At 28.7% G+C, this 72,089-nt stretch overlaps 5 protein-coding genes and 1 long non-coding RNA gene across 10 annotated transcripts; 4 read left to right on the plus strand and 2 right to left on the minus strand.

Annotated features, from left to right (window-relative positions):
- Nucleotides 1-9,112: 9,112 nt before the first annotated feature.
- On the plus strand, nucleotides 9,113-12,334 carry LOC112726614 (probably inactive receptor-like protein kinase At2g46850). 2 transcript variants are annotated; one of them, XM_025776082.2, is made up of 4 exons: nucleotides 9,113-9,467; nucleotides 9,729-10,235; nucleotides 10,778-10,861; nucleotides 11,059-12,334. In XM_025776082.2, exons 1-4 carry the CDS (start codon nucleotides 9,197-9,199, stop codon nucleotides 12,114-12,116), a joined length of 1,920 nt encoding a protein of 639 aa, XP_025631867.1. In that variant the 5' UTR covers nucleotides 9,113-9,196; the 3' UTR covers nucleotides 12,117-12,334. The 2 variants fall into 2 exon arrangements, with proteins under 2 accessions (XP_025631867.1, XP_025631868.1); XM_025776083.2 differs by having other exon boundaries at nucleotides 9,732-10,235.
- Nucleotides 12,335-18,097: 5,763 nt separating this feature from the next.
- LOC112726616 (soluble inorganic pyrophosphatase 1) lies at nucleotides 18,098-21,185 on the plus strand. The gene is made up of 9 exons (XM_025776085.2): nucleotides 18,098-18,236; nucleotides 19,099-19,220; nucleotides 19,325-19,353; nucleotides 19,465-19,530; nucleotides 19,692-19,799; nucleotides 20,142-20,207; nucleotides 20,283-20,403; nucleotides 20,500-20,581; nucleotides 20,949-21,185. The coding sequence occupies exons 2-9, from the start codon at nucleotides 19,100-19,102 to the stop codon at nucleotides 20,989-20,991; spliced, it is 636 nt and encodes a 211-aa protein (XP_025631870.1). The 5' UTR covers nucleotides 18,098-18,236; nucleotide 19,099; the 3' UTR covers nucleotides 20,992-21,185.
- Nucleotides 21,155-24,231, minus strand: LOC112726615 (chloroplast stem-loop binding protein of 41 kDa b, chloroplastic). The gene is made up of 7 exons (XM_025776084.3): nucleotides 23,196-24,231; nucleotides 22,908-22,998; nucleotides 22,706-22,760; nucleotides 22,327-22,387; nucleotides 21,999-22,220; nucleotides 21,776-21,892; nucleotides 21,155-21,523 (listed from the first exon to the last, which is right to left on the minus strand). The coding sequence occupies exons 1-7, from the start codon at nucleotides 23,514-23,516 to the stop codon at nucleotides 21,257-21,259; spliced, it is 1,134 nt and encodes a 377-aa protein (XP_025631869.1). The 5' UTR covers nucleotides 23,517-24,231; the 3' UTR covers nucleotides 21,155-21,256.
- A 388-nt stretch (nucleotides 24,232-24,619) lies between these two features.
- LOC112726617 (AP-3 complex subunit mu) lies at nucleotides 24,620-28,487 on the plus strand. 3 transcript variants are annotated; one of them, XM_025776086.3, is made up of 9 exons: nucleotides 24,620-24,799; nucleotides 25,601-25,767; nucleotides 25,852-25,951; nucleotides 26,032-26,142; nucleotides 26,233-26,322; nucleotides 26,489-26,736; nucleotides 27,365-27,574; nucleotides 27,716-27,923; nucleotides 28,049-28,487. In XM_025776086.3, the coding sequence occupies exons 2-9, from the start codon at nucleotides 25,733-25,735 to the stop codon at nucleotides 28,292-28,294; spliced, it is 1,248 nt and encodes a 415-aa protein (XP_025631871.1). In that variant the 5' UTR covers nucleotides 24,620-24,799; nucleotides 25,601-25,732; the 3' UTR covers nucleotides 28,295-28,487. The 3 variants fall into 3 exon arrangements, with proteins under 3 accessions (XP_025631871.1, XP_025631872.1, XP_025631873.1); XM_025776087.3 differs by having other exon boundaries at nucleotides 24,651-24,799; nucleotides 25,618-25,767; XM_025776088.3 differs by lacking the exons at nucleotides 24,620-24,799; nucleotides 25,601-25,767 and having other exon boundaries at nucleotides 25,879-25,937; nucleotides 26,006-26,142.
- A 95-nt stretch (nucleotides 28,488-28,582) lies between these two features.
- Nucleotides 28,583-30,421, minus strand: LOC112726618 (psbP domain-containing protein 1, chloroplastic). Of its 2 annotated transcripts, none has more exons than XM_025776090.2 (3): nucleotides 30,182-30,421; nucleotides 29,058-29,486; nucleotides 28,583-28,964 (listed from the first exon to the last, which is right to left on the minus strand). In XM_025776090.2, the coding sequence occupies exons 1-3, from the start codon at nucleotides 30,362-30,364 to the stop codon at nucleotides 28,743-28,745; spliced, it is 834 nt and encodes a 277-aa protein (XP_025631875.1). In that variant the 5' UTR covers nucleotides 30,365-30,421; the 3' UTR covers nucleotides 28,583-28,742. The 2 variants fall into 2 exon arrangements, with proteins under 2 accessions (XP_025631875.1, XP_025631876.1); XM_025776091.2 differs by having other exon boundaries at nucleotides 29,058-29,480; nucleotides 30,182-30,419.
- An 11,664-nt stretch (nucleotides 30,422-42,085) lies between these two features.
- LOC140177268 (uncharacterized) lies at nucleotides 42,086-42,880 on the plus strand. Its single transcript, XR_011869090.1, has 3 exons — nucleotides 42,086-42,262; nucleotides 42,350-42,411; nucleotides 42,509-42,880. It is a non-coding gene; the product is annotated as an uncharacterized lncRNA (long non-coding RNA).
- Nucleotides 42,881-72,089: the final 29,209 nt, after the last annotated feature.

Genomic DNA, 72,089 nt, shown 5'->3' on the forward strand with positions numbered 1-72,089 from the left:
GAAAAAAAACTTGACCAAGGAAAAAAGAGTACAGTCTCCCCCTCTTGCTGACATTATTTAATGTCTCGAAATCGGCGCATCCCAATCTCATGTACCATTCTTTCAAAGGAGGATTTCGGGAGTGACTTTGTGAATAAATCTGCCAGATTGTCACTTGAACGGATCTGTTGGACATCAATTGTCCCTTGATTTTGAAGGTTATGAGTGAAGAAGAATTTGGGAGAAATATGCTTTGTTCTATCGCATTTGATGTATCCGCCTTTAAGTTGAGCAATACATGCTGCATTATCTTCAAACAGGATAGTTGGAGCTATCTTATGATCAATCAGTCCACATGATTACAGAATGTATTGGATCAGACTCCTCAGCCAAAAACACTTGCGACTAGCTTCATGAATTGCCAGTATTTCGGCATGATTAGAGGATGTTGCAGCAATCGTCTGTTTCGTGGACGTCCATGATATAACTGTTCCACCATATGTAAACAGGTATCCTATTTGAGATCTCCCTTTATGTGGATCAGACAAGTATCCGGCATCTGCATAGCCAACTAGTTGTGACTTGGATCCATAGGGATAAAACAATCTCATATCAGCCGTCCCATGAAGATATCGAAAGATTTGTTTGATTCCACTCCAATGTCTTCTGGTTGGAGAGGAACTATATCTTGCTAGTAAATTCACAGCAAATGATATATCGGGTCGTGAATTATTAGCAAGATACATTAGTACTCCAATGGTACTAAGATATGGTACTTCAGGACCAAGGATATCTTCATTCTCTTCTTTGGGACGGAATTGATCCTTTTCCACATCCAAAGATCTTACGATCATTTGTGTACTTAATGGATGTGACTTATCCATATAAAATCTTTTCAAGATCCTTTTTGTGTATGTTGTTTGATGAATAAAGATCCCACCTTTTATATGCTCGATCTGCAGGCCGAGACAAAACTTAGTCTTTCCAAGATCTTTCATCTCAAACTCTTCTTTTAGAGTTTTTATAATTGTTGGAATCTCTTCAGGAGTCCCAATGATATTTAAATCATCAACGTACACAGCAATTATAATGAACCCAGATGTAGTTTTCTTTATGAAAATACATGGGCAGATATCATCATTCTTGAATCCGTTTTTGGCTAGATACTCAGTAAGACGATTATACCACATTCGTCCAGATTGCTTTAGACCATATAAAGATCTTTGCAATTTGACTGAGTATAACCCTTGCGAATATTCACTAGATGGTTTAGATATCTTTAGTCCTTCAGGGACTTTCATATAGATATCCCGATCTAATGAGCCGTATAAATAGGTTGTTACCACATCCATTAAATGCATATGCAGTTTATGATATGCAGATAAACTGACCAAATAACGCAATGTTATCGCATCCACTACAGGGGAATACGTTTCTTCATAATCTATACCGGGCCTTTGTGAAAAACCTTGTGCCACAAGTCGGGCTTTATAGCGCACAACTTCATTTTTCTCATTTCGTTTTCTCACAAATACCCACTTATATCCAACAGGTTTTACATCTTCAGGTGTACGGACTACAGGTCCAAAGACTTCACGTTTTGCAAGTGAGTCTAATTCAGCCTTCATGGCTGCTTCCCATTTTGGCCAATCATTTCTTTGTCGACATTCTTCAACTGATCTTGGCTCAAGATCCTTACTTTCATGCATGATATCTAATGCCACATTATATGCAAATATTTCATTGACAATTGTCTTATTTCGGTCCCATTTCTCTCCTGTAAAGACATAATTTATCGAGATCTCGTCATTTTCACAATTTTCAGGTACCTGAACGTCTTCTGGCGTTATATCAGAATTTTGGACAACTGCCGGTATCTTTACTATGTCTTTTTTAACAGGAATCGTATTTACCTCTTTTCTCTTTCGAGGATTTTTATCTTTGGAACCGACAGGCCTGCCACGCTTCTGGCGTGTATTTGCTTCCGTGGCTATTTGTCCTACTGGGACATCAATTCGAATTGGGGCATTTTCCGCCCTGCCACGCTTCTGGCGTGAATTTGCTTCAGTGGCTACTTGTCCTACTGGGACGTCAATTCGAATTGAGGCATTTTCCGCTGGTATGTAAGATTTGGTTATCCTCTTTGTATCGGAAAATGCATCAGGCAATTCATTTGCTATTCTTTGCAAATGTATAATCTTTTGAACTTCTAGTTCACATTACCCCGATCGAGGATCTAAATGCATCAACGATGATGCATTCCAATTAAGTTCCTTTTCAGGAAGCTTATTCTCTCCCCCTAATGTTGGAAATTTTGATTCATCAAAATGACAATCCGCAAACCGGGCTTTAAACACATCACCAGTTTGTATCTCAAGATACCTCACTATAGAGGGAGAATCATATCCAACATATATCCCCAATTTTCTTTGGGGTCCCATTTTGGTGCGATTAGGTGGTGCAATGGGAACATATATCGCACACCCAAATATTCTTAAATGGGAAACATTTGGCTGCTGGCCAAAAGCTAATTGTATAGGAGAGAATTGATGATAACTCGTTGGCCTCAAACGAATAAGTGTTGCGGCATGTAAAATAGCATGCCCCCAAACCGAGGTTGGGAGATTTGTTCTCATAAGTAAGGGTCTAGCAATTAATTGGAGGCGCTTAATAAGTGATTCTGCTAACCCATTTTGTGTGTGAACATAAGCTACTGGATGTTCAACACTTATTCCATTAGCCATACAATAAGCATCAAAAGCTTGGGAAGTAAATTCACCAGCATTATCAAGACGAATTGCTTTGATTGGATTTTCTGGAAATTGTGCTTTTAATCGAATAATTTGAGCCAGTAATCTCGCAAACGCCAGGTTGCGAGAAGATAATAAGCACACATGTGACCATCTCGAAGATGCGTCTATCAGGACCATAAAATATCTAAAAGATCCACATGGTGGATGAATAGGTCCACATATATCACCTTGAATCCTTTCTAGGAATTCAGGGGACTCAAATCCAATCTTTACTGGTGATGGCCTTAAAATTAACTTTCCCTGAGAACACACATCACAACAAAATTCACTAGTTTTAAGAATCTTCTGGTTCTTTAGTGAATGTCCATGAGAGTTTTCAATAATTCTCCTCATCATGGTTGTTCCCGGATGACCCAATCTATCATGCCAAGTTATGAATTCATTTAGGCTAGTAAACTTCTGGTTTACAATGGCATGTGATTCAATTGCACTAATATTGGTATAATACAACCCAGATGAAAGTGAGGATAATTTTTCTAATATAACTTTCTTATTTGAATCATGAGTTGTGATACATAAATACTCATGATTTCCCTCATTCATCGTCTCAACATGATATCCATTTCGGCGAATATCTTTGAAACTCAACAAGTTCCTCAGAGACTTGGTAGATAATAGTGCATTATTTATTATAAATTTTGTTCCTTCAGGAAATAAAATTATAGCTCTTCCGGAGCCTTCTATCACATTACCCGAGCCAATAATAGTATTAACATACTCTTCTTTTTGCATAAGATTGGTAAAATATATATATCACTTTTAAGAATAGTGTGCGAACTTGCACTATCCGCAAGGCAAATATCTTCGGAATATATCCTTGCCATTTCTCTTCAAAGACAAATAATAATAATAATAAAATAAGCAAAAGTACATGCACAGTAAAAATTATTCACATGAATACTTAACAAACACATATTAAATTATTCCATCATTAATTAAATAGCCAATATTTCCTTCAAGATCCTCAAAGAAATCAGATACATCATAATGAGTGGTGGAGTTCTCAGCATCATCGACTAGGTGCCTTGGGGTACGACAGGTACGTGACCAATGGCCCTTTCCACCACAGCGGAAACACTTCTCCTCGGTTGATTTATTCTGCCCGATATTCTTTTCTTTGTCCCACTTCTGGTGAGATCCTCTCTTTTGAACATAATTCTTTTTTCTTCCATAATTTTTCTTGTTATTAAAAGCTTGCCATTTACCTCTTCTGGGGTAATGATTTGCCGCATTTACTTCAGGAAATGGGGCGGCGCCAGCTGGGCGCGCTTCATGATTTTTCAATAACAACTCATTGTTGCGTTCGGCAACAAGAAGGCAAGAAATTAACTCAGAATATTTTTTTAAACCCTTTCTCTCGATACTGCTGCTGCAGGAGCACATTCGAGGCATGGAAGGTTGAGAAAGTTTTCTCCAACATATCATGATCAGTTATTTTTTCCCCACACAATTTCATTCGTGAGGTGATTCGAAACATTACAGAATTATATTCATTTATAGATTTAAAATCTTGTAAACGCAAATGCGTCCATTCATATCGGGCCTGAGGAAGTATCACCGTTTTCTGATGATTATACCTTTCTTCAAGGTCTTTCCAAAGATCTGCAGGATCTTTTAATGTGAGATATTCATTTTTCAATCCCTCGTCAAGGTGACGACGGAGAAAAATCATGGCTTTAGCTTTATCCTTCTGGGATGCATTATTTTCAGCTTTAATGGTATCTCCAAGATCCATTGAATCAAGATGGATTTCAGCATCTAGTATCCATGATAAATAATTGTTTCCAAATATATCAAGAGCATTGAATTCAAGATGAGAGAGTTTCGACATAATGAAAATTTGTTACTTGAGTCTTCCTAAAAATTTGATCAGAGTCTCGTGCTGATAACGTGTTATAAAAGAACTAAATAAATAAATAAGGAAGAGGTAATATAAAATAAAATGTAAATAGAAGACTCTAATATTAATATAAGTAACTTGATAAAATACTTTATATATTTATATGCAGTAACATAAAGATAGATAAAGAGAAATTATTAATAATGTATAAAGAGAGAAGATAATTTTATTGTTGTAAAGAGAAAGAGAAAGAGAAGTATTTGTAATGGTGTAAAATTCATTTGCCTCGTTCATATTTTTATAGGCAAATAAATTCAACTATTCAAACTTTATTAATTGTACTTTTCCATGAGAATTTGCTCCTTATATAGGAAATTAGATCCACCCTTAAATGAGTATTCATCCTTATCTATCCATACTGTAACATATTCTAGCTTAGCTTAACGATTATGGTTTTAGGAATTGATTGATGAATATCTAAATATTGTTAAAGTTCAAATTTCACTACACCAATATGCCAAATAATTTTAGAGCAACACCAACCTTAGCTTTGTGGCTAATAATCCTAGGTTTTCACCCTCGGATTCAATTAATTTAGAGATTAGCTTTAATATGAAACCTTAACCGTGTCTATTTCAAAATTTAATATTTTTCTTAAGTTGCCATCAAACATCCATAAAACATAATGTAATAAGAAAGAAACCAGTACTTCACACCTACCTAATACATCAAATATAACCTGAACAGAGAACATAATATTGTTAGTATTATTTTTTCTTTGTTGGAAATCGGATTTCACAGCACAATCAAAATGCTGATTTAGCGGACTATACTTTCTTGTAACTCAATTATACGGCACTTATGTTATACTTAATTGGACCAGCTTTCAGGATTCCTTATACATACGCACGTAGGAGTATCGTTAATAATAAAGAGGGAGAAAAAAAACACTCTGATTTAGGGTACACATGACTTGGTCCAACCCAAGATTCGACCCGGCCTCGAATATTTTAGGGGCTAATTTAGTGTGCTTTTACCGGATTTAAAATCGAGTAAGAGTCTAAAAAATAGACACGGTCATTATTTTGGGTCGGGTTCGGATCAAGGCGAACCCGGCTTCACCTGGTCCATATGCACTCTAAAAAAACTAAAAAAAATATATATGTTTTAAATTAATTTTAATATTATGTTATATTAATTATAAGCTTATTATTTTATTTTTAGTCACACTTGTTAAATTAGAAAATAGATCAAAGAAGCATCAAATTAGAATTTATGGACAAATTCAAGTTTAAATATGGATATCAACTTTTTGGTAACAAGTTTTTTCTTTATAAATAAATGCATCATAATAAATTTCTTTATAAATAAGTTTCTTTATAAATTATTGTTAAAGCTTTAAAGACCCGATTTTTACTCGGTTTGGATCTAGTATAGTTGTGGCCCAAAAATATTTAGGTTTCATCGGGTTTAGGGCCAGATTATAGTCTAAAAAATAGACCCAGTGTATATTTAGAGTCGAATCTGAGTTATGACAAATTCAGTTTCACCCGCCCATGAACACTCTTACTCTGATTCCTCTTATTTAATATTTATTAATTAATAGATATTAAATAAGATAAATTTTAATATTTTTTATTATTAAATATTTTGGTAAGAATATTATACTAGCCAATTGTTGAAGTATAAAACATTTAACTAAACCACTAACAATTATATATAAAAAAATACATATAAAAAAATCTGTCACTAATTAAGCTCTTATGTGTTTTTATACAGACAAAAAATCTTTAATAAAGAGAAGAATATAATGGATGTTGATGGATTTTGGACTAATATATAATTTAAAGAAAATCAATGTTATGTTTTTAAAATTTTTGATCTTCTAAAATAAATAAATTGATAAAATAATAAAATAAGAGATTAATTATTATTAAATTTGTAATTTTTATTATATGTAAATTTTACTATCTTGCTTGACTTGTGAATAATTAATTTTTTATTTTATAATTTTACTAATTCTCTTTAAAAAATTTTAATTTTTTTATTAAGAATATCTTATTAATTAAGTGACTAATAATGAATTTTTTTTAAGGAATTCAAGTTCAATATGGTTAATACTTTAACAGATCCTAAATTAATCAATTCCAACGTCAATTATTCATGGGTTAAACATGTAATTTTCAAAATCTAAATTTTAAATAAAAACTAATGGTGTGAAATGATAATAATATGTCAAATTTTAAAAATAGATTTAATGACTAATTCCTTTATATACATTAAATAATTATATACTCTAACATTTTCTCATGCATTTTCTAAAAGTGTCATGACTAGCCAGCTAGTATTAAAGTTCAGTTTGGATAAATAGTTTAATTAATTTTTTTAAAAAAAAAAGTTAAACAGTAAATATTTATATTAAAAATAATTTATATATAAATTATTTTGTATTTAATTTTTTAATTCTAAAAGTATTTATTTTAAAAAAATAATAATAAAAAATTTTTTACTATAAAAAAATTATTTTTTAATTTTTTTATAAATACTTAAATAACTTTTTAAAAAATTATAATTTAATTTTAAAAATTGTACTAAATATTAATATTATAATTTTTCATAAATTAAAATAAAAAAATTACTTATAAAACTATTCAAATTAGCCCTAAATGTGGTTACCAAACTTGGTATTCTCATATAGTCACCCAAAAAAGAACTTGGTATTCTCATATAGAATTAGCCGCTATTTTGGGCTTTCAGACCTTCCATCATTTTCTGCAGCAGAAATAGCACCGCATCACTGCATACGATTTTGATTTTGATTTTCAAAGACTAAAAAAAGTGTCATATCCAGTCTAAATTGTGATACAATAAAATAACTTAATTAACTATTCCTGAATAAAATACCAACCAATTTAATTTTATAAACTAAAGTAATTGTTACATTCAAAGACTTGAGACTGTTTCCTAAAAATAACAATAATATCTTTCTTAGATTTTACGGTATCTTTCGGCCAAAAATTAATACATTACAAATTATAGCTCTATTTAAAAATTTGTCTTTAATCAATAAATTACTATATATATATATATATATATATATATATATATATATATATATATATATAATACTTACTTAAATAGATTATTAAGTTAACCAATAAATCAATCTAAATTAATAAAAATAATAACAATAATATATTATAATATAAGAAGAATTTCAAATATTTCTAAAACACTAATATTTTAATAATTTTAATAGACAATATCGGTTATAAAAAATATATATAATATATATTAATTAAAATTAATCGTTAAAATTACTAAAACATCCAAAAATATTTACATAATATTTCTATAATATATATATATTTACTTAGCTTTTCTCGTTTTGTAAGGTACGCATTCTCAACATAACATAAATGACAGATCTGACATTCCGTAATTCTCAAACTAGATTATTTGAAAATTCTTTGATATCATCATTATTATTAATATTTTATTATTCCACATTGAGTGCTCCAATTACTATCTCAATTCCCATGCAAGTAAGTTATTTTTTCTTTGCATTACTCTATATGACTCTTATATATTAAGCACCTTTGTGCAATTCAACATGGCTTGAAATTCTCACAATAATCTTTTAGCCACGCTTACTACACATATCACACACTTCCACACACTAATTTGCACCCTATTCTACAGACCAATCTTCTCCCTCTTCCCCAACTTCCATAACTTACTCCATTACCAAGTACCTCCCTGATCGTGCCACGTGTCCATTAATGTGTCACTGATTGGAAAATCTCAATAGGGTCCCCCATATGTCAGAAACATACAATGCATGTAATGTAATATGATATGATATCTCATTATCTTTTATTTTGCACGTATGTGCTTTCTACCTTCAACACTTTCTCTCTCAATAATGTTGAGTGATGAGTCTAACCGTCTAAGAAGAATTATATATAATCATTTAATTTTATTTATAATAGTTAAAATTATTTTAAAAAATAAAAATAGCTGATTGTAATTAAAAATTTAAAGTTTTAATTGAAATTCATCTGGACAGAGAGCTTACAAGCATTCACTAGTGAACGAGTTATAGACCGGCCAATCTCAATAAAAACAGAAATATTTTAAAGAAAAATATACACAAAAAAAACTTTTATACATTTACTAATAAATAAAACCTTTACAATAATAATAATAACCATTTGATAAAAAAAATATTTCTATATTCTTAAAACATATTTAATATAAATTTGTATATTTAAATTTAAGAAAAGTATAGGTAGACAATGACACATCATATATTTCAATACTTACTTACACTCATAAAAAAATACTTGAAGTATATCTTATACTCTTGTCATTTATATATGTAAGACTACTATATTATTATTATTATTATTATTATTATTATTATTATATAAAAGGGGTAGTCACGAATGTATTGTTTTCTTTAACACCTACACACTGCACACTAACTTGCTCTTTCTTCTTCCTTTATAGATTTAAATAGACACATTCACAGGCATTAACATAGCTTAATTAATTAGTAGCAATGATGCATATTATTATTGGTTTAGAACTTCTTGTGTTCTTACCTTTTTCTTGTTCTCTCCAACCACCTAATTTGCTTCCAAATCCTTGCAATGAAACTTGTGGAAAACTCCATGTTCCTTTCCCATTCTTTGTCAACTCTTCTTGTGCCTCAATCTCAACTTCTTTCAACCTTTCTTGTTCAAACTCCTCTAACCTTTTCCTCAAAATTGATTCACAAAGTTACAAGGTTTTAGAGTTCTTCAATGATGGCTTGTTGGTGGACTTTCCAGGTAGGTATCTATATATACCATCTCAGTCGTTTGAATAAATTTTAAGCACAAAATCGATCATTTACACGAATATATTCTTTTTAAAATTTAGTAGATCTTTTAAAATTTGATATTGTTTAATTTGTATTAGTACAACATGATTTTTGCAGTGTTACGAACACTTTGTAATCCTTCGTACAACATAAAACTTGGCTGTAGTTTTATTAATAAAACATAGTTTCTACACATACCGTGTGTTATGAACACTCTGTAATCCTTCAGCAGGCGCATCGTCGTCTTCGACTTGCCGAATGTACAATGACTTGAACTCATTTGGGAAAAGTTTTGAAGGAAAAGATGAAGATCAGTATGGAATCTCATTGGACAATGTTGTTGGACTCTATGATTGTGATGACTCCTCAGTATGCAAACCAGATTGTGAAACAATTGAGCTTCCAGGGTGTGATGGAAGTGGCAACAACCTTGGATGCTGTTATCCACTGAGTGATCATAGCATATGGCACAGTGGTGAAGGGTTCTCAGTGTTCTCTGAATTTGGATGCAGAGGGTTCTCAAGTTGGGCTGTTGTTAGAGGATCTAATTCAGGAAAACATGGGGTGAAGTTGGAATGGGGTGTTCCTTTGAAGAAGAATTCATCATCAATGGAGAAAGTTTGTGATTTCAATGCAGAAATGGTGAATGCTAGTTCAGTTCAAGGTGCAGTTAGGTGTGTTTGTCAAGATGGATTTCTTGGTGATGGTTTTCTTAATGGATCAGGATGCTTGCAATGTCAGTATTTTTCTGATCCTTTTTACTATTATTATTTTTTTTATTAATAATGATGCAGCCATCTTAATTTACATAACACAAGTGTTACAGTATTTAATTATGTAAAAGCATGTTAGTAAAAATAATTATCTTTTATATTGACGGATATAATTAGACAACTGAATAACATATTTTACACCGTCATTATATTAAAAATTAAACTCATCTAATTATTAGATATTTTAAGAAAATTTCAAAATTTTCTATATCATTAGTATACCTATATATTTATTATCTTTGTGAAAATGTCACAAACAAAATGCTCAGAAATCCCAACATATGAACTTACCTCTTGAGTTTTGTTTTTTTGCCATTACTTGCTTCAATGCACATAGAAAATCAAGTTAAAATGGTTGAACAACATAGAATCTTAGGCTTAGATGCATCAGCTGAATTAAGTAAGAGATTCACTCAATTTTCTGTTCATCTGATTCTTCATAAAAAGAGCAAATTAATTACTTCTTTCTTTCTCTATTCATATATATTGACTTTTTGCATTGCAGCTTGTATGAAGAATGGACAGGAAGCATATGGAGACAACTGTTACATCAAAAAACATGATCAAAGGAAAATGCTCATCATTGTAGGTAAGTGGCATGTCATTATAATTTTGATAATTTTGTTTTCATGTCTCCGTATTTTTCTCTCAGTGCTTGTAAATAATGCAGTCAAAACAACAGAGAAATTCTGTCTTTTTCTAAACAAATTTGTATGTCATAATGTCTGTTCTGTTTTGTGACAGTTACCAAATGTGTCCACACTTTCCTTTGATCTTATGATGCAGGAATCCTGGGTCCATTTCTCATTGTTGCTTCATTGATTACACTATTCTATCTTCTCAAAAAACCAGCAACAAAGCCAGGAATGTTTGACACAGAGCAGGCCTATTACCACAGCATTTCGTTCCGAAAACCGAATCGAACTCGCCTGTTCAGCCACCATGATCTAGACAAAGCCACCAAAGGTTTTGAAGAAGGACAGAAGCTTATGAGTGGAGCAGCCGGGTCGATTTTCGCCGGAGTTCTGGGCGACGGATCCCACATAGCAGTTCAGAAGCTAAAATGTGAGAATGAGAAGGACATAATCCAAGTTGTATCACAAATTGAGATTCTATCAAACATTGTGCATAGGAACATGGCTTGTGTTCTTGGATGTTGCATTGAATCTAGTTACACTCCTCTAGTGGTTTATGAGTACCCTGCTAATGGAACATTAGAGGAGCATTTGAATCATGAATTCAAAGGAAATAATGGAATTGGTTTGGATTGGTATAGAAGATTGATCATAGCTACTGAAACAGCTTACATTCTTGCATTCTTGCACTATGAGAATTCCCCTCCAATTTTCCACAACAATCTAAAATCTAGCTGCATTTTCTTGGATGATGATCTCTCAGTCAAGATTGCAGGGTTCGGCCTACTCAATTCTAAATTCAAGTATGAATCTCATCACTTTTGCAAGAATGATGTCTATGACATGGGATTGCTTCTACTTGAGATCATCTCAGGCTCAAACTCGACTCACCAGAAGTCTCCGCCTACGTCGGCTTTGGAGAAAATAAGGGATGGGAAGCTAGAAGAGATTGTTGATCCTCTCCTTTCGTATCACGAGATGGCGCAGCTCCGGCGAGATCAGGTGCAGATTGTGGCAGACCTTGCAACAAGGTGTATGCTATTTGGTGGAGATGGAAAGATTGGAATGGTTGATGTTGTAAGAGAATTGGTGCACATAACAAAACAGAGTGGTGATGCTGGCAATTTGAATTTCTTGGAGGAAACATTCTCAAATTCAAGCCTTCTTCAAATGATTTCAATGTCTCCTGATTCTATCATTGTTCATTGAAATCTCTTTCAAATTTAGTAACATAAAAAATGCATAACTATTAACTACCAAGCCCAAAAGTGTATGTGTGCTTTAGAAATCACCTATGGCTATTATTATTGTAAATTCTTAAGAAAGGAGATACTCACTTGACAACATCTTTACATAAAGATGGCATTGTGAATCATTAGATGATTTGATTAAACATATTCGGTCAAACATATTAAATTATCTAACAATTCATAATATTATCTTTACGTTAAGATATTATCACGAGAGTATCCACTTATTAAAAATTTACATTAAAGTTATATAAGCAAGTGACTCTAAAAAGTGGTAGGTGAGTTATATCTGATTCCTATCAAATTAATGTATCTATCAATTGTTTTCTGCATTAACCTATAAGATATTACTTTTTGTTTTTTTCCTAATTTATTTAGGAAAAGAGATTATCTTTTTTCAAGTGTAATTAGATTTGCTCTTATAGAAATACATCAATAGATAAATAGAAGTTACAGTAAATATTTTCCATGATCTATATTCGAGTACTGACTTTTTTGTTTCTACTTTTAAGAATCTTGTTTGTTTTAAGGGATACTCATTAAAAATACTACTTTTAGACAATTTAAATAGAAAATATAAACTAAATATATGTTTTTTTAAGTTTATTAATATAAAAAAATACTTTCATTCTCTTAATCAATATTTTTAGAGTAGTTTTCAGCTAGATTCTTCATTAATTATGGGTTAAAATGTATATGTCATCAAGTTTAATACTGTTAAACGTAATTAGAGTTAATATTTAATAGTCAGATTGATATCTAAAGTTACACCCATATTTTAATCCAGTCCATAAAATTTTAATTTTTTCAATTTGAGTTTTTAAATTAGTATTCATACTCACATTAGTCTCTGATGTCTTACTTTTGTTACAGAAACTAAAATCGTTAACAGCATATTGATTAGATTTGTTAATAGTTATTTAAAGTAGCAATTAAAACTATTTTACTTTAATTTATTCCTTACAAAGTATTTAAAATAATCTTAATCCTAAATTTACTTAAGAATTTCAAAGATTTTTTAAGAAAAAAAATTAAAGTAAAAATTTTCAATTACTATATTAGATAACTATTAAAGAATTTGGCGACAATTATTAATCTCTTTTAGCATGCCACTAACAGTTATATGACAAAAACAAAAATTAATACAAGTCATAAAAATTATGTTGAGACACCAAATTAAATAAATTCAAACTTTGAATATTAAATTATGTGTAAATAGTCAAAATTGTCCCTAAAAGATACCCCGATCTTTATTTTAGTTCTCGAAAAATAAAGTTAATCTCTCTTATTCTTTTCTATTCTAAAACCTTTTATATATATACTCAAAATTGAAATGTAGGTATTTGTTAACCTAAACAAAGTTATATGTTCAAAATCAAAATTTATGTATGTTAACATAAATGAAAGTAATACCATAATGAAAAAAAAGACGTATAAATTTTTATTAACTTTGTTTAGGTTAACATACATAAAATTTGATTTTGAACATATAACTTTGTTTAGGTTAACAAATACATACATTTCAATTTTGAGTATATATATATATATTCCAGCAAAATGTAATAATGTAAGAAAAATGTTTTAGAATAGAAAAGAATAAGAGAGATTTTGACAAGAATTAAAAGAGAGAGATGATTTTATTGAAAAAATTTTTAAGAAGAAAAGATATAATTACTAATTTTTTGATTGTCAATTACATTTCTATTAAAATTAGTAGTATCAAAAAATATTTTAAATTTAATATTATCAAGAAAAAATAAAAAAAATTATATAAGGACTAATTTGATTAATTTTTAAAATTTAAGGGATGAAAATGACTTACGTCTGAACTTTCAAGAACTATTTTGATTATAAATAACTTTTTTACATGTCAATTGCCACGTGGCGTGCCACGTGTCACTGACCTGACACATGGCATGCCAGGTGTCATTGAGCTGACACGTCAACCAATCATCTTGTGACACATGACATTAGCCCCCACGTCATCATATGCCACGTGACACTTAACGTGACACGTCATCATCCAACTGACGGAAGGACTAACGTGACCAATCGTGTATCTTTCGGGACGATTTCGATTAACTTTATCTTTCGAGGACCAAAATGGAGATCGGGGTATCTTTTAGGAACGATTTTTGCTATTTACTCGTTAAATTATGGAGAGATAATATTCAATTTGGTCCCTGAACTTGCATGCAAGCCTTAATTTAGTCCATACAGTTTCAATGGCCTTTATTTAGTCCCCAAATTTTGTGAACATAACTTATGTTAGTCCTTAAAACTATTTTCAACGTATAAATGTTAACGAACATTGTCGTGAATAGCTGGATGCCACACTAAACTTTGTAGAATGATGTCGTTTTAGTTTTGGCACTCAAATAATCTAAAAACAACATCATAAATGGTGTTTATTAAAATTCTACCTAACAAAATAAGTGATACCATGCCGTTTTTGAGCTATTTAAATGCCAAAACCAAAATTGCATTATTTTACAAGTTTTAACTAGTCTTTTTATACTAAAAATCGTCTCATAGACTAATATGAGGCACGTTTATAAATTTTGGAGACTAAATAGAAGCAATTAAAACTTCAAAGACTAAATTAAGACTTGCATGTAAGTTTAGGTACCAAATTAAATATTATCTCAATTATATGAAAGTATAATTTCATAGTTAATTTGAGTATTAACTCCTGCATTGATTTTCATTTTTCGCGTGTTTCCTCGTTTTGCTTCTGATGTTGGCCTTGGTCCTCCTTCAGTCCTTGTGTGTTTTTTTTTTGGTTCCCAGTTTTGGGCCTTTAAGGAGTTTTTGGTTATATCAAAGAACAAAACCAGCTTTATTTTTTTTGGTGACATAAAAAACCAACGTTATTTAATTCATATATATAAAAAAAGCAATATTTAATAAAATTTTGTATAATTATTTAGTGTTATAAAGATGTTTTTCTTCCTAACTTGCTAAAAGATAATGATATTTTGAGCGTAAGTAGTAAATCTCTTTTAATAACACGTGTATTCATCACTCATGTTTTTCCTCTCCCAAAATTTGACCTTACCTGCCAGAAAAAAATGTTATCAAAAGCCTTAAAATTTTATTTCACTTCTTAGAGAACTTCAATCGTTAACAACCATAAGTTCATAACTTTGAATCATTATATATCAAACTAATCTATTTATAACATATAAAAATTGATATTAAATTTTTTTATAATAAATTTAAGTCATTTTTTTACTAATAATACTATGTCAATAATGATAATAATTTGACAAAAAATAAAAATCAATCAATTATCTTTTAATAAAATACTTTTAAAAAACTAAAAAAATTATTTATTATTATTCACTTAAAACATAAAATATTAATTAAATACAATAAACAAACATTAAAAATTTCATAATAATAATAATTATATAAAATTTTAGTTATAAATATTTAAATAATACAATTTATATATGTTGAAACTTTTACTACTATTTCATCTATGTATACATACTTCATAAGATTTTTATTACTATTGTTTGTTTTTTAATTTTTTTATACCAATTATTAAGAACTCCTTTAAATAAGTTTAAATTTATCTATCTTATCAGATACATTTAAATATATCATAATTATACGGTTAATTTATAATTTTATATTATATATTTTTTAGATTTTTTATTCTCATTTATTTATTTTTCTTTAATTATTTGTAAATAAAAAAACACCGCATAAAAAGACAAAATATGGTAACTGAAGCAAATATAAAAATAACAAATAACAAATAAAAATATAGCATGGTATAACTCTAATATAAAAAATTTATATTTTTTTAAAATAAATAAATTCAAATTCTTAAAACAATAAACTAACTTTCAATTTGTATTATATTTTATATATAATGATATACAAATTATCAAATAAATATTTTATAAAATATTTTTAATATAAAACACTTTAAATTTAATATGAGTTTCATATTATCTAATTAATTTTTACATAATATAAGACTTATTAAAATATATCATCCATCGTGTGAGTGTGACTCTAATTTGCTATTAATTAAAGTGCTATGGTTACAAAGAGTGATTTGTATTAGCCAGTTCTTCTTTTTTTTTTTTTTTTTTTTGGGAAGATTGAATTGTTATATTGTTATTTTGGTAGATAGCCATGTGCAATGTGCTTGGTTTGAATTATTTGGTGAAAGGATTAAGTAAAGGAAAGTTTGTTCTTTCTTTCTTGTTTTTTTTTTCTCCCTTTTTTTTAAGTAAAGTATCATTTTTGTCCCTAACGTTTGGGGTAAGTCATATTTGTGTCCCTAACGTTTAAATCGTCCTATTTGTATCCTTAACGTTTATAAAAGTGATTCAATGTTATTCTACTATCAATTATATTAACAAATCAGATTATATTTTTCAATTATTCTCACTTGGATGTATTCATTCTCAATTAGGTCTCACTTGGATGTGTTCGATTTTAATATTATATCCACTATTTGTGTTTAGATTCAATTATGTCCCTAGAAAAGTGAATTATGTAAATGTTGTAGGAATTAGTTTCAACATTATTTGATGAGCTATTTTTCGGAGTAGATTATCGATTCTATCCCAGACATTTGTATTCTAACTTCAAGAAGAGATTTTTAAAATTCAAACTAAAGCGCTCATGATATGTAATTGATGACAAGATAACATTGCATCACTTTTACAAACGTTAGGGATACAAATAAGACGATTTAAACGTTAGAAACACATAGAATTTACCCCAAACAACGTTAGGGACAAAAACGATACTTTACTTTTTTTTTTTTTTTTTTTTTTTTATTTATCAAACACAACTTGCAAGCAATGAATGTATCAAGTGAAGAAAGGGGGCATTGGAGGATCTGTGACCTGTTATACACCCAATACCTTTTGAGACAAATCAAGGGTCCATAAAATATAAATATATATATTTTATATCATTTTTCTTTTTATATTAAAATTAGAATTTGATTTTAATACAATATTAATATAAAACAATTTTATACGTACATCTAATTACATAAAATTATGTTAACAAAAATAATAATATTTTATATTAATTACGTAAATAATTATTTTAAAAAATAAATTGTATAATATATTTTATACTGTAAATATATTAAAATTAAATTTATTAAAATTAAATGATAAAAAATAAGGAAAGATAAAAACAATTATTTTTTATAATATAAGAAATTGTTCAAGAAAAATAACGACAACAGCATTCGCGATCTTTAGATGAGTATGAAAAAAATATGTCATTTGAATTATAATTCGTTGGCGAGGATCATTTTATTTTGGTATATATGTTGAAGGGAAAATGTATGGTATTGGTATCATGATCATCATGATGATTCATGATGAGTTGTATGGATACTAAAAAGTGATCTATATGACTATATGTACATATTAGAACTTAAAAGTTGTTAAGATGCATTTGACTAATAAGGATATAAGGTTACAAAACTCTAATCACTGATGGCTTTTATGGGTTAAGGAATTTTTTATTTTTGTTTGATCGTTGTTGAGAAAACGAATTTTAAGGGTTCATGTTGGTTTGTTATTTTTATTTAGACTAAGTATTAAATATCAAATTTCCTCTATTTAATTATTATCTGGAAAAATAATACTTTTTGCTTAAGAGAAAAAATAATAAAATAATCTCTAATTATTCACATCATGATGTATATATATGTCCTTTTTTTTTTCATGACACCGTTTTAAGAATCAATCAATATGTTTGAGGCACCCCCAAAAAATCAATATATTTGTGGGTACACGTATCCGAATTATTTTGTCATTAATAAAAATATTTTAAAATTTTATTATCAATAAAATTATTTTAAAAATGTGATAAAAATATAAATTCACACGAGATCTCTCTAAACTCTAAAGATTTGACTGACTCAGAACCCTTTAGACTCTATTAGTATTAATTTATTATAATATAATATATATAAATAATTGTAAATTTAAATACATAACACACCAAAACACTTGCACTTGCACCAATATCTTTGCTACCATCTTTTCAGCAATTTTTCGGTTTTGGTTTTTTGAACTTTCTGTTCAAGGTATGCATCTCCTTTTCAATTTTTTTTAATAAACTTAATTAATAACATTTTTTGTTATCATAATCTTTTCTGGGTTCTCTGCCATGGCTGCTAAACCTATTTCAATGATACTTTTGAGGTTTTTCCTATTGATCACTGCACAAAAATTGGTAGAATATCTGAACTAGCTTATTATATAGTTCCTTTCTATCTATCAATAAAAATTGGCCTTTTTTTTCTTTTGAGATCCAATTAATAAGTAATAACAAGTCAGTGTGATTAGTTGCATAGCTGAAAATGTCATTGACTTTTGCTGTAGATTCATAGGTGCAAGATATTGATGAAAATTTTATGTATAGCCGTTGATTAATGTTGGGAAAAACTGAAAAATCTGAGATATAATATATGCTGAAGGTTTGCGTCGTTTGATCTGTGTATCTGTCTTTTGTGATTGTGTTTGGTAGATGTCTTACCACAGAAAACTTAGGTAGCGTTTGTTTTCAGAGACCGAGAGACGAGATTGGGACTAAAATTTCAGAGCCGAGATACAAAATTTTAGGTATCTCTAGAAAGCGTAGATACAGGAGATTGAAATTTTTTTGGAAACAGATATCGAAACTTCAATAACTTCAATAATATTTCAACAGAGCCTTAGAGATTATTCGGGTGGACGAAAAATTAGGCAAATCTTATTTTAGGATAGTGAGATTTTACCTATTTTGATATTTGCTTCCTTCTTCAAATAGGTTTATGCTTATAAATATTGAAAAAGTGAGGAATCTTAGCATGTTATGATTCATAATCATATTCTTATGGAGCATGAACCAAAAAGTTTGATGGTTCATGTTGATCTTTTGCATTCTTATCTTTCTTTTTCCTTAAGGATGAGTGAGAAGGGTGAAGCAGCGAAAGAAAGCCGTCCGGCTCCACGCTTGAACGAAAGGATTTTGTCATCTTTGTCACGCAGATCAGTTGCTGCACACCCTTGGCATGATCTTGAAATTGGTACTATTTTTATTAACCATGTTAACTTTTCCCTAATTACTTTTGTTTCACTCTATTCAATCTAAATTAGAGCACCTAAATCTTGTTACATATGTTGTATGCAGGCCCTTCAGCCCCACAAATAGTCAACTGTGTAAGTCAACATTCATATTCATGTGCTACCTAGTACCTAGGTTCATATAAGTCCAGTGTTCCAAACTGTTACTTTTTCTGCTTTGTTCAATGTGTTAGTTGATTCTTGCAGGTAGTGGAAATCCCAAAAGGAAGCAAAGTCAAATATGAACTTGACAAAAAAACTGGATTAATTAAGGTGTCTAATTTCTTGTTTTTACACTCCAATCTCCTTTTTGTTCATTCATCGTGTCAGTGTCAGTGGTCGTGCTTCTTAGACTCTAGTCAACTAAAACAGAAGAACATAGATTAACTTCAAATTTATATAACTTTTTTCTTTAATATAAATTTTATGTCCAGGTTGATCGAGTTTTATATTCATCAGTTGTGTATCCTCATAACTACGGTTTCATTCCTCGAACTCTGTGTGAAGACAATGATCCTCTTGATGTCTTGGTCCTCATGCAGGTAAAACTCTCACCATTTTAGTTACTACTTAAAACTTAAAACTGCTGAAATAATTTTTGACATGTTTGGATTGCCATTCTTCTCAATTAAACTTTACATTCATTGAAAAGATGATGCTAATTCGAAATCAAATTCTGATTTAAATTTTGTGATCAAGTTTCTATACGGGATAATATGTATGCAGTATAGGGACTTGATCGCAAAAGTTTAAACTAGAGGGTCCTAGTTGAAAAACATTAGTACAATTCAGGCACTTAACCTATGAACTAAAAAAAATATGTATGTATGTATGTATGTATGTATATCCATTAGTAGCTTACTGAATTGTTTGATATGTGGTAGGAGCCAGTTCTTCCTGGTTGTTTTTTGAGAGCTAGGGCCATTGGATTAATGCCCATGATTGATCAGGTATCTTTCTTTCTGGTTTTTTCTTCTTTTTCCACCATTTTTCATCATATAACAAAATTGTCTCTATTGCCACAGGGAGAGAAGGATGATAAAATCATTGCTGTATGTGCTGATGATCCGGAGTATAAGCACTACACCGACATCAAAGAACTTCCGCCTCATCGCCTCTCTGAGATCCGTCGCTTCTTCGAAGACTGTATCCTTAAAACAATCTTAATTCGGTAACTTGTTGCCTAAGTTTTTCTGTTCTTTCGCAATTCGTGTTCGGTTGGTTACTTAACAAATTGTTTAGACAAGAAGAATGAGAACAAGGAGGTGGCAGTTAATGAGTTTTTGCCGGCATCCGCGGCAGTTGAAGCCATCCAGTACTCAATGTGAGTATATATATACATTCAGCAACTATTAAGTCCTGTTTGGGTTTTATTTTCATTTTTCGGCTTTAGGATTTTAAGTCGAAAAAAGTGAAGAGTAAGAAAATAAAGTAAAATCCCATAGTCTGTCTTTTTCTTCTTATTTTCCTTTATTCCTTTACAAAATTCTGAAAACACATAACATTGAAAACAAAAATAGAAACCAAACAAACCTGTGGATTGTTTTCCCTTTTTCCCCTTCTCTTGTCCAGCTACATTTGATTACGACAAGACACTTCGGCATCCTTCAATCTTTATAACTGACCCCACTTAGTAGGATAAGACTTAATCGTAGTTATAACGTTAAAAAATATTTGTGGTTTCGGTGCAGGGATCTCTATGCTGAGTACATTATGCAGACCTTGAGGAGATAAACAAAGGATACTATGTTCTCCATGAAATACAATAAGCTCTGAATTCAGGACAGTTTTGGAATATGATGAAATTTTATATATATTTGTATTTTATACTCATTTATTTGGATGATATTCCAAGCTAACACTGCTCAAACATGTATGCAAATGTTTTCTGGATTCATAGCCATAAGAAGAATTTATATATTTGATAACTTTATCTGATTAGATTGTAGCATAGCAAAAGGCAACAACTTCAAAATGGAAATTGAAAAAGAGTAATTAATTATACACTAACAAGAGTCTTGCCGAGAATGATGTCATCTGTCGAAAAATCGGCCTCTTTTCGATAGGTTCCTCGGCCGAAGTCAAGGTTGTAAGAGTCTGCAAGGCCTCCTACAAGATCAAACTCATTCTCAAATCCAAGCACACTCTTTGACTTCTCTGTTGATGCAAAGAAATGCTGGTCACGGAATGGGAATGCTTTCTTCTTCCCAAAATCATAGTCTTTAGGGTTGTAGTGAATCAGCTCTGGCTCAGGAAAACCACCAGCCTGTAAAATGAAAACCGCGGCGGCCAATATATAACTAACACTCAACATACAAAAATGCTATGTGTACACTAAAATCATTCACCAAAATTAGCCACCATGATTTTGGGATACACCTAACATGGTTTCTCGACATAAAATTACGAGTAAAAAGTTATTAACTAAAATTTGTTAAGGACTAAAGTATCCGACTAAATTTTTTAAGGACGAATTTGGAGTATTACTCTATGTCAATAACGATTCTTGCTTAATTACCTTAGCACATGCCCTTGCTAGGCCATCAAAAGTTACATACTTGTCTCCTGAGATGTTGAATATTTCCTTGCTGGCTTTATCATTACCAAGAACTTGAACAAAAGCTCTTGCCAAATCCTGCAATATTTTAGCCACAATTTTACTAGTATATATACATATACTTAAAAATGATTGAATATGATTACATATAGAGGACAGTGACATTGGGAGTTTGGTTTGGTACCTTAACATGACCAAGCTGTGTTATCTGAAGTCCTGAGCTGGGAATCGGAATGGGGCGGCCGGCTTTCAACCGGTGGAAGAACCACTCCTCGACAGGGTTGTAGTTCAACGGTCCATAAATGTAGACCGGCCTTATTGAAGTCCAGTTAACACCTCTTGATTGCAGCAAGCTCTCTGTCTCAAGCTTCCCCTTATGCCTGCTCTTTGGATCCACTGCATCAACCTATCATTTTTTCTTAACAAGTATTAGTATTCAATTAACATCCTTCAGGTGCGACCCTTTTCTGGACCCTGCATTAACGCAGAATGTTTGTAAAGTTTAAACTAACCTCGGCATGAGGCAATAGATCAGATTTGAGATAGACACCAGCTGAAGAGCAGTAAATGAACCTTGAAATGGCATGACATGAGATTTAGAACCCAACTTTAATTTGATTATTTCAAACAAGAACTTCATAACATAATAAATCCCTGAAGATTTACAGTTCGAACATATTAGTCTCTAAAGAAAAAAAAGTACTAATAAAGTTATCCAGGTGGACAAGTTAGTTCAAATTAAGACCTTCTACCTTAATCATAAGGGGCTAATTTGAAGGTAATGTATCCACATCTGCTATTTTCTTTAGAGACTAATATATCCGAAGTATAAATCCTCGTAGCTTTATTTGTAACTTTATTCTAATGTTGCCAGAGACTAGTTGAGCTTACTGTTCGAGGTTTGGGAGCGCGTCGAGAATAGGCTCTACTTCAACTGCCTCTCTTCCTAAAACATCATTGTGACGTAGTATTTAAGGTAATGCAAAGAAAGGACGAGGAGAATTAGGACCTGTTTGGTTTGCGTTTTCATTTTCAATGTTTTGTAATGCTGAAAATGAAATACGTGAACCAAACAAACTTTTAGCTTTCTCACCATTAATGTCATAGACAACATCAAAGCCTTGTGCTGAGAGACTAGATTTTACAAATTCAAAGTCTTGCCTATCTCCTTTCAAGTGCAGTATCTGCAAAACAATACATAATTGTTATGATTATGCAATCATACAAAATTAATTACAATCATACATCAAATAATTAGTAAGTTAAACTAATTTTTATTCTAATTAGCATATGCTAAAGTGACTAACTAATTACAATGGAGCCTATATCTGTTGCTAATGAAAATTGATCTAGGTAACAAGGAGAATTCTGTGTGACACACCTTGGAAGAGAAATCGGCATAGTCAGAATCAGATTCACCAGGCAATTGTTGAGTGACAGGAGCTTTTCCTCTTGTGAACAATGTGACTTGGTGACCCTCTTTGACAAGGAGCCTAGACAAGAACACACCAATGAACCTTGTACCTCCCATGATTAGAATCTTCTTGGTGCTTGATGCTGATACATAGAAGGAAGCTGATTTTGCCTGCCATTGTTTCTCTTGAGTTATGGTTCCAGAGAAATCAGAAAGAGAGGAAGCTAAGGGGGAGAAGGAGAGTTGGTTATTCTGTTGGGAAGGTGTAACTGCCATAAACCTTGCCATGCTTCCTTCTCCACACACACAACACAGTTAGATTCAACTAAAATTTGAAGTGTTAAACACTTTCTTACTTGGTGTTGGTTTGTGTTCTCTCATTCTTGCACTTCTGATAAGTCATGGACCCCACCTAAGCTCCACCTCATCCACACCTTCTTAGTCTTATTTATTTAGAACCACATTCATTTCTTGCATATATATATATATAATATTTTACCACCTCTTATCTCTTTCCACCTTCCAATTCCAAACACAAGGTACGATAGGCCAGACAATGGCAGAGAGAAAATGTTTCCAATCCTAAGTTTCTTAACTTTGATATGTAATACAAAATTTCAATTTTATCGAGGAATAAAAAATTTAGGTAGTGTTTTTTTTTTTTTTTCTTTCAAATCCTGAAACTGGTGGTGAGGTGGTAAGCAATTGAAACTAAAATTTACTAAAATTTTAATAATAATTTTTTAAAAAAATATTTTGTTTTAACTTTTTAAATTTTAAATTTATTTCTTAATTTTTATATTTATTTTAAATTAAATATAATATTTAGACATAATTCAATTCAATATATTTTATACCAAACATAATATAAAAATTTAATTTAATATCAATCTTCTCTTTCTCTAGTATTTGTTTATCGATTTCAATCTCTTTTTTAAATGCAACCTAAAAGATACATTAATTTAAAGGTATAAGTACAAAATTTGTTCGTATGAATCCAGCATACAAGCACGGAAATGTATTTTCTCATTTTTTTTGTTGATCTTGAAAAATATATATATCTAAACTTGTATGGTAACTTTTATGAAAAGTAAAAAGTTGTTAGTTAAAAAGTCTTAGAATATATGTGGCTTCATTTTTATAGAAACTCAACTATGGAAACTCTTGTCAAAATGAGTTGTAGCTCAAATGACATAGTTTTTCATACTCAATTAAGAGGTTGTGAGTTCGAGTTTTCTATTTTTGATAAAAAAAAATTATGGGAACTCTTGCCGAAATAGCCCATGTAATTACTATATTTGTACAACGATCCCTAAAAGCCTACATATTATACAACTAGACCCTAAAAGAATAACAATTTACATAAAAGCCCCAAAAAAGAGAGAAACCTCAAAACAGCCCCAAATTCCCAAATGGCCCCTTAATTCTCTTCTCTGTAGTCTGCATCACTTCTTCCTTCTTTCTCTTATTCGTTCTGAGTTCCCCTTCATCCGTCCTCCCTTTACCCGTCGCGCCACTTTCTCCGCCGCTAAACTGCTCTGCTGCCCACTGCTACTCTGCTACCTCCTCTGGTTCGTATTTTTTAAATTTTTTGTTTCCGTTTATTTAATTTTTCAGGTTTTCCTACGTTCTTATTCATTTTTTTGTTGTTGCTGTTAATCTATATTTTCTTTTGTTAAAATTGTTAATCTGTTATTGATTTATTGTTGCTGCTTTTGTTATGGTATGATATTATTGATATGGTTACAATCGTTGTACAGAGATTTATACTTATAATAGTTCAGGGATGGTACTGGATCCAATTGTCAGATGAGTTTTTGATTTTTGGTGCATTGAATTTAGGGTTTTGGGGGAGTGCTTTTCTGCTGTGGCAAATGTGTTATGCTACAGAATATCAAGTTGGTGACTTGTGAAGATGATAGCTAAGACCTGTTAAATAGTTTGATATGTTTGACTAACTGCTTTGCTTAACATAATACAGGTCAACATCTTATTAGGTTCTTAATTAAATTTTTCGGATATGGATAGGAATATTTTAGAAGAAGTACCTGTTTAGATTGGGTGTTGTATTTGAGACTTGAGAGTTGTTACTTGTTACATGAGACAATGAGACTTTAGTTGATGATTTTCAATTTTGAATTTTTATGTATTTTCACATCTACAGAGAGTATGTTTGTGTTATTTTGTGATTATTTATGGTTTTTAATATATTATATATTATTTTATTATAATTTGGTTATTCTAGTTGAATTCCGGTTAAACTGGTTATTCTGGCAAAGAGAATAAATTTGAAACAGTGATGAGTTAAAAGATTAAATGTGAGGTAGATAAGTGGATATTAAACCTCTTATTTTATTTACTGTGAAATACAGTTATGTGACTATTTCAGAGGAAGAGAAAGGAAGGGAATTGGTGGAACTTGTTGTATTCAACTGAATTATCATCCCTAGCATTTCTGGACTCTGGATCTTGTATATCCACAAACTTCTTTCAGATTTACAAACATGTTGCAGTGCATATTCCTTCTTTCCGATTCTGGGTATTACTCTGTTTCCTATTATCAATTTGTCACCTTCTTTAGAATTATTGAACCAATGGTTCTTGATCTCTGGTTTCGCCACAGAGAGGTGATGCTAGAGAAACAACTCACTGGCCACCGTGTAGATCGCTCCATATGTGGCTGGTTTTGGGACCAATCCATTTCTCAAGGTGACTCCTTTAAGGTACTTTTCTCACATTATGTCTTCAAATTTTTGTTCTCTACTGTTTTTATTTAGGGCATTCTTCTGTTCTTTCTGAATAGCAACTTCCAGTTATTGCTTCTCCCACACATTATCTTTTCCAAGTTTTCCGTGAGGGAATCACCTTTCTGGCTTGCACCCAAGTTGAGATGCCACCATTGATGGCCATTGAGGTATTTTATTTGTTTATACATTCCCTTTGCAGCTCATAGTTTCATGAATGGTACTGTGCTCTGTTTGTTTTTAACTGTCTGATTCTTCAGTTCCTTTGTAGGGTAGCAGATGTCCTCAATGATTACCTTGGGGGTTTGAACGAAGATTTGATAAAGGACAACTTTATCATTGTTTATGAGGTACTTTTCTGAAATACTTCATTGGTAGAGTTCCATGTGAAATGAAATGTTGTTAGGCTTTCTTTTTTCTCCTTCACTATTCATCCATTCACCTTTCACTCTGCAACCATTGCCAGAATATTGCTAGGATTTGGCCCCTTTATATTTGTTGTTGTTGTTTTTGTAGCTGCTGGATGAGATGATAGATAATGGCTTCCCACTAACTACAGAACTTAACATCCTGCAAGAGATGATAGCTCCACCGAATATTGTTAGTAAAGTCTTGAGTGTTGTCACTGGCACCAGTTCCAATGTAAGCGACACTCTTCCTGGTGCAACATCTTCTTGTGTTCCCTGGAGAACGGCAGACACAAAGTATGCCCAGAATGAAGTTTATGTAGATCTTGTGGAAGAAATGGATGCTACAATAAACAGGTCTATATACTCGTTCTCATCTCTCACTTTTTAATAATGGATCATTCTATGGGTGGTTTATTTGTTTATTTCATTTATGGTTTCTTTTTTGTGAAATAAGAAATGCTAAATATTTCAAACTTTGAATCTAAAACCAAACGTGAATCGAAATAGTTCTTAGCTCACCCAAGGCATAAAATCTTACATATACACATCCTAAATATCCAATAAAATATCTCAGGTACAACTATAGTAGGATCAAATCATTTTTATATAAATGGCTAAGCATCTTGAAGAAATGTAGCAATCAAAGGGTGATGGACAACTGATGTTGGCATATTTTTAATAGGCTCCATTTTGTTGATGAACATTGACTGCGTTTCTCACAAGGAAAGGATTCAACAAACGATGATCTTGGAAACTTCTCTCTGTTTTTTATACTATACTACTCTTTTTCCAGTTTCGCTCCTAAGCCTGCCACACCTTTTTTGCAAGCTTAGTGACAGGATACTACTGATTCTAGTAATTTTGAACCTCTGTAACATTATGTGACTGACATTTATCTAAGATCATCTCAAGATTCATCCTTAGTTTAAATCTTATGCAGCACTTCTTTTATACTTGCTGCTAAATAGTTCTGCTGATTTAGGGATGGAGCTCTGATGAAATGCGAGGTCTATGGCGAAGTTCAAGTAAATTCCCACATCACTGGTCTTCCTGACCTGACGCTTTCATTTACAAATCCTTCGATCCTAGATCAAGTGAGGTTCCATCCCTGTGTTAGATTTCGCCCATGGGAATCACATCAGATTCTTTCATTTGTGCCTCCTGATGGACAATTTAAACTTATGAGTTACAGGTAAGGTGTCCAGCTTTATGTTAAGTCTGAATCAGAATTTGAAATCTGAGTTTGGATAAAGAAAAGTAATTGTGAAATGAATTTCGTTCCATGTACTCCCAGTTTTCTCTTAATATTTTTGGGATTTCACTCTTGTTTCAGGGTTAGAAAATTGAAGAGCACCCCAATATATGTAAAGCCACAGTTGACATCGGATGGTGGGACATGCCGTCTTAACGTAATGGTTGGCTCAAGAAACGATCATGGAAAGACTATTGATTCAGTTACAGTTCAGTTTCAGCTTCCTTCATGTATTCTATCTGCGGATCTTACCTCAAATCATGGAACCGTAAGCATCCTTGCTGACAAGGTACCTAACAATCAGCAGCGTTTCTGCTTAATTCTTTGGTCAATTATATATGTTTGAACTACAACCTACTTTGCTCTATACTTCAGCATGCAATTTGAAGCTGTCTCTGTATTCTATTTTATCAGACATGCACTTGGAACATTGGTCGGATTCCAAAAGATAAAGCACCTTCAATGTCTGGAACGATGGTGCTCGAGACTGGATTGGAGCGCCTTCATGTCTTCCCTACATTTAGAGTGGGTTTTAAGATGATGGGTGTTGCTCTCTCTGGCCTGCAAATAGATAAACTGGATTTGAAGACTGTACCTTACCGTTTCTACAAAGGTTTTCGAGCTGTTACCCGTGCAGGCGAATTTGAAGTCAGGTCATAACCTTGTGTATCCCATTAAGAAGTCCTCTGAAACATGATGCGATTCTAGATATGAAATTCTGCTACATAATGGCTGGTTTTATTTGTAAAGTGAATACTTAATAGTGTGTTCTGCTGTCTGAAATATCCTGTTTTCATGAAGCAGCATTGCCACTTATAATTTGAATATAATGTATTATCTTTTGGTCTTTAAATTGGCATTAGTGTGAGTGAATTGTATGGTTTTCAGATGAATGAACGGATTCTATTACTTATCTAAACTTTTGTTGAGTACCAAGTGCATCAAAGATGAGAACAATGACAAACACTGTCAAAATCTGATACATTGAAGATAATGAAGAATTGAACTGTTAATGTTATCTTAACACCTCAATCTTCTAATTGGGTTAATGCCAGTAGTTACAAGCTCATTAGTTAGAATCAAGAAGAACGGTTATGATTATGCCAGATTAAGTACCAATCTTGTTAACTCGAAAAGAATCCATGACTTGGCGAAGATCATTTTGTTCCTCTGCAAAGACATTCTCCGGCACCTGCAATCTCAGCTCATAGAGTTGGTTGTTTTCAACCCCTAGAGCCGAAAGATACCTCCGATCCCACTCCATGCGCACCACGCGCTCTTGTGGCATAACAGCAAGCTCATTGTTATTTGCATATGACTTTATGTTTACCTATATATTCGATTGGATCGGATTCAGTTCAATGCATGGAAATGAAACTCATACTCAAAATGTAATTGAAACTGTAAACCAAACCAAACCAACCTCAACTTGGTAGTACAACTTGCCATCATCAGCAACTCTTGAAGTTGTAGAAAGGATGTTGGATTCGCGTCGAACACCAAGCCTTGTAGACATGAACTCAGTGAGATACTGCTTGAGGACCTTCTTTCCGGCATCTTCGGGTGTACCCAAGTCCTGGACACTCTTGAATCTGGAAGATGATGGGGATGAAATCTCCACAGATACATTTTCGTCGAGAATGTAAGGGTCTCTGAAGAATATGTCAGCACCAGCACCTCGTACTTGGATCCAGTTGCTGGGATACCTGAATGAGTAGCCATCAAATGCGTCTATGTATTCGCGCAACGGAAGCGACTGCTGAGCCAATGCATCAGAGCCAGCTTCAAAGACAATGTAAGTTGATAGGAGCAAGGACAAGGCTTTCCTCCTTGAAACTGCAAAAGCCTTAGTCTGATTCATTCATTATACATTATAACTAATTAGCAGACACATATATATGCCTAAAACACAATTACCTTTTGAAAATTAGAGCCTAAATTATCATTTTTTTTATATACTATCTTATAAATCCCCTTACATATTTTACTTGAATATAGACCATCATACTTGAATTTAACTCTAGATAATTAACTTATCGTATCGTTTCTATTATTATCGGATTATAAAACTTAACTTGCAAGGGGCAACACGTCGTGCTCGGCCAACTCTAGAGAAATACTTGCATAATCCTAGAGTATATTTAATGCGCGTTCTAAAAATTTATTTTTATCCAAACTGCAATAATGTGTTGGGTTTTTTATGCGTTTTAAGCTCCATTTAAGAGTCAACCGCTAGCCAATGAGTTGGAGCATGAACAAGGATTCAAACCCGACACTTGCTTAAATGGACGAGTGAGCTAACCATTCGACCAATCCAAGTTGGTTATGCAAAACATAACTATTATAACATAATACATGAGAAAGGTAATTTATTATATAAAAACAGAATCAAAGAAGAGCATAAAACAGAAAAAGAAATTGATAGATATGGTATCAAACTATCACAACTACATGGCCACACCAATCAGTGAAATTTGTTATAAAACATTATATGGAGTTAAATCAAATTCTTTTATGAGAATTCTATTTGATAAAGTTAACACACACCTTGGAAGAGTAATCACAGGGCAATTGTTGAGTGATAGAAGCTGCTTTCATCTGCCATTGTTTTCTCTTGAAGTGAATATGAGAGTAGTGAAGCTTAGTTCCAGAAAATTCAGAAAGAGTGGAAGCTAATGGGGAGAAGAAGAAGAAGCTTCTTTCTTCTGCCACTGCCACAATCTTCGCCATGCTTCCTCCTTAGCTTGTGTTATCTCATTCTGATAACTGATAAGAATAAACAATTAAAAATTATATTATTAATTAATTATTTTAAAGAAAAAAATTGGGCCAGACAAAAATAGATTGGGCCTCATATAAAGCTAGCTAGCCCAATGTAGTATCCATAAAAAATATATGAACATACTAAATGGATTAAGGGTAGATATTTTTTAAGAAAAATTTCAAGTGTACCGAGAAACACCGTGTTTCAGTTTTTTTAACCGTTGATTTCAATTAATATATATTATATATATATATATATTTTATAATTCAGATCAACGGTTAAAACAACTGAAACACCGGTGTTCTCGGTACACTTGAAACTCGTCCTATTTTTTATACCTTATTACCTTGAAATCTTAAGAGATTATCAATTCTTTTAAAAGGGTAAAATAGAATATAATTTACTTATTGAATTTTATCTCATATGTAATTTCTAACTTAATTAATGTTTTCAAATGTGAAATTCAACACCTTAACGTTATCAAATGGTGCAATAATAATAATAAGTTGCATATTTTTTTTCAAAAATGAAATTTATATTATGTGTTTTTAGTTACAAAATTACTCCTTAATACAAATGTATTTTTGAAAGAAAACCGCCAAAGATCTGTTTTCCACTGTTTGATAACTCGTTAGGGTGTCAAATTTCACTTTTTAAAACATTTAAAGAGATAAAATACATATCGACCAAAGTTAAGTAATCTTTTTGTCCTAAATATTTTGTCTAGTTTCTTTAAAATCTTTTCTTCACCCTATTTTTGTTTTAAAGACTCTTAAGCTTACTTAATTAATGTTATTCTAAACATTACGTTTAAAAAATATTTAGGACAAAAATAAAATGAAAAAATGTTAGAAATAAAATTGAAATTTGAACAAAACATTTGGACAAAATATACATTTAATTTGTTGGTATATGTGTACAAAATTTATTGAAATATATGATGATGTAATATATATCTATATATACAAGTTGAATGGAAAAATTGGAATCAATTCACCTGAAAACAAGTCATTTTTACTAGAAATGACCTAAAAGATCAACAAGTACTAAGTTCAAGATGCCATTGCCTTTTTTTTTCCTTTGGGTGACCTTGTATTTTTTGTTGACCTGATGCCATTGCCGTTCAATATGTATATAAAATTTAATTTTGATACATTATCAGTATAAAATTATTTTACAAATACATTTAATCACATAACGTCATATAAGTAAAAATAATTACCTTTTATATTAACCGCATAAATAGCCATCTAAGAGAACGATTGTGATTGTACGATTGTGTAAAACGTTTTACACTGTCCGTGCATAAAAATTAAACTCTATATATATGGTGCTCAAAAAAAAAAATTAACCAGCTAGCTAATAGCTACAATGGAGGGTCCCTTGGTTCTTGGATTTTAGCTACCATGGAAAGAAAAAAAAAAATTGCGTCTAATAAGAATATATGAACATGAATTTTGATGGCTATGAGTAAAGATCAATCACCCAATAATATTCTCTTTGACATGTGAACATGAACTCTATCATCCCATTGTCAAAGAATGCCCAAAAAGCTACTAAGAAAGATGGACATACTTTCTAAATACTAGGGTTTTAATAGACACGTGTCTATTAGATTGTTTTTTCAAATTTTATGTAATACGATAAATATAAAATAACTATAATAATTTAGTAGTTAAAAAAATACATTGTTTTATAATTTAATTAGGTTCAACTCATCTTTATAACTAGTATAGAATTATATTCTATAAAAAATTGTGTGAGCAACCAAAATATAGTTATTTTGGTGATCATACTTGACAATAAAAATATGAGTGAATACTCCATCCGGCCCCTGACAATTATCTCGAAAGGACAACGAGACCTCCAAGAAAAAAAAATACCTAATCCGATCTCTGATAATTCTTTTTTGGGACTGATTAGCTCCTGTGCCAAAAAAAATAACATTGATTTTTTTTGGCACAGGGACTTCGTTGTCCTTTCGAAGTAATTGTCAGGGGCCGGGTTGGGTTTTTTTTTTTTGTCAGGGGCCGGATTGGGATTTTTTTTTGTCAGGGGTCTCGTCTTTCGATGTAATTGTCAGGGGTTGATTTGGGTTTTTTTCTAAAAATATTGTAGATTGGATGAATGAAAATAGGTACAAGTTGGGACTTCAGAATATTGAGAAATAAAACTCATGTGGCTAACACAAGTGATCCAAAATGTGGGAATGAAATTTATGGATAGCAACACATTCAAAGAAATGAAGGTTTGAGAAAGCTTAACAAAGGAAACGAGGCAGCATTGGGTACACTGGAATTAAAAAGAATGGAATGCAACCAACAGAAGAACGTGCTTGTGCTAAGAGTATAAACATGGTGTTTTGTATGAATTTTTTTCCCCCTTTCTTGTTATATAATTTCTAGGCTAATTTGATGTTGAACTATATTAAGTAGTGTTGGACTATTCTTGATGACAATATCAAAAGGAGTAATGTAATACTACTAAAGCTGTGTTTCTCTCCGATTTTAGGTCGAGCTTCTTTTGAACTATCTAAAAAAAGTATCTCAATCGGTCAATTTTTACTATTAGAGATAAATAGTTTTTTTACTATATTATTTGAATTATAAGGATAATTAAATTGATAAGCAAGTTTCATTTCTTATACAAGGACACAAGCTTAAATAAAAAAGAAATCATTCTAATGCTCAAAAGGATGAAAAAAAATTAATTTTGAATACAATTTTTCTTTTTGTTGAAATTACATGTATATATCAAATAATGAAAGATGATTTTATTTGAATTAGGTGCATCCATCTAAATTTAACATAGTTTGATATCTATATTCATCATTGTATCAAAACAATACTTTTGTGACGGTTATTTTTACTATTTAAAATCGTTGCTAAATTTTTTTACGATGACTCAAAAAGTATCACTAATTTGAGCGTTGCCAGTGAATTTAATGACGGTTTTGGACAACCGTTAGTAACACTGTCGCTAAATTATGTGACAATTTTAAATATATAAAACTGTCACTAATTTATAATACATATTTTTCTATTATGTTTAGCAACAGTTTTTTAAAATCGTCACTAAATTATTAATTTCTTTGATAATATTTTATTATTTTTTGTGATAGTTTTAAATAGTCATAATTTTTCTAAAATCAAAATTTTCATTTTTAAATGCTTTTCAGAGTTTAAATCGCCACAATCTCTCTAGCATCAAATTTTTCTTTTTCAATTATTACATAAATGATTTCCATTATAAATAATATACAAATACTACAATATGAAATATTCCTGTCTCAAAAATAGAATTTCGCAAAAATACTAACATTGTATTTCTACTTAAAAAAAGCGTATAATAAACAATTATACTTTATAACCTCACTTAACTAAAAAAATTTGAAAGGATCCGTTTCAATGTGAATGATGCAATGAGGATTGATTGATGACACAAAATGGAATAAAGTGAGATTATTAGGATAATATCAGGTGGTGGTACTCAGTTCCACACTCAATACTACTCTCATTCTCATACTTTTTCTCACCTAACTCTATCTCTTCTTTTTCATCTCATCCACACAAATTTATTTTTAAAAAACTTAATTAATTCAATTTGATCGAAATGAGATTCTATAAAAGGACATACAGGAATCTTCTCTTATTAAACTAAGAATTTTCTTAATTTTCAAAGTTTAAAGCCAACATGTCTAGCTGAAAAATAAATCAATATATATACTTAGAGTTTGTTTGAAATGATAAAAATTAGAATTCACTCAAAAATTATTTTTTATTTAGGACAACTAAAAATGAATAATTTAAATTTTTTTGAGAATTCTAATTTTTATTTGTCTTTCGTTTGTAAATCAGACCAAAAGAAATCTGATTTCTAAATTCACTTACATATTGTTTAAATTTGAATTCTATTCTATTAATATATTATAGTCATTCCAAAACATAGAATTAAATATCAAATAGAAATGAATTCTTTTCTTAAAGAAAATAGAATTTTTTTCTTATATTAAATAGTTTCCAAACAAGCTCTTACTATTTTATGTTAAAAATTATATAATCATTCATATACTATTTTTATTTTATTGACTTAAACTTTTGATAAAAATGACATTATGATATAATATCAAAGTTTTTATGATCTAAAAATTTAGAATTTGATCTGATTGACCTCAAAAGAAAGAAATTTAACATAAACTTAATAACATAAGAAAGAAAAACTATGAAAATTTTATGCATACCCAAAAAGAAAAAAAAATACTTGCATGAATATGTTGTTAAAATTATAATATTCATATATTTTTTTTATTACTTTATTTAAAAAATTGAGAGAAGTGATATCATAATATTTTGACTAATGCCTAATGGATAGTACATCTACAACTTGGTTTAATTTATCTGCACACTTATGCAACAATACTAGCTTTTTTTTATATTCTTTCTTCTTATAACAATAATAACAAAAATAATTTTTTGATGATTATTAATATTAGAAAATTTTAAAATATATTACTGGTATTTCAATAATTTTTAACTGTTAATCTTAATTAAAAAATATATATAATATATATAATTAAGATCCAGGTTAAAATTTTATACTGATATACTTAAAAGCTTTTCATTGATATTTTTCAAATATTAAATACACTCTACTATTTAAATTTATATTTTTTAAAAAAATAGACAATCATTTTGGTGATAATGAAATTTAGATAAATATTTTTGTGGTGCTGTGTATCAATAATCCTCTAAAGTTTCCTCATCTTCTCTTTCATCTACCAACATTTAGCTAGTTCAGTCTCATATAGAACAACTGAATCTGCAAAATTATATATCTCAGCACTGATTATATATATAATATTCATTTGATGTGGATGTGATCTGTGTTTGTTTATGAGATTAGTGCAATGTCACTTAGCAACTACATATATATAACAATGTTTTCATGTTAAATACATAACATTGATATATATAAAAAAAGGAAAAGTATAGGGTACCAATATATATCTGCTAATTTATTACTAATAATAATTAATTATTATATTTTAAATACATATATAAAGAGATATATTTAAAAAATATATTTATAAAGACACTTCTATTAAATACAGTTATTAAAAAGATATTTTTATTAGACACATCTACAAAGACACTTTTATTAAATACAGTTATAGATAAAAATTGGTAGAAATTGGCAAAAATACTATTGATAATGTAGTGAGATTGAAAAAAAAAAAAAAGAGGGGGGGGGGGGGAGTTAAGTTAGCGGATGAGTTTCAAAAGTTTTATTTTTTCCAATTTTTTGACAATATTCAAAGTAGTTAAAAACTAAAGTATGTTAGATTATATCTGGTGAAAGATACGTGTGAGATTATTTTCAAATGAAATTATTTTATATATATATTTGATGTAGATAGTTCGTTATTAGAAATAAAGCGAATAATTCCAGTGAAGATGTAAAAGGATTATCTGAAAAATCTGAAACTCTTTTGAGTACCACGTGATTTTTATCCATTTATTCCACACGGCAAAGCTTTTTAATTTTATTTCCCTTCTTCTTCTTTTTTCTTTTTTTTTTTTTTTCTTTCTTTTCTTTTCTTTTTTTTCTTCTCTTTTCTTCCTTCTTTTCTTCTTTTTCTTTTTCCTACTCGTATCTTGGCCGGTGTATATATCTGATCATATTTGATATCTTGCCTCACTTTTGAAAGAGTCAAAATTAATGTCTTTGTCCAAAGCTTCCAAGTCTCAAAATCATTTCACAATAATTTGGAAAGGATAATATCTTCCAAAATTAATAAATGAAATTTTGTTTTAAATTATTTCGTACTGCTGAGTGTAATATCTCTCAATTTAAAAGTGATATTTTATCATTTTGAGAATAATAAAATTTTGCTTTCTATAATTTATTGTCTCAAATATTATTGTGGTATTCCTAGTTTGATAAATGGAGATTATTAATTTATTAAATATAACTCTTTATATATTTTTTTATTAATTTATTAATTTTTTAAAAAAAAGTAATTTTATGACATATACACCAACTTATTTATTTGCGACATAAATGGCATAATTAAGATCTTAAATGATTGGAAAAATTAACCATTTTATAACAGAGTTTAAAAATTTTTACTTTTAAAATTTAGAATTTAGAATTTTTGAAAATTTGAGGATATTTTTGATATTGAAAATAACTCAAGTAAAGTATTAAAGTGATCTCTAAAATTAGTTTTATGAATAAAAATTATCTCATATATTTTCGTTACACTAAAAAAGTTTTTGAGATTGGCCAATGTGATTCATATTAGTTTTTTGCCCGCTTTATTATTAATGGCTTGCTGATATGGTTTGACAACGTGGACATTTAGTAATAAATGTCACATCATAAGTTGACCACATATAATGATGTAATAACGGATTAATCAGTGACAAGTGACACGAGATATGCTAATATAAATAGTAATATTATGTGTCACATTACTATTTATACGTGCATCCGTGCCATATGAATGACACGGACTAATTTAGTTCATATTACTGGAATTAAAATGAGTTATTTAATACAAAGTTAGTTATACATTAATGTGGTACACTTGTAGTGACAATATGTTAGATACTATATGAACGAACTATGTTACGACATGTGCTATCAAACTAATAGATAGGTAAATAATATTGTGATACATAGTACTACATTAGAATTTCACGTATTATTATTAATGATTCATGTTATCAAAATACATTAACAAACTATTAGTAAAAATGGCCCAAAAACTAACTGTAAATCACATTAACTAATTTGAGAGATATTTTTTATATAATTAAAATTTCAAAAATCATTTTAATATCAAAGAACAAATCTCATAAATCACTTTAGGCTTTAGTCAAAATAACCCTATTGGAAAGTTTTGTGAAGGTTAATAAGTGGTAGAAGTGTTCAGGGGTCGGGTTAGATTGAGTTTGAGGATAAATTAGAACCAAACTAATTAAATTGTCATCGAATCAGTTTGAATCGGATAAAATATTTTTTGAAAACAAGTCCAAATCAATCTAAACCGATTAATCTCAGATTGGATTGGTTCAGGTGGTCGGGTATCCGATTAAATCTTAAATTTTAAAAATTGGAAGAAAAGAAAAAAAATTTCAGCAGCAAAATTTAAAAACAGATATGATCAATTTTAACAATATCAAAACAAATCATATTCATATTCAGATTTTTTTTCTTCAGATTTATAGAATATCAATTCTAAACCAATAGATTTACAAAAATTAACCAACAAATTCACAAACAGACACATAAGAATTTACTAATAATAAAAGAGAACATTAACCCTAAACTAATAGACTAACAAAATTTAACAATCAGATTCACAAAAAATGAAAGAAAACAAATTGAAAATGAGAAAGATTGCTGAAGCATTGAAGTAGAAGAAGATTTTTGAAGTAGAAGAAGATTTTTGAAGCAGAAGAAGAGCCGGCGATGAAGACGACGCTGACAGAGATGATGATGTTGTCAGAAAATACAATACTAACAGAGACAACGATACTGTTGATAGAGATAACGCTGACAAAGACGCTGACGGAGAAGAAGCTGTCATGAGAAAGCTGCCGCCGATTTATTAGAGTGAATAACGATGAGAAAGTTTTGCTAGGATTCTTTTTTAAAAAAGAAATACGATGGATGTAGATAAAAACGGAAAAAACTACAATGAGTTTAGAATTAGGTTAATAACCAATAAAAATTATATATATTAATTTATATTTTTTTAGTTTAATTAATAAAAAATTTGAGTCTACGAATTGATTTGATTTTCACATCTTCAAAATTATTATCTGAACTAATTAATAAAAAATGTCATCAATTTAATTTTAAGTGTATTTAATTATTTGTTAATTTTAAAATTAATTTAATTAGTTCAATTCAAATTCAAACAAGGAAATAAATATTCAATACCCTGAATCAATTCAATATACATGACATTATGCAAAAAGCGGCACTATAGTCTTTAACCGATAATCCGTTCTAATAGGAGTGTGCATGGTCCGGTCCGACTTGAAGATTTGGTCTGGTCTCAAATATTTTAGGGACTAATTTGGTGTGATTTTACTGAGTTTAGTAGGGTCGGGTAAGGATCTCAAAAATAGACTCGGACATTATTTCGGGTCGGGTCCGGGCTATAGCTCGGGTCACCTGAACTCGGCCTGGTGGCCAGTCATCATACACAATTAATATTTTGTGTTATTAGTGATGGATGATGGCTATTCTTATATGGAATTTAAGTATTGTAAACCTTAATATTTTGTGTTATTAGTTATTATAAGACTATAAGTTAATATTTTATGTTTAAAATGCATAAGATTTTAGACTGATGTATAATATTGTGTTTGTATTGATTTAAATATTTGGTGTTATTAGACAATATTATTATTGATTATGGTTATGCTTTAATTTCAGAAAATAGTTGGTTCTTATTATATTTTTCTAAGTGAATTTTACCATGTCAAATAATGGTTGAAGTCTTGGAAATTTGGATATTTTCACATGCTAACTTATAAGAAGGTATTAAGGTAAAATAATGTTAACGGTTCGGTTTTTACCCGGTATAATCGTGGCTCGAAAGTGTATAGATTTCATCGGGTCTAAGACCGAATTCGGGTCTAATAAATAAGCCCGATATATATTTCAGATCGAATCTAAATCACATCAAACCCAATTTCACCCGACCCATCCACACCCTACGTTCTAATCTCACCTTACACCTTTAACGAAATAAGATGCCCTTGATATACACTTTGTGGTTCTGTCGAACTTATTAGCATGATCATTGAAAAGATGAGGAAAATAACTTTGCGAAATTTCTTTTTTGTCCATTTTTATATTTAAATTTACATGATGAAAGATTCATCAACCATATCACATATAGTCCACAATTTAGATCTCATGCATTATTATAGAAAGAGAAAATTTTGACAGCCAACGTCTTTCAACTAACATTCACTATAATAAAGATTATTTTTAATGACAAATTTTTAGTGATAATTTAATCGCTATTATATATTTTATTTAACTTATATTTTTATAATATTTATTGTTATTATTATATATTATAATATCAATTATATATTTTTTGCAATTATTAAAAAAGTTTTTACAGACTTATTGTTAAAATTTTATAATAATAAAATATAAAATGATTAATGTCTAATTATTAGTTATTAACAGCTATTTTTATTGTCGCTAAACGTAAAATAAATAGAAGTTAAAAGTGATTTTTCTAATAATGATGGTATATTCTCACTTAAAATTAAATATTAAAAAGAAATAGGCTAAAGTACTAAATTGGTCTCCTACATTTGGGCGTAATCCTATTTTGATCTTTAAGATTTAAAGTGTCCTATTTGAATTCAAAAAAGTTTCATTTAACTTCAATGTAGTCCCACCGTGAGGTCAAAGTTAAATAATTAACAAAATATCCTACATGACAGCAGTACAATAACAAGGTCGATAATCTGGAGAATAAGTACAAGCTCTAGAGGCACAAAATCAACTGTGATTGCATCTATACATTTATTTATCATTTTTCTTAGTTTTATAGAAAATATTTTATTTAAATGATAAGAAAAATGATAAATAAATTAAATGTATTAATTCATCCACAGTTGATTTTGTGACTTTGGAGCTTATACTTATTCTCCAGATTATCGACCTTGTTCTTGTATTGCTGCCATGTAGGATATTTCATTAATTATTTAACTTTGACCTCATGGTGGGACTATAGTATAACTAAATAAAACTTTTTTGGATTCAAATAGGACACTTTAAATCTTAAAGATCAAAACATGATTACGGCCAAATATAGGAGACCAATTTAATACTTTACCCAAAGAAATATCTAAAACTAAAAACAATAAAAATATTCAAAACTCAAGTAAAAAACATTTGAAAGTTAAACAAGGTAAAATTAGTTTAGGATACAAATTCAGAATTTAAGATTTTAGAATTTAGGATTTAGAATTTAGGATGTATGATTTAGGATGTATGATTTAGAATTTAGGATACAGGATTTAGCATTTGGAATTTAGAATTTAAAGTGACAGAAAATGACCGGCGATTGACGACGGTGGTCGACTAATGGTAAGTATTGAAATTGTGGTATTGAAAAGAAAAAAAAAATAAAAAGAAATAAATGGATAATTTCAAAATATTTTTTTATTGGATAACAATCCAATAATTATTGACTAAAAATATTGACTATAATGTTAGTTAACTAGCATTGTTGTTATAAGAAAAACTCCTAAGTTTATTTGTTCTACTTTAGTTGTTCTCTCGTATATAAATGTTTTAGAAAGCTTTATGATAGAAATTATAGTTAACGAGAGTAAGTGTTATTATTATTGGGCAAAGGTTCTTGTTTCATTTGTGATACCTAAGAATGTATCCTTGCTCGTTTGCTCCACAAGATGTTATCACTAACCACATGAACCCTAGAAATTTCGGAGATCACACACCTCTTAATAACATATTGCTAAAACATAAGAAAATATCGAAAAAAAATTAGAGTTAAATTTTAAAATAGTTTCAGAATTTATAATCGAACCTCAAACTCGTTTCTCAATTTAAAATTGCTTTAAAATTGTCCCTAAACTTAACAACGGTCATCTCTGAAATATTTTTCGACGACGGATTAATGATATGATTGAACAGAAGTCACGCTGAACTTGTATTTTCTAGCTCAGTCTCGCCCTTCATCAATCTGGACATTTTTATTCTTTTCGGTGTTGTTCCCACCACCATCACTATCACCACTACCAAAGTAAAGAAATTGAATCCTCGTTATATCGGTCCATTTCAGATCCTTAAGAGAATCGAGCCAGTGGCGTATCGGATAGCTCTACCACCACATCTTTCAAACTTGCACGATGTGTTTCATGTGTTGCAGCTTCGAAAATACACTTTTAATGCTAGCCACATTTTAGAACCTGAATCAGTTTAATTGAAAGAGGATCTGACGCTTCAAGTGACTTCGGTTCGAATTGACAATACTAGTATTAAGCGATTACGCGGAAAGAAAGTCTCGTTTGTAAAAGTTCTTAATTAAGTGGGTAGGATGTAAACCCCATCAAAATTAATAAATAATTAGCCAATAAATTAATTATTATTCAAAGAAATTATAAAAAATCAAATTTTATAATTTAGATGAGTAGAAATATTAGAAATATGAGTTTTGGCACTAATTTTAAAAATTTTAGCTTAAAATTAAGCCAACAAACCAAACCAGTTAGACCGAATCCAAACCCGGTCTAAAACCCGCTTATGTAAACATAACTCAGCCCTTTCTTCCCCATTGCCTCATTAGAAGCACGTTGAAGGGGTTGTAGCGGAAAGGCAAACGTGAGCGAAATTACCCTAAAATTTTCAATTACTCATAACTTTCAATTCGAAACTTCGATTGACGATGTAAACCCCGTAAAATTAACGATTAATTAGCCAATAAATTAATTTTTATTAAAATAAATTAGAAATATGAATTTTATAGTAAATTAGGATAGAGCGAATTAAAATAAGAATTTTGACACTAATTTCAAAAAATTTGGCCCAAGATTGGACCGAACGGGTCGAACCGAGTCCAAACTGAGACCGTGGGCCCAACCCAATCACTAATTAAAGAAAGGAACCGCCCTTCCTTCCCCAGTACAACGCTAAACACACTGAAAACAGGTTTGGGGAAAGGAAGAATGCTACATGGAAACCTAACCCTCACTTCAACTTCAAATTCAAATAACTTTTGATCCGGAGCTCCGATCGCCGCACTGTTTGTGGCCACGCAACCTCAACGTCGAGCTCTACAAAGTTCAGTCACTAATTAGGTAAGAAAGTCACGTTTTCTTCCTCAATTTTTCGATTTCCAATTTCGAATTATTGGGCTTTGGTGTTGAGATTTTGTATAATTTCAGTGTTTAGGATCAAATTAACTTAGTGGACTTGCCAAGCTTTGTCCCAATGTCCTGTTGGTAAGGTGAGAATTCTAGAACTCCAGTTAATTCTTTAAATTTGTATGTTGGGTATATTAGGTATTAAATTTTGAGTATGAATGTGTCATATATGTGAATTAGGTTGATGTGTATAGGAATTTGAGCTTGATTTGTGGACACTTGAGACTTGGTGGAGGTTGGGTGATGTTGCCTTGGTGATTCCGGACCTCTTGGGGCTGTGCTTGGTGCATTAGTAGGTTGTCTCGGGTTATACGTGGAAATCGGCGAAGGTATAGTTTAGGTTTCGTGTATTTAATATGTAATGTTCTGTGAAAACTTAGGCTAGGTGACCATAGGATAGGTTGGAACGTATGTGTATGTTTAATGCCTAGTAACCTTGATAAGAATCATGTGCTGGTTTTGGTGTGTGTAGAATGAATGATAAGTGGTGAAATGATGGTGATATGTGTAAACATGTATATTGAATAAGAACATATTGAATTTATTGATGTATATGAGATATTGATGCATGAATTTGTTGAGTTGAGATATGGTAGGCTTGGAAGGATCATTGTGGTAATAGTAAGGTTATGTTATGTTGGTTTTGGGGTATGGTATATTATGAAGATTGTTGTGGTGTTGAGGAAGAGATGCTTGTTAATGATTTGCAGGTTTGGTATTGAATTGGGAGTAACTTTTAATGAAAATGAGGTTTTGAAGTTTTGTGAAATTTTGATTTTTGGCCAAACTTCGGCGAGGCATAACTCAGTTTTCGGACTCCCAAACTATTTCAAACTTATTTTAAATAAAAATTAGTTCTGTGAAGTTTATGCCATTCGAAGAACGGATGAAAAATATTTTAAGACGAAAAAGTTATGCGCGTCAGAAGTTTGGAGTTTAAAATGGTAAATCTGCAGGATTCAGACTTAGTAAAATTTTTTGTAAAACGTACGTCCACACGTACGCGTGACATGAGACTTTTGCGTACGTGGAACCCTCATTCGCATGTGGTGGCTACTGCCTCCCATGCATGCGTACGCGAATGAGCCAATGCGTATGCGTCATGGGCCAAACTTGCACGTCCACACGTACCCGCGGCCGACGCGTGCGCGTGGCCTATGTTTTCTGCAAAAAAAATAGATTTTGTGTTTTTAAACGGAATTTCAAACTTCTAAACCTCTATTTTCATTCTTTTAGTTATAAAATATAATAGTAAGCCTAGTAATAAGATGAAGCTAGGAATAGGTAGTAACTTGGGAATGAAGTAAAAGCTAAAAGTGATGATTTAGGTATGAGAAGGTAGGGTGCTTATATATATGTATAAATATGTACTATATCAATTATGAAACTGGCTAATGAAAGGAATAAATGTTGCATCTGAGTACTCTTTCTTGAAAGTGCAACCCCAGGAGATGGTGGAAGGTGAGGATCCCCTTCTTTGTTCCTCCTGGTATTGTAAAAATCGCCCCCAGCGAGATGGTAGGAGGTTAGGATCCCCTCATTTGTTCCTCTTGGGCATATGAGAACATACCTCCTGGGAAGACGCAAGGGTTGTGGTCTCGCCCTACTTGCTCCAGGTTGGTTAGTATAGAGGCTCCCCGGGTAGACGCAAGGGTTGTGGTTTCGCCCCACTTGCTCTGGATTATGATAAACTATGTATAAATATGCAAACATATGAGGTATAAAGTGATTTTACAGCTAAAATGAATGATTATGAGATATTAATAAATGAATGTGAAATGATTATCTAAGATACGATTTTTCCTGGGTAAAGTACCGTGGCTCACCACCACGTGTTCCAAGTTGAGATTCGATACTCTGTTGACCCTACGTCGTAAGGATGACCGAGCACATATAAATTTTCGGGAATGGTAACCCCCATTGAGTAAAGTTATATATAAAAGCTATGCATAGACTCATGGGGATGCGCGATGGGGGACAGTCCAAGGGTTTCGGACTTGTCGGATTGGCTTGTTAACCGACAGATGAGCCTCATCAGCTATAGGACATGCATACGTCATGTGCATTTTGTTTGTTTGTTTGCTATGCATTACTTGGGATTGCCTAACTGAATATATTATGTTAATTGCTATATTTGCTACTTGCACTACTTGTCTTCAACATGTTCTTGCAATTGTCTGTTTGTCTGTCTTTGCAAACTCACCAAAGATGGAGAAACAGAGGAAAGGTGGACAGGTTTAGAGTTAAGGTTAAGATTAGGTTGAGTTTAGAATTCCCAAGACACCTACCCCTTTTATGGTTTCTGTTTAATAATTTAAACTTTATAATATGAGTGTCGGCGTTCTAGGATTGCCTCTGGCATTCCCAAGACCTTATATCTTACATGCGTGGCACCTTTACCATGCTGAGAACCTTCGGTTCTCACCCCATACAGTGTTATTATTTTTCAGATGCAGGTCGAGAGGCTCCTCGGTAGGCGTCTAGACTTCTGAAGCAAAGCTGTTTCTGGATTTTCTTTTAATGTATAGTTTATGTTTATATATATACTTAACTCTCCGAACAGCTACTATATTTTGCACCTCTTAGAGGTTTATGAAGAATTAGGGTTTACCTTTGTATTTTGGGATTTTGGGATATATATATATATATATATATATATATTCTCTAGCCAGCCTTAGCTTCGCAGGCTGAGTTAGGAGCTTGTTATTTTGTACTGTTGGCCCTCTATTTCCTCTTTCTGTTTATTTATACTTTCGAACCTTAGAGTCTTCACACGCAAGTAATCACGTTTCTTGAGCGTTGCGCTTTTTATTTTTACGATTTTTGTTTTACCCTTTCTTCAAAGGCTCCTAGCTATAAATCATTTTTCTATATTATATAAATGTATTTTTTTAGAGGTCGTAGTGCCTCGCCACCTCTATTTTATATCCTAGGTATAAAGTTCTGTGTGGTAGGGTGTTACAGATGAGCTGTCAGCAACGACGTATTCTTCTCGGGATTCTCTTCAATTCTATCCAAATAAAGTGGTAAGAAATTTGCATTTCTCGCTCATTTCTTCCTCTCCTCAATTTTGTGATTTTTGAGTTTGGGTATTGAAGAATTGGATGATTTGGGTAAACTCTAGCAGCGGATAATCACTGAATTTTGTCCAACTAATCTGTGGGTAAGATAAAAAACTATTGAACTCTTGTGAATCATTGAATTAGTAAACCCTATAAAGATTATAGTTATATTGTGTGAAATAGATTGTGTTCTGGTTGATTTGGAGTTCAATTGGGTGGTTTGGAACAAAATTCGGGTAATTAGGCTTGGAGAATTAGAGCTTGTTCGGGTGAGCTTCTAAGAAAAGATATTTTTTTCGAGTTATCTTTTTTTAAAAGATCTTATGGAAAAGTAAAAGTAATTTTATGTTTGGGTATCTCATATAAAAAGATCTTTTTATTTATCAATTATGTTTGGGTATAACAATATAAAAGTACTTTTTTGTTTATTTATTACATGAAAAACATCTTTTTTTTAAGGAAAAAAGATTTTTTATAAAAAGATGTAAATTACAGCTTCTCAAAAAAGATGTTTTTTTTATTTTTCTAGTACTTTTGCTTTTACTACTAGAAATTTGCCAAACATACTAAAAAATAGAAAAAGATCTTTTTTCATTAAAAAAAGATCTTTTTTTATCAAAATAATGGTGCCCAAACAAATACTTAATGTTTGGAAGCTTAGAACTTGTGAAAAGAGAGGTTTTTAAGGTGTTCCGAGCTTAGGGAGAAATCGGCCAAGGTATGATTTTGGTTTCTCATATTTACATTTATTGGTACGATTGTGACACAATTTTTTATTTTTCGTTTTTGCTTAACTTCTTTTTTCAAAGCTTCTAGTTATAAAATTCTTTTCAACTATATTTATATAAGTCTTTTCTTTAGAGATTGTAATATCTCGCCATCTCTGTTTTACGATTTAAGCGTAAGGCTCTGTATGGTAGGATGTTACAAGGAATGACTGTTGTTAAGTTCAGGAATAATTTTATGGCAATTTTAAGTTGAAAGACGAGTTTAATTAAGGCTCGATTATAAGAAACTATTTTGAGATTTAAGTCGAAAAATTATGAAATCATCGCTACCTCTACTAAATTAATAAATTTAGAAGAAAATAATATTTATTAGTCTGAATTTTGAACAATTCACGTATAATATATTTTAATTGAATTTTTTATTTGATTAGCCTATCAATAGAGTTGAAATCTATTTTGGTCCCTGAAATTTTCGATTGGCCTCAATTTCGACCCCTAAATTTATAGTTACTCAATTAACACCTCCTAAATATTAGATTGTGATCCACGTTTGTCCCTGTAGATATCTTCATTAACAGAGATCTGATATGGCACGTTAAGTTGACATAATGTGTATCCACGTGGCACCCAACTTGCTAGAATGGATGTGTGATGAGTGAATGATGTGGCAAAAGTTGAATGAATTCAATTTCTCCAGTAAAATCTCGAACATATTGGGAAAAGAGGATCGCAAATTGAGATCATTCGACTTTTGCCACGTCATTCACTCATTACACATCCATTCTAGCAAATTGGGTGTCATGTGGATACACACTCTGTTAACTTAACGTGCCACATCAAATTTCCGTTAACGAAGATAGCTACAGAGGTAAGCGTGAGGCACAATTCAATGTTTAAGAGTGTTAATTAGGTAACTATAAATTTGGGAGGTCAAAATTGAGGTCGGTCGAAAATTTGAGGAGCCAAAATGGGTTCAACTCCCTATCAATATCTACATATATCTCCAAAAATATAGAGAAAAACTCAAATCAGCCCCTGACAATTACCTCGAAAGACAACGAGGCCCCTGACAAAAAAAAACCCCAATCCGGCCCCTGACAAAAAAAAAAATCCAATCTGGCCCCTGACAATTACCTCGAAAGGACAACGAGGCCCCTGTGCCAAAAAAAATTAATGTTATTTTTTTTGGTACAGGGGCTAATCAGTCCCAAAAAAAAATTATCAGGAACCGGATTGGGTGTTTTTTTTTCTTGGGGACCTCGTTGTCCTTTCGAGATAATTGTCAGGACCGGATGGGTATTCACTCCAAAATATATGAACCGCCAGCTAGTGTAAACGCTTTTGTTTTTACTTTTATATTTTTGGGTTCAAGCTAATTATTAAATATTTATGTTTCCTTTGAGATAGTTATGTTTCAAATTGCGCATATGACCGATTTAGTTATGAACTTGAATCAAAGGCACACGTTTTGGGCCGAAAATAAAAATTGAAAAAATAAAATAAAAATAAAATGCCACAGTGCAATAATTTATTTCTAGGGTCACATTCTGTGTATGACATTATTATACACATTTTGTTGGACCACCATTATCTGACATAATAGTTTTTGATCATTATATCTCTGAATGTTATCTTCTTTAGCAAAACCATAAACTAAAGGAGCGGTCAAGTTAGATAGCTAGGCACATATATATGATGTTTGATAGATAACTTTCAAGTACTTCAAAAGTTTACATGTGTATATTTATAATTACATGAGTTGTCACTAGCTAGATACCTTTGTATACATAGGAGTATAGCTAATTAACACCTTCTTAGCTATTTAGTGTGTGTTAGATATATATATAATTATTTATATTTTTTATTAATTTAAAATTTTAAAATTGAATTAGATCCACTCAATTTTAATTTAACTATAAATATATTTCTTTTCTTATCATCATATTTAAATGTCATTTATCTAATTATTTATCACAAATGAAAATTTCTATTTTGTATAAAAATTAAAAAATAAAAATATTAGTTTAACAAAGGGTTAAATATGATTTTGGTCTCTAAAGTAGGGGATGAAAATTTTTTTTGTCTTTAACTATTTTTTCTTACAAAATCGTTCCTAAGGTTCAATATAATTTTAAAATCGTCATTCAAACCGAAATACTATTCTCTTCTTTTTCATTAGAAGCAATGAACCAAACGCAGAATAATAAAGAAAAAACAGAAGCAAAAACATGAAAATTAGAAAACCAATAATACATCTTCTTATTCTAGAAAACAAAAACAGAAACAAACGCAAAAACAGAATCAAAACACAAACACCTCATTATATTCATAGTTTCCTCCATGATCCTCATTGCTGTCATTATTATCGTCGTCTTAGGCATCAAAATCTGAAGCAGGAAATAAAAGTAAAAACAGAATCAAAAAATAAAAGCAGAAACCCTAGTGTTTATAGTATTCTATAGCTATAAAGCGATATTCAAATTTCTGACACTTATTTAAATAGATGAGTGAATTGACCACTCAACCAACTCAAATTGATTTATTTTAGTGGGATATGATCTTGATTTTGGTGTGTAACCTTTATATTGGGCCGAAGGGCAAATGAAGCCCGGTACAGGTGTCGGGTCATACTACTAGTGTACATATAAACGACATCTTTGCCAATGAGCCATAGCTCACACGGCATTCCGCCCTTTCCTCATCTCAAAGGTCTCGGGTTCGAGTCCTACCAGCTGCAACCGAGAAGAAAAAAATTGGTAAGTATATGAGGAGTGTGTGGGTGTGTAATGTGTACCTAGGATTGGGGGTTGTCCAATCCACCGACCAAAAAAAAAAAAAAAAAAAAAAAAAAAACGACATCTTTTATTAGCTAGCTTCACAAAATAAAATGGTCCATACAGATATAAAAATATTTTACATAATAAATAAAAATAAGTTCTATTATTGAACGTTAAGATAATATAATCCTAGAAAGTTTTGAAAAATTGTAGTTGAGCCCCCTAGCTAGCACCCTTTTTATACTTTCAATTATATTACTATCTTCTCTTTTAAATTAATTAATAAGTATATATAACATTAGAAAAAATTTAAATATTCTAAAATACCAATAATATTTCAATAATTTCAATTGTTAATCTCAATCATAAAATTTATAATATAATTAAAATGAACATCTAAAACACGTAATACTCTTGGTATATAAAGAGTAAAGAGTATTGATGATGTAAAGTAATAATTAAATGAAAAGGTACAAAATGAGAATTAATTAAAGGGGGGAGATAGTGGCATATGATATATAGTGAGGGCAATACAGCTTGGCAGATGAGTGGATCATAATTAGAGTCTTACAAAATATATTATTTGCAGTGAGATGGAAAGCAACAAAAGAGAGAAACAAAAAAGCAACACATGCATATGGGTTATGGCTATGCCTATGGTTATGTATTAAACATATATATGCATGACGAGTAAATGAAAGAGGGAATTGAATTGAAGTTGTAGCATCTAGCTAGCTAGTGTCCTACTTAACCCTTTAGTAGAGGGCTATGTAATTCAAGCCTTAGAAAGCGACCTAACAGAAACATAGCCCAACGGTTTTCTCAGAGCCCGCTCTAGTAATACTTTTAATTTAGTATAGGAAGAGTTTTAAGTGTATCGAGAACATCAGTGTTCCAATTATTTTAATCGTTGATTTGAATTATAAAAAATATATATAATATATTAATTAAAATTAACGGTTAAAACAATTGGAATACCAGTGTTTTCGGTACACTTAAAATTTTTCCACATAGCCTATACACATATTTACTATTACAATTTCTTTTTATATTAATTCATTTTTTATATATTGTTAGAAAGGCAAGAGAGAACAATAAAAAAAGATTTATATCTATTTAAGTTGTCTAGAATAATATAATATTAAATTAAAAGATATTTATAGGTATTAAGAGAATCAAAATAATAAAGACATAATATCGTATAATAAATATTTAGATATGCTAAATAATTATAATAAAAACTAATTGATCCTAATATATTCTAACATATATATTGGTTAAACATAAAGGTATTTACTAAGTCGAAAATTTAATGACTAATATTTCAAATACTATAAAGATACATATAAAGTGGACAACCTTCTCAAGCAAATAAATTATATTCTTCTTGTTTATATACGACGCTTTATAACTAGTAAAACTCTATATTATTTTAGTATTTGTATATATCTAATTTAGTAACTTTTAATTAAATTAGTTAGTCAAATGGTCAATTCATTTATTTTTTTAAGTAAGTATTAATGGTTCAAATTAAATTTTACTTTATATATATATATACAGTGATTTATTTTTTAATGACAAATTTTTAAATAAAATTTGATATATAATAAATTAGTCTTTGACCTAACTTATATAAAAATTAATCTTAAATTCTAAAGAAAGTTATTATTATTATTATTATTATTATTATTATTATTATTATTATTATTTGTTTGTCTTTATATAATGGCTTAATTTTTTGGTTAAGTAATTAATAATACGTTCCTTAAAATTGATTGATATTATAAACGAAAATTTCTACGTGGTCATCCGTTTTTTATAATTTTGGTCATCAAAAATACTAAATTATTATTTATATGTGTAAATTTTAAAAAATATAGGTATAAATTATATTGATTTATGTATGTAAATTTTGATAAATATAAGTATAAAATATATATTTTTTGTGTATAAATTCTTATAAATATGAGTACAAATTATTACTGTCAAATACTGATCCAAAATTATATGTACAAATTATAAAAAATATGAATATAAGTTATTAATTGTATTAATTTATTTGTACAAACTCTAATAAATACGAATACAATTTATATTAATTTTTATGTGTAAAATACCTACAAATATAAATACAAATTATTACTTGTCAAATAATAATAAAAAATAATAAATTTTAATAATTTTTTAGTATTTTTTATTATAAAATATATATATTTAGTATCATAAACTCTAAATTTCATGGAGAACGAACTATATATATAGTTTTACAAATAAAGAAGTAAAACGTATTACAAAAGACGTGTACTTTACCATTTAATTAACCATCGTTCAATATAACTTTTGACCAAGTTATTATAGTTGAAAACATTGTGAATAAAAATACAAACGCATTACAAATATAAAATATGGTTTTGAAAATAATAAGGTTTGAGAAAAGAAAGTTTACATTTTTGTTATTCACTATGATGATCTGACCTAATAGTAAATAGTAAATAAGTAGCAAAAAGAATAGTAAATAGCAAATGGTTCAATCTAATAAACATGTTAGATATAATAAATTTTGGAAGAATAAAAAGAGCTAAAGGAAGGAATTGTGGCTTTGCTGTGAAGGCTGAAAAATACATATATAGTAACTGTTAATAACATATGCTTCCACAGCTACCCTAGCTACATAGGTGCAGGCTCCAGCTACTTATTGCCATATATTTAATTTATGTTTTTTTAATTAAGTTGGTCGAGTGGTCAGTTCACTTGTTTGTTTAGACTGCGTTTGTTTACAGAGATAAAACACTGGGATAGGGACACAGAGATATAAAACCGTGTTTGATAGAAGAGATATGGACAGAGACAATGTGTCCAGAGACACTGAATTAGTGTATTTTGTGACCATCCTGACAGGAAGGACACGGAGACACTAACAAGGGACACAACTTATTTTTCATTTTTTCTTTCATTATTCTTGTTAATTTTTCATAATTATATTTTTTATTATTATATTTTTCATCTCAAATTTTTGAATGAAAAAAATGAGAATAAATTGGATTTTCATAATTTGTTCTAGTTTATCACCAAACAGAATACAAGAACACAAAATTTTGTGTCTCTGTCTATCAGTGTCTTGTCCTATCATCTTCTCATAAACAAACGCAGCCTTAAGTAAGTGTTGAGATTCGTATCAATCCATTAGCCAACGATAGATATTTAATTGAAACTCATATCTACAACAGATTAATCTTTGACTTGTCGGATTAGAAAATACTGTGGACAACCAAAATTTTTTTATGTATTTTTTATTATTAATTTAAATTTTGAGATTAAATAATTATATAATATATATAATATCAAAAATTTTATTATAATTAAAATATTTAGAATGTAATTCTTGTTAATTTGAAAATTAAATAATTTCAGCATAATTAAAATTAAACAAATAAAAAGAAAAAAGAGACTTTTTTTTATAAAAAGAATAAAAATATATATATAATTATTTATAAATTTTTCTTTTATGAAGTAAATTATTTAAAATAAGTGATTTGATGGATAATATAATTATATATTTATACAATAATCCTGAAATGGAATTGTTGGAGAAGCTGGTGACCACTGAAGAGAGTTTCCTTTTCCAAAAAATTGGTTTGATTTATGTAATGTGTCCCCATTCCTTACATATGGTCCCACAGAGTGTTGATGTGGTCTCCCCCTTTATCCCTTGAGTGGTAGCAGAGATTTTTTGGATCAGCAAAGTATGTGATAGATTGATGAGGTTTTGTCTTCTCATCAAAAACTAACTCCTCTCCCATGGGATCATTTTGTCCTATATATATGTGTCTATCCTAATGTTCATTTATTGGGATATTTTGGTAGGGTTCTACTTATTTCCTTCTGTCCCAAAATATTGTCATTTTTATTTTATTTTAATACTCTTTTATTTATATAATCATTTTTACATAATTTAGTATGTGATAGCTAGTTTCTTTGTTTTTAATTAGTTAATGATCTCACTATAAGAAATTTGTTTTAATTTATACGGTAGGATTTTGTAGATTTTGATTATTTAAAATTTAATTTAATAATATTTATTATTATATTTGAATTTGTAAAATCCAATATTAATTAGAGAGGAAAACGAAATATATTTTGTTATTAGAAAAGTATATGGAACAAACTCCAAGAATGGAACAGCTTAATTAATTATAAATATAGTAATTAGTTTTATTTATTTATTTATGATTTAAAATATTGGTTATTAAATATTTCAACATATTTAAATTAGGAGGACATATGTTCAGTATCATTGCAACGTGAATCACGGAAACTGATTCAATTAGCTTCCGTTTCTTCACCCTCATTTCCTCTCCAAATACCTAAAACATGATAAATCAGAAAACAGATTCAGAATCATCCAATTTACAAAGAAAAGAAACATCTTAATTTTTTTTAAATATTAGATTATATATATATATATATATATATATATATATATATATATATTACTTAAAAATAACAGATTATTTCTTCATTTAATAATAATTAAAAAAGTTGTTCAGAAGAAGAATTTAAATAGCAGAACAAATAATTTTTCTACTTACTTATACCTAACTCATTATATATATCATCCCCTATATTGAAGGTTATGTTTAATATATATATATATATATATATATATATATATATATATATATATATATATATATATATATAAGTAATAGTTTCTTACATGAAGTCAATTTTTTCTGTTTGATTGAGAATTTAAAGTGATTGAGTCGTCATGAATAATTGATGCAAATGCAACAATATTTTATACTACTTAGCAAATTCATAATAATAAGGAAAAAAATTTAAGTATACCGAAAATACCGATATTTCAGTTGTTTTAATCATTAATTTTAATTAATATATTATATATATATATTTTATAATTTAGATCATCGGTTAAAATAATTGAAACACAAAAGTTTCTGATATTCTTGAAACTCTTCTAATAATAAGACTCATGTTTCAGTAACTCTATGTAAGACATACTTATTCTTTCGTAGCTATCAGTTTAATTATAATTGTGTTAATATGAAGTGTTATTAATTAAATATGAATATATTGAAAGATTTTGTCATTTTCTAGATACAAACCTTAGTTGAACAGTACTTTTCATTTGTGCAGGTTTATTATTATAATAATAATATGTTAAATATATTTTATACACCCCGTCCCCTTTGTGAATTTTTTATAGATGTTTTATTATTTATTTATACTAAAATTCTTTTTATATTTCAATAAAAATTAAATTTTAAATTTTTTAATAAAATTTTAATATTATATCATAAAATAAAATCACTCATCTTAAAAGATTAAACCGATATATATATGATGAATTTTAATATGACTATCGGCAACTGTGATAATTATATAAATAACGTTAAAATTAAAATTACACTTTTTTATATATTTTGATAATATTTTTTAATTAATATTTTTTAAAAATATTATTTTAATTTTAACAATTTTTTTAAAATACTATAATAATTATCATAATTATTGTAATATAGTCATACTAAAATGTTCCTTTCATATATATATCACCGATTTGTCATAAATTTGTGTTTAAGAAGGGGTGCTATTAATTATTGTAGCTATTACCTCATGTAGCTTTATTAATAAATTTATTAGTTTTTATTGAACTAATTTCACTACTTAGAGAGAGAGAGAGAGAGAGAGAGAGATGTGTAAACAGACCTAAAAAGGATGTTGGACCGCCATGTGGGTGGAGTTGAATAATTAGAGCTAGGTAGCTAAAATTTAAGTTTTGTTAATTAGATTCTTTGTAGGCTATTATAACACTTTCCATGCAAATGTATCCTACTCATTAATTATCATATCTTAGTACGCATTTTCCCTCACAAATTAGTTACCCTAGACAAAACATAGCCACTTGCTAGCATTAGGAAGTGTTTATGTTTATTGAATTGGTAGCTTTTCTATTTTTGATAAAGTAACTATAATTTTTCTTTTTGTTTTTTAGAAATATTAAAAAATTTGCACTTTTTATTAATATTAACTAACATTTTGGATCAGTATCTTATTTTATATTATTAAAATTTAAAATTTAATTAACATTGTATTTTTTTAGATATTACATATACAAATATATTTAATGGCTAAATATTAGTCTAAAATAATAAATTTTGTTGGTTATGTAATGTTTTTTGATAGGATGAAATATATTAAAATATTTTTCTTCATGAAAATAAGGTTAACCTACTTTGACTTTTATATATATATATATATAAAAGAAGGAACCATAAATGTGAATTAGAAATACTACTAACCCCTTCCCACCTTAATATGAAGACAAATGAAGAAAGAAACTTTTATATGTGATATATAAAGGAAACACAACATAAAACTAGACCTTTTTATATGACTTGCAAAGCTAGATACATAAGACCTATAAATAGAAGACTTGAAAAGTATATAGTTATTATTGATAGAGGGAATAAAGGATCTGTTGAGAATAGGTTTAAATTTTACCCAAATTAAATTGTCAACCTAACAAAATTGATGATGCACCTAAGTAAATGGTTAATTTATGAGAAAGTACTGAAGTGGGGATGGGGGGAAATTGTACAAGAGAATAACATAGGAAGAAGATTAAATTCAGGTTGGTTTAGCCAGTGAGGCTTCTTTAACTTTTATTGATATAATTAATGACCCATAACTACCTTTAATATACTTCATCACTCCAGGACATATGAAGTTGTCTCTCTATAACTATTTATAATTTTTTTCTTAATAATTTTTAGGACAATTTACATAAATAAAATGAGAAGAGCTCAAATTTACCTATTTATAACAATTAGAAATATTTTACATACGTGTGCAAATTTATATTTATGTAAACCATTATATTTTATAGTAGATTACACACATAAATCGCTATACTTTATATCAGTTTACGTTTTAACAAAATCTATGTATAATCTACTACACTCTATGGACGAATTACTAATAAATAACAATAATTACATAACAATAATTAGCAGTATATATTTTAGCATATATTTCTTTAGTCTCAACAAAATAAAAATAAACTTAATTTTCATGAATAAGAAATCAATAATTACCTAATGAACACTCTTATCAATAAGGTTCTTATTTTGAAGCCGGTAATTCGGTATTCATGCAAAACCCAATCAAATCGATCTCTTATAGATGTTTTACCCTTATGAAACACTAGAGTCTTTATCATGCTCACAACAAGTTTTTTGTTTTCAATGGATCTATACAATAAAACGACCACATAAAGGTAATTGAATCAGTCGCAAAAGGTAATTGATTATACTAAATACTTTATACATAAAAATTTCATGTATAATCAAATAAGAATGTAATTTGATCCGAATCTATACTAAAATTTTAAGTATAGAAAAGATAGAATAATTTTTTCAAAGTAAAAATCTAATTTCACTTGCAATTTATTTTCTTTAGAAATAATTAAAAAAAATGTAAAATAGGAGGTCATAGCACGCATCTATATCAGCTTACTTTTCATTTAAATTAGATTGTAATACAAAAAAGATTTTAATTTCACCTCGAAATTGAATCTAAACTTAGATAACTGTTTAAAGTCTCATACATGACCATGAAAAGCGCAGCATGATACAAAAAAAAAAAGATAAACAAAATGACATGAATTGAAATTGAATTAAAAGGATATATTAAAATTAAAATAGAAAATAAAAGGGATAGATTGAAATTAGATACAAAAAAAATCACTCTACTTTCTATCGAATTTATTGATGCAACAAGAAAGGGAGTTCTCAACCTAACTTGTCTACATCATAATTTGGGAATTGAATCAAGGGATTCCTCAACCTTCTAATACCCAATTTCCGGTGCAACAAGAGAGGAACTCACTCAACTTCACTTGTCCACACCATGATTTCATCACGAAACCAAAAAGTACTTTGGCACCTCTAATCACTCAATACTATGATTACAATAGCTAAGGAGATATTTATAACCTCTTATTAGGTTAAAACAAAAAATCCTAAAGCTCATAAACATAAAGTCCAATCTAATAACTAAATAAAAAAATCAAAATATATCAAAACAAACTAATAACTTTTATATAATATTTAATCCCTTCATATCACAAACATTTAAAAATGTGTCATTCTCTTTCTCTTCAAAAAAGATTCGCCGTCGAATCTTGTAATTGAAAAAATAGTATATGAAAAGGGACAAATATAAACAAGATAATGTTTTTTATTTTTTTTACACTGCATACTTTTTTTTATCTTTTTTTAAATATAAAATCAACAAGAACGAGAAGATAATAATAAAATACAAAAAAAAAAAACAATAACATAAAAAAGGATGCAAGAGATATTGGACTCTTTTTTTTTATTTTTTGGTTACAAAAAGAACATACATAGATTAATAAGGATTAATCTAATATTTGAGGTCTGATATCAAATAATACAAAAAAAAATAAAATAATATGAATTGAAATTAAATAAAAAAAATAAAAGGGATAAATTGAAATTAGATACAAAAAGAGAATCACTTTACTTTCTATCCAATTTCTTGATGTAATAAGAAAGGGACTCCTCAACCTAACTTGTCCACATCATAGTTTTGGAATTGAATCGAAGAGACTTCTAAACTTCCTACCCAATTTTTTGTTCAAAAAGAGAGGACTCACTCAACCTCACTTGTCCACACCATGGTTTCATCACGAAATCAAAAAGTATTTTGACACTTTTAATCACTTAATACTATGACTACAATAGTTAAGGAGGTATTTATAACCTCTTATTAGGTTAAAATAAAGAAAATTCTAAAGCCTATAAACATAAAGTCCAATCTAATAACTAAATAAACAAAAAACAAAATACATCAAAATAAACTAATAACTTTTAAATAATATTTGATCTCTTCATATCATGAACATTTGAAGCATGTATCATTGCATAAAGTTATACTATGAATATGAAATCTCATTGTAGTTTCATATAGTAAAACTAGAAACAATTGTCAAGCCAATTTAGTAAGTTGTTTAAAATCAAATTGTACAAACCTACTACAATACAACATGCAGTTGAGACAAAAAAACTAGCATAAAAGCATATTTTGACTAGAACCTCACACAATTCAATCGTTTCTATAATATTTACTTATACAAATTAGATAAAATTCTCTAAAACCACTCATCACTTGAGTGCCTGCAACCACATTTTTTTCGAGAAACCAATGCAGCCATCACAGAAGAATAAAGAAAGCCTAAATAGTAAAAGTTTCAAAATCTAACAACTTCTCTTAAATCAAATAATCCAATAACAAAAAACAGAATTATAAAAAGCCTTGAATTAAAAAAAACCTAAATCGAAATAAAAGTAAAAACTCCTAAATCAAAACAGATTTAAAAAATCTCTAATCGGATACCGTCTGGTGCGTGCTACTGCTGTGCGTGGAGGACGATGGCGGCTGTTGGTACATGAAAGACGATAGCAGCTACTGATGCGTGGCACCGTAGAAGAGGACAGAGAGAGAAGCGCTTCGAAGATGGGGAGGAAGAGGAAAGGGTCGTGCCACCGCAGAACTCGAGTCAGGATATTGTGGGGCGGCGTCGATAGCGGAGAAGAGGGAGGAGCTTCGTCATTGTTGGAGACTAAGAAAGTGAGAGGAGATTCGGCGCTGAAAAAGTGGGAGTGGGGGTGTTTCGGCGTTATGATGAGTGGGACTGAAGAGGAAATTCTTTAGAGACTGTTGGTGGCACCGGCACTGGCAGAGGGGGCTGCCAGAGGCGTGGTTCGGAGGAGAGAGATAGATAGAGAAAGCGGGTCTTTCAAAATGAGGGGAGAGAGGGCGCGATTCTAATTTATAATAAAATTACCGTCAGATTTACCGGCATATAAATTCGACGGTAATGTATTGCGTGTGCCAAAACGCAGCGTTCCATTAACTGAGTTTTATCAGTGGATAAATATACTAGTAGTGATTGCGCCAAGTTTTCTTTCTTTTCCTCCAATTATTACGTCGGATTTAGCGTCAGAAATCTAATTCATCAGTAAATCTGTTGGTAAATTCGATGCTAACATCCGACACTAAATTCGACAGTATTCAACATTTTTTGTAGTATATTCTGATTGTCGCTAAAAACAAAATAAATAACCGCTAAAAATAATTTTTTTAGTAGTGTATAGAAAATTATCCCTAAATCCTTTATATTCTAAAAAGGATTTTTTTTTTTTAAATTCAAAAGAGTGGTCCAAAGATGAAATTCCTAATATTTAGATCCATAATACCATACCTAATTCCTGAATTTGAGATATCATAAAAAAGAGAGAAGAGAAATATGGGCTTATTAGAAAACTGAACTGCTTCATTTTCTTGTACTATATGCATAATATATGTAACTTCATATTTCTTTAAATGTCATTATTTAATGAACTATTAACTTAGTTGTTAAGAACCACTGCTACTACTATTTTCTAATTAAGTATTAACAGTGTGATTCCGAATGATTAATCTATGTTGAGCCACATGGTGATTAATTGCTACATAGTATAATACATAAAATTTAACTTTTATATATTGTATGTATAAAATTCTTTTACAAAACAGGTAATCAATTGCATATTGTTGCATTAATTAAAATTTATTACTTAAAAATATTTAAATATATAAATTTAATTAAATAACTACGGAAAATTTTTTATACTGTTATTATATCGAAAATAAACTCTAATATATATATATTCGGAGCACATTGCTGTCATACATAGTGGCATAAACCTGAATAGAAAAGTGCTGGGGAACCAATTAGAAAAAGACAGAGATCCAAAAAAAACATAGACCTAGAAAGTATGTATAGCAATTCCATTAGTTAAGCACCAAATGAACACCAACCTACCTAAAAAGAAAAGGAAAAAAAAAAAGTAAACAAAGTCTGACCAAAAAAGAAACTACAGAAAGAACCAATATAATTAAGAAGAAAATGCTACATAAATTGTCATTATTATGGCTGACAACTATTTTCTAGTAATTAATAATCTCAATTCTTTTAATTAGGGTTTTGATGGTAAGGACCATTTGTTAAACTAACATGTGGTTGAACAATTTTCTTTACAAAAAAAAAAAAAATTTCGTAAACTAAAAATGGAAATAAAAACAAAAACTAAACGTGCCCTAAAAGTTTCTCATCAATAATACTCTTTTTTCTTCTTTGTCTTAAATAATTGTCTTTAAGACATTTATAGCTAGGTTGTGTTTTGATAAATATGTCAAATTAAAAAAAAAATATAGACAAAACAAAAAAGGTTTTATATAAAAAAACCGGCAGCAATATTTAATACAATTTTATTTTTCTCTCTATTTCTGTTTTCAAATAAGTTTGTGTCACCAACTATTTTTATATTTTTATTTCGAGATAATTACCAAACAAAACATTAATAATAAGATCACATAATTTTAATTAAAGTATTATTAAACTTTTTATGCGTCACAAATTAATAAGTGCATTATGAATAATTCTTTTTCAAAGTTTAAACTAATAATAAGTGACACATAAATAATTATATTTTTAATATTTTTTTTATACAGAGATTCTTCTGAATTTGCATAAATTTTTTGGATAAGTTTTTTTTTTTTTATTTTTCTTATTTTTACCTTATGCTGATTTTTTTTTATCTTTTGAAATTCAATAAAAATCAAACTTTATAAAATATCTAATATCATATCATAAAATCATTTTTTCTAAAAATTTAAGTTGACAAAATACGATAAATAAATAATTATATCTATAATAAAGTAGAGTTTGCATACACTAATTGTAAGCCCACCCTACACCATTGATCACTCTAAGGCCGAAAGAGAAGAGAGGCCACCTCATAAAGCTGCTAGCTAGAGAGAGAAAGAGAAAGAGAGATGAATGAAGGTATTGATTTTTTATGAGACTCTATATAAGCAATAGCAAGTTGGGTGGTGTAGGTAGGCATAGAAGAAAGTGGTCCAAAAACTCCTTCAAATGATACAAATACAAATAGCTCAAAGCTATAGCTATATTTGAGAAGACAACACTTCCTCCGTACCCTTAATTATTATTATCCATGCCAGTGTTAACACCACTCTCATCTCCTTCAAAAAATAAACAATTTATTAATTACTACTTCATTCATTATTTAATTACTTTTTTGTTAAATAAATCATACATAACATTTAAATGCTGTTGAATCTTAATTGTAACAATTTATTCACAATGGTAGAAGTTTGTTTAGTCTTATTAGTAATTATTAGGTTTTATCTCAAAGAATATATATGAGATTCCAATACAAGATTGACTTTAACATTTAACATAACTAGCTAGAGCACATTGATTATTATATGTTCAACATTGTATTCAATATATATACACAATACGTGAAAAAAGCATGCCCTATTATTACTTGGAATACCGAAGATATATAGAGAGGGGGTCCCCAATTCATATATATAGAATATTATTATACCTTGCTTATGTATAGTAGGTTTTCATCACTACTCAGCATATAGCCTTTAATTAAATTAATTTAAAAAATTGTGTGTTAGTAGCTAAAAGAGACTTGTGTGAGGGTGGCGGCACCACCTCCTCCCAATTGCTAATTGCTCTAAGAATATAGGATCTTAATTATTAAGATAATTTACTTATTTAAATTAGTCAAAAATTAATATTTTCTTTAATTTCTAAATTATTATTAACTATATAGAGTATTTTATTTAAAATTTGAGTACATGCATGTATTTATCTAAGTCATTAGAACATTATAAATTTTTATAATACTTGTAACATCTTTTAAGTCATTTTTTTAAATTGTTTTACATAGAATAAAATATTTTTTGTAGTATAATTTAAATAAATTTATTAAAAAATATTCATGAGCTATCAAAAATGGGCAAAAGAGTATTGTATGAAATTCGAATTGATAGCTCATTAATATTTTAAAGAAGTCTCGCTATTTTGTTAGCTTTTTTTTAATGCATGAAATAAAATATATATTTTTTAATTTTTAAATTATTAATTTTTTAATAAAAGAATGGATAGAAAAGTATTGCAAATTATATAAAAAATGGGCAGAAGAGTATTATATAGAATTCGAATTGCTCACCATATAATTCGAATCAGAGTGATTCCGTAATTCAAATTAGCATGATTCGAACTACCTAACATGTATACTCTCTCATAATTCGAACTGCCTTGATTCGAATTACCATTGTCTTTAATTCGAATTACATTGATTCGAATTATATAGATACATGCTTTTGGTTGATCCATATCTTATTTTTCTATTTGGTTGAATCATGTAATATCTCATTCAAACTGGTTTAATACTGCCATTTGCACATAATTTTATTCTCCTACTTTTAATATAAATGGTGACTTTTCTATCAGTTTTAAAATTAAATGTGAAACCTAATACAAAACCACCATTTATGTATTAAAATGTCATGCGTAAATCGTGAAAAAAAAAATAGTTTTATACTTTTAATATACAAAAGTAAACCACATTATAGTACCGCGATTTAAAGCCAAAATCGCATGCAGCCCTAAAATATGGGTTAATCCCACGATTTATTTGCACAGCACTTTAAATCCTGGTTTAACCCATGATTTGGCTACGAAATTTGGATAACCAGATATATAAAAGCCAACGATTTACATTTATGGACCAAAATATTTAAAAGGGATAAATATCTCGGACTAGTGTAGGAGTATAGTAGAGTGAATGTATACTCGAGCATTAGATTTATCTCCAAATAATTGTATCGATAAAAATATCATAATATATGTTCGAGCATAAATTTTTTCAGTATTCTCATTATATTTGCTGAAAAATCCTAAATTTTTGTTAGAACTAGATGTGATAGATGATGTACTTGTGAATATATTAATAAAAAAAAAAACTCATCAAATAATTCCTGAAATCATATTCATATTGATTTCTTTTTGGATATGAACTGCTCAAATTTGACAAACACCCACTCATCTACAAAAACAAAATCCAACTAAATGAACATATTTAGATTTTTTTTAACATGCGCTAATTATGTCAACTCTACTGTGATAAATGCGTTATACAACAACAATAAAGTCTTGTCCTACTAGGTGAGATCGGTTACATTGATCAAACAATACTATTGAGCTTTTTCATGTATTATGTCTATATAGAGACTGTTTACATATAGATCTCGTTTGACCACCTTATGGATGATTTTTCTAGGTCTTTCTCTGTCTTTTACTTCTTATCCATTTTCCATCTCATCTACCATCCTGACTGGGTGCTCTGTCGGTCTTCTTCTCACATGTCCAAATCACCTAAGACGCGATTCTATTATATTTTCTACAATAGGTGCTACTGCAACTCTATCTCTTATATCATCGTTCCTTATTCTATCCAATTACGTATGACCATTCATCAATCTCAACATCTTCATCTGTACCATACATAATTTATATTCGTGCTCTTTTTTAGCCGCCCAACACTCTATACTAGTGATAAATGCGTTATAATCTAACATTGTTCTACGTCACAATTCACATTAGCAATTCATAATATCAGCACATTTAATATAGTCAAAGCAGTAAAAAAAAAAAATTAATTACTAACCTCTTTATTTATGTTTTCTGCCACATGAACAATACCATTTAATTGGTATAATTGATCTGAATAATTCATCGTCGCGTTCTGTTATACGATGCTGTGGATCGAACTGATTAGGTGTTTTAAAATTATAAATCGTGGCTATAGGATGGGCTTTGTTAGTGAAAATCTATCACTAAAACATTGCCTCAAGACTAGTTTTATATACACGCCACCTTAGCATATAGGCCACGATTTATGCTTGTTAGTTGTTACTTACTACATAAGTCGTAGTGTTGACCAGATTTTACGTTTAATTTAAAAATTGGTAGAGAAGCCACGATAAATATTAAAAATGAAAGGACAATTTTTTTAGAAAAATTTGCTAGTATTGATCTTCAACTAGTTTAAATAAATTACCTAATTATTATATGTATCAATTTTAATAATATATATGTTTTAATATTAAAAATGTTTAATAAAAAATAAAAAAACAAAAAATATATATGCCCGTGTGCCTTCTTTTTCTCTCTCTCTATCCTCAAGAGTCAAGACCTCACCATGTGTGTGTATGTGACATTTCCTCGGAAATTCTCTCTCGGTAAGTGTTACTTACCAACTGTTTGCAGATTAATGCCAGAAGCCAACAAAATAATAATAATAATAATAATAATAATAATAATAATAATAATAATAATAATAAGGGGAGGGGAGGGGAGGGGGGATTTTAATATTAAATTAAATGTTGTGGTCATTGCTATATTTATTAGTTAATAGGGTTAATAGCCAAATTTGTCTCTGAAAGATTACTAATTCTTTAAATTAGTTCTCAAATGATTTTTTTAGTCATATTAGTCTTTGAAAGATAAAACGTAAGTCAAATTAGTCTTTCCGTTAGTTAAATGATGACATGTCACATTAAGTGCCACGTTGCATGATGACGTATCATGTTAAGTGCCACGTGTAAAAAAGATATTTATAATTAAAATAGTCCCTGAAAGTCTAAATCTAAGTCATTTTCATCCCTAAAATTTTAAAAATTAATCAAATTAGTCTTTATATAATTTTTTTTATTTTTTTTATAATATTAAATTTAAAATATTTTTTGATAGTACTAATTTTAATATTATTTTTAAACTTTAATAAACAAAATTCTCTTTACATAAAATAGTAAAAATAATAAAATTATTATAAAATTATTTTGTTATTTGTATTTTAAAATTTTATATTTTAAATTTTAAATTTTTTTATAGTAAATTTTTTTTAGTTAAATGAATTTATCAAATTATTGTTGATTATATATTTAAAATTTTAATATTTTAAATTTTAATAAATAATATAGTAGTTATTTTAAAATTTAAATTTTTTAAAATTTCAATTTATATGATAGAATTCAATAATTTAAAAACCAATTTATATGATAGAACTCAATATGTTTAAAACCTATTTTGTATTTGCTGTAGGTCATTCTGAGGTATATAATAATGAAATGGAAATCTTTAATTTTCTGTTGCTTCTAACTAGTAGAGCAGTGATAAATTTCTTCTCAGTGATAATTATGAAACCAAAAGTTGGTTCTGAAACTAGTTTTTGATTTGTTTCTCATATTATATGCATGATGTATTCCTTTTGTTCATGTAATCATTTTATTAGTATGTAATCATTACTGATTAGAAGCCAATAGCTCATCCTAAATTATAAAAAATTATTGAGTTTTATCGTATAAATTAAACAATAATATAAATTATAATTTTAAAAAATTTAAAAAATTTAAATTTTAAAATAATTACTATATTATTTAGTGAATTTAAAATATTAAATTTTAAATATATAATCAACAATAATTTGATAAATTCATTTAAATAAAAAATTTTATTATAGAAAAAACTTACAATTTAAAAATGTAAAACTTTAAAATACAAATGACAAAATAATTTTATAATAATTTAATTATTTTTATTATTTTATGTAAAGAGAATTTTGTTTATTAAGGTTTAAAAATAATATTAAAATTAGTATTATAAAAAAATATTTTAAATTTAATATTATGAAAAAAATAAAAAAATTATATAAGAACTAATTTGATTAAGTTTTAAAATTTTAGGGATGAAAATGACTTACGTTTGGACTTTCATGAACTATTTTGATTATAAATATCTTTCTTACATGTCAAGTGACACGTGACGTACTAGGTGTCACTGACCTGACACGTTAACCAATCATCTGGTGACACATGGTACTTAACATGACACGTCATAATGTTACGTGACACTTAACGTTACACGTCATCATCTAACTAACGGAAGGACTAATTTGACTTACGTTTTATCTTTAAAGGACTAACATGACTAAAAAAATCATTTGAAGACTAATTTAAAGAATTGGTAATTTTTCAAGAACGAATTTGACTATTAACTAAGGGGTTAATATGTATATATAGAAAACGGGTATTGTCACTATTTAAGTATTATTTTGGGTATATATAGTAGAGTACATTTCCCTATCATATTCTAACATTGAATGAATTCAGATTAGTAATAAGTAAATTCTTTTGGAATTTCAATCGCTTTCTATTGTATGCATATATAGTTTCTCCATCAACTTGAGAAAGTTAAAGAAAGGATATCAGTATTTATGTGTTGCTCCTTTCATAGCATTGTTGCATTCTCTGCTCTCAATGTGCAAAAATCAATCATTTGTGGAAATGAAAGAAGGGATATATAGTATGTAATTTTGTGGTTTTTGTTTTTTGAGAAATATAAAAAGGCTTCCTTATTTGCTTAAAAGACAAATTTTCATAAATCTTTATTTTCAAATACATGTAAGAAATCTTAGGGTTTACATTTTTTCTTTGCCAAAAAATTAAAATATATATTATGGATTGGTTTTATTAATTATATCCTTAATTAAGGATAAAATGTTTGATAAAGGATTTAAAATATATTTTATTAATTAAAAATACTATTAAACCTATAATTTGATATTAAACCTAAAAAGGGTCTTAATTGAAAGAAAAACTAAAAACACTAAAACTAGATAGTTATAAAATGTATTTACATTATAAAATGTTTAGATGTGATTCTAATTTAGTTTTAAGTAAGTTTAATTACTTTAATTTGTTGATTTTTCTAGTTTTACTAAATTTATAATTAGATTATATATATATTAATTAGTTTTTATATTGTTTTTAATTTTGTAATTAATTTTTTATATAAAAAAATTAAAATTAATAGAATATTTTTTCAAAAAATATGTGATAAAAAATCTAATTAATTTATTAATTGTAGATATTTTTAATTTGTAAAAAAATATTTTATAAATTCTAATATTTTTTATCTGACAAAAACTTAATTAAAATTAGTGTAAAGATTTAATTAAAAAATATAAAAATATAATTATAAATTTAATAAAATTAAAGAAACTAATAAAATAATTAAATTTTTTAACTATTAATGTAGTTACGATGATAGTCAAGTAGTTTTAATAACCCAAATTATAAATAACTGGGTGATCATCTAACAAAATATTTTAAACTAATAACATATCAAAATTAAATTAAATTAAATTAATAATAATAATACACTAAAAAATCTATCTATCAATTTCCACATTTTATTTTCACCGACCATGATGAGGGTGCCCCAAGGAAAAAACAAAAAATATAAAAGGGTGTCAAGCACATTATAAATATTCTTGTATAACATGAGAGATGTCGTGCATATATAAAACTCTACAATAATTGAAATGTGACCAGACGCCATTCCTCTTGCCAAGGCAAACTCATAATCATCTCATATATATTACATTTACATTTATTATATTTATTTATATGAATTTAATTTTAAGACACCGTCGCTATAAAAGTGTTTTATACATATTTTAATTATATAATGTCACATTAAAAAAAATAACTACATTTAATATTGACAACGTAAATGATTATTAAAAAACGATTGTAATAAAATTACGGTATAAAATATTAGAAGAGTTTTAAGTGTATTGGAAATACCGATATTCTAATTATTTTAACTGTTAATCTAAATTATAAAAAATATATATAATATATTAATTAAAATTAATAATTAAAATAACTGAAACACCAATATTTTCGATACACTTAAATTTTTTCCTAAAATATTTTATACCGTCGATACATAAAAATTAAACTTTATTATAGATATTATTTGATCCACACTTTAATTTATTATTCCCTATGTTTCTACCTCCACATACAACTTTGAGTATGACAATGTTAATCTTTTTGCTTGTCTATATCATAGATGCAAATTTGCAATTTATGGTGATTGGAGAGTCTGTCCAACCCATTGAGAAATAGGCACATAGATCACACTGGACCACACATGATACTTACTTTTCATTAACACACTTAGACATCTATTATTTATAGACACCTATACCTATATATGTATGTATTGCAGTACTTTCAATTAATTTTTAACAGTATATATAAATATCAAATTAAAATTCATGTGCCAACTATATATACTAATCCATCATATTAAAGAGACCAGACCTTGTTTGGTTTTCAGCTTTTAAGAAAGCAAATAGATACCTAAAATGCATACTATAATCTTTTGAATAATAATATCAATTTAATTTTGATAATGACTTTATACGTATATTTAATTATATAACATTACATTAATAAAAATAATTATTTTTTATATTAATTATATAAATAAATATAATTGTATGATTTTATAAAATATTTAAACTTCTTAGTATATTAAAATTAAACTCTAATAATATATGCGTTTTTTTTTGTGTACATCTGTCATATATATCTTTTATTTTAATATTAAAATGATTAATAAAAATAAAATAACTTAAAATATTTATTTTTTATATCATAAAAAATATAAAAATATATGTAGAAATTAATACAAAAATTATTTTTTCTTTTAATCTTTTTGTTGGTTCACTACTTTTTCTTTTCTTTCACTAGCTAAAGCTGTTCACTGCAACATAAAAACAAGCAAATATACTGTGCTATAAATAGTAAATATTCTTCATATAGTTTTATAGAATAAATTATTACTCTAACTATCATTCATTTTTTAATAAAAAAATAATGCAAACTACTACAGTACTACTTCTCAATTTGGCATACATGCATGCTTACTTATAGAGGTATAGACAAATATAAACTTATTTAGAAGACAAAATAAATATATAATAAATTTCTCATTTTTTTTTGTTTTTTTCTATATATCATATATATAGTCTTAGAGTATATTAAACGTTACATATCACAAAAAATATATATATACATACTAAATAATACCAAAAAATATAGCACAAATTAAATATATTTGAGGGTAAATTAATGTATATTTGTAGAAACAAAAAAGGTCAATCTAATAATAATTTGCCCTAATTACGACTAATTGATTTCTTTCTTAAGATATTTGATTCTAGTTCTAAAAATTGCATGCACCCCCGAAAAAAAAAAAAGAAAACACAGACACACACAAGCTAAGTAATTTGTTCAAATGATATTTTGTTTTTAATTAGTGGGCTAATAAATAATTAATGTGCGTATGTGTCTAAATACACGCGTCCTATTTTTTCCACCTTGACTTATGTATTCTGTTCTTCAGTATAAAATTATAAACTTGATATGCTAGTTGATCATTTCAAAAATAAGTCTATATATATATATATTATTTTAGTACCTGTCTAATTTTGTGTTCAATGTGGACTAAGATATATTTCTTGATGACTAAGATATATTTCTTGATGACATTTGAAGCTACCAAGCCCCACACACACACACACATTATATATATATATATATATATATATATATATATATATATATATATATATATATATATATATATATATATATAGTACCTAATAGCAATGACCAGAAATTAATAATTAATAAAATTATATAAACTAATATATATAACTAAATTATGTGTTAATGTAAGAAAATATTGAAGAATACAAAAAATAATGAAGAGACATATGAATTGTTATATTTTTAATACAATTTTTTAAGATTCTTTTTTTTTTAGAATTTGCGTAAATTTTTATGTAGATTTTTTTTTTGTCATGCTAAAATTTTTTTTTGAGTTAATAATGGTAAAATTTTAAACTTTTAAATCATAAAAATCTTGATATTATATGTTATAAAACTATTTTTAAAGTTTTTCAGAAGAAATGATTTTATGTCAGACATCGCTATTTCACGTGAAATAGTATATAATATTCTTTTAAAATTTAAACTTATTAATAATAAAATTTGTATTAAACTTTTTATCTATTACTTTTTTAATATAAAGCCAAAGAAAATTAGCCAATAACTAGATTATTATATGATTTGGCGGTTTTTTATTTAATTTATTTTGTTTTGTTTTAATAAGTTTGTACCTTTATAGAGAATAATAATTTTTTTTGTCATAATTCATAAATACTATTAAACATAACCCACACACACATGTATATGCACACGCACACATTTGTAATGTTGTGGTTATGTTTTTTTTTTTTTTTTCTCCGAGAATTAGAAGTAATACCCCTGTATATGTCCTAGGGTCCCTACTAACAAGTGTATTCAATTACTATTTAGAGTATTTATTAATGTAACCTAAAAAATAAATAATTACAACATGCATGATAAAATCTTGTTAAATAATTGCTATGCTCATAATCGGAATTAAAAATACATATTAGATTACCCTACATGTTACCAATTTTTAATGAATTTGACTTCTAGGGACCCTAATTCAAGGCGTGTCTAATCTTCTTACCTCAAAATAAACAACTTATCAACTTATGCAAGGATGTATTTTAACCTTTTAATTTTTTTTTCCTTAAGGTATTTTTCAATTTAGCAGTCCAAAGGATTAATTTATCGTAAATCAAAATTTTATTAAAATATCTATGTAATTTGTCGATAAATTATTGTATATACATATGATATAATTCAAATGAGTAAATAAATTGATTATTTAACTAACTTAAATTAGTTGTTAAATTTTTATATATCTAAGTTTAACATCTTTTTTTTTTATAAAATTATAGATATTTTTTATTAAAAGCAATTTTATCTAAGTATATTTGAGATCAAATAAGGAAATGACTTTTTTAATATTGAATTTCTTATACTCATAATTTAAATTCAATACCATGCATTAATTAAAAAAAATGAAAATCTATCACTTCAACTTACTAAAATTTTAACAGTTATTTTAACTATTGATCTGAAATATAAATAATATATATAATATATATTAATTAAAATTAACGGTTAAAACAGCTAAAATACCTAATATTCCTTATATACTTCAAATTTTTTCTATATATAATATCTTGAAGATAGAACACAAAATATAGAGTTATAGATTGATGACTATACGTACCTAATTATAGGTCAACCACGTGCAGAGAGTGGTTTCTTTATTTCTAATTAATAATGCATATGATAGATAATTCAACTTTTGTTTAATTTCAACTTCCGGTTTATTCCCCCAAGTAACATAGTTTGTCTATATATGTTCAACAAGTTCTTATAAATGATTATGAAATCTAAGTACAATTAGTAGTTTTTGGATTATTGTTTGAATATTATGTATTAAATTCGATTTTTAAAATCGGTATGTATAAAGTAGATTTTATAATTAGCCTCCTATATATAATTTATTTATTTAAAAATAAATTTAAATGAAATTAAAAATTAGTCGTTGATTTTAACCGATATATATTGAAAGATTTAAGACTAATTAATAACCTAAAAAAATACATGTGCTTATAAATTGGTAAGTAGCACAAACAATGGCAATTGATGACTAAATCTCTTGTACAGGCTGCTAAATTTAATTAATAGTAATATTAGAGAGACAAAAAAATTTTAATTTATTTTATTTAATCTTTATTTAAAATTCTTTTTGTCAAAGCTATTTATTTATATATTTATAGAAGTTATTTTTAATATTTTTTTTTGAAGAATCTAACAATGTCTTTTTATAGTTAAAAAAGAGAAATTCAAATCCTCCCTAATAAGATGGAATTTCTAATAATCAAATTTCCTCTACCACAAAAGAAAATATGTACAAATATATGTTTTCTTTTTTGTTTTCTTTTGTCCAATTATTTTATTGTGTATCTAAACTAAAAAATTGTAAAATTATTGCAATTAAATTAATTATTTTGCATTTCAAATTTCTCTAAAAGTTTACAATGTTTTCTGTTGTTTTTTTAACCCCCCCCCCCCAAAAAAGAATCTTTTGTTGAAAATCAATTTGTATGTTATAAAATAATCAAGGGTTTAAAGAGAATAAGTTCTCAACATTAAAAAAAATCATAAACAAAGTAGTTTTTCAATAAAATGAGTTTCTAATATTTTTTCTAACTATATATAAAAATCAAATTGTAAACAAATTTCTTAAGAATTAGACAAAAAGAGAAGAAAAATATATTTTATACCTAAAGAAACGATTATAATTATAAGAAATCAACTTATGTGAATACTACATAGAGCACTTTTTCTTTATATTGTAAAGAAATTCTAAGATCTAACAAAACAGCAAAATATTAAATGTATATGAAGA

Source organism: Arachis hypogaea, chromosome 12 (assembly GCF_003086295.3).
Source record: "Arachis hypogaea cultivar Tifrunner chromosome 12, arahy.Tifrunner.gnm2.J5K5, whole genome shotgun sequence".
NCBI classification, from domain to species: Eukaryota; Viridiplantae; Streptophyta; class Magnoliopsida; order Fabales; family Fabaceae; genus Arachis; species Arachis hypogaea.

Bases quoted from the DNA above. Each gene is read 5' to 3' on its own strand.
- LOC112726617 (XM_025776086.3), top strand. From the start codon at position 25,733: ATGTTGCAGTGCATATTCCTTCTTTCCGATTCTGG. The intron at 25,952-26,031 runs GTACTTTTCTCA...CTTTCTGAATAG, and splicing joins CTCAAGGTGACTCCTTTAAG to CAACTTCCAGTTATTGCTTC. The intron at 27,924-28,048 runs GTACCTAACAAT...CTATTTTATCAG, and splicing joins TAAGCATCCTTGCTGACAAG to ACATGCACTTGGAACATTGG.
- LOC112726616 (XM_025776085.2), top strand. From the start codon at position 19,100: ATGAGTGAGAAGGGTGAAGCAGCGAAAGAAAGCCGTCCGGCTCCACGC. The intron at 19,531-19,691 runs GTGTCTAATTTC...TTTTATGTCCAG, and splicing joins AAAAAACTGGATTAATTAAG to GTTGATCGAGTTTTATATTC. The intron at 19,800-20,141 runs GTAAAACTCTCA...GATATGTGGTAG, and splicing joins ATGTCTTGGTCCTCATGCAG to GAGCCAGTTCTTCCTGGTTG.
- LOC112726618 (XM_025776090.2), bottom strand. From the start codon at position 30,364: ATGGCGAAGATTGTGGCAGTGGCAGAAGAAAGAAGCTTCTTCTTCTTC. The intron at 29,487-30,181 runs GTGTGTGTTAAC...TGAATGAATCAG, and splicing joins CCTGTGATTACTCTTCCAAG to ACTAAGGCTTTTGCAGTTTC. The intron at 28,965-29,057 runs GTTGGTTTGGTT...TCGAATATATAG, and splicing joins AGTTGTACTACCAAGTTGAG to GTAAACATAAAGTCATATGC.
- LOC112726615 (XM_025776084.3), bottom strand. From the start codon at position 23,516: ATGGCAAGGTTTATGGCAGTTACACCTTCCCAACAGAATAACCAACTC. The intron at 22,221-22,326 runs GTTAGTTTAAAC...AAAAAATGATAG, and splicing joins ATCTATTGCCTCATGCCGAG to GTTGATGCAGTGGATCCAAA. The intron at 21,893-21,998 runs GTACCAAACCAA...AAAATATTGCAG, and splicing joins CACAGCTTGGTCATGTTAAG to GATTTGGCAAGAGCTTTTGT.
- LOC112726614 (XM_025776082.2), top strand. From the start codon at position 9,197: ATGATGCATATTATTATTGGTTTAGAACTTCTTGTGTTCTTACCTTTT. The intron at 9,468-9,728 runs GTAGGTATCTAT...GTAATCCTTCAG, and splicing joins CTTGTTGGTGGACTTTCCAG to CAGGCGCATCGTCGTCTTCG. The intron at 10,236-10,777 runs GTCAGTATTTTT...TTTGCATTGCAG, and splicing joins TGGATCAGGATGCTTGCAAT to CTTGTATGAAGAATGGACAG.